Raw genomic sequence first — 72,089 nt, 5'->3', positions numbered from 1 at the left:
TTCTGTGTCTGGAGTGCCTTGTAGCACATGAACAATGCATCTCTTGCGGGCACTATACTTGGATCTAGTATAATTCTCTCTCTCTCTCTCTCTCTCCCTCTCTCTCTCTCTCTCTCTCTCTCTCTCTCCATTCTAGCACATCAGCGGCTCTGTCTTTGCCAGAAAAAGGGCACAGTTCCTCTCAAACAATGTCCTGCTTCTTCACTGCACACATTATTGTGAGTGGGCCCGAATGGTTTAGCCTGTGGCCTTAAACTAGGCCAGACGTCACCTGTCTGAGTGCTCCTCAATCAGTTCCCTAGATCCTCTTGGGCAATACAGGACAGAAGGAATAGTGTTCTCTTTCACTAAAAGTCACAAGCTAGCCCAAATACAATGGTACAGTTTATAAAGAGAGGTGAGAAAGTTCTGTTTCATATGGCACCAATGCCAACAACTAAAGCACTGTATGTCTTGTAGACATGCAGCTGCTTCCCACCTTATTAGCACGTGCATGCATGCGTATGTGTCTGTGCGCACATGTGCATGCATGTATACAATGCATGTTGACACATTTTAAGTGTGTGCGTGCCATATGTTTGCCAGCACATATTGGCCCCTTAGCCTCTCCGCCTCAGAGTGCCACAGGCGTGTGTTTACACTGGTGCAGCCCATTTCCTGTCTGCCCCAGCTGAAATTCCAGCTGCAGCTGGTGGAGCTATGAACCGAAACATTCTACCTTAATATCAGTGTCCAGGAACAGCTTAATGCTTCCTTTGTAATGATACCCTATTAGCTTGCACAAGACCTACCCTAAACAACCTGTTGCACAGTTAGTTACCAATGCCCTTTATCACAAAGGTTCTACAAAACCTATAAACTAGAAACTATAGCCCTAGGAGACCTTTAGCTGTCACCCTTCTTAAAGGGAATTCCACTCATTTTCATGTCATGTCATTAATATACCTTAGAGCTGTTGTGTGGAAATAATAAAAAAAAGTCACCCCATTCTGTGTTTCCTAGAACTGGAGGTCTGAAACAGCTCTAAGGTATATTAATGAAATAGTAAAATGTTGAAAATGAGTGTAGCCGGGGAGCCACAGGCCCAAAATCTCAACGGTTAAGGATTAACCTGTGATGTCATGCCGTACTTTTTATTTGTGTTTTCTCTATTAATTTGGTCATTAAGGTCCACAGAATGAGAGGTCTGCTCTGCCGGAAACATTGCGAAAAAAAGTTATGGCCATTTTTGTATACCACACCATAGACAACCAATATAAGGCTAAATTTTATCATGCTTTAAGTCGCATGTGACAATTGTGACATGTCAAACTAGGGGGTTTTCATGATTCTGAATCCATTCCAAGCATTTGTTTTGCACAAAAAACACTCCTTGGCATAAAAACGGTCATAGCTGTCATCACAAATGAAATGTGATGAGGTCAGCACAAATGTGCAGCACATTTGGGCACATTTTGGCAAGTGGCTATGGCCGAATTTTGGCCAAGGAGTGTTTTTCGTGCAAAACTGATGCTTGGAATGGATTCAGAATCATGAAAACCCCCCTAGTTTGACAATTGTCACATGCTACTTAAAGCATGATGCAATTTGGGAAATGTTGCCTTGTATTGGTTGTCTATGGTGTGGTATACAAAAAATGGCCATAACCTTTGTTCGCGATGTTTCCGGCAGAGCAGGCCTCTCATTCTGTGGACCTTAATGACCAAATTAATAGAAAAATAAAGTACGGTGTGACATCACAGGTCCGGTCCAATTTTGGGCATGTGGATCCCCGGCTAGTGGTATTCCCCTTTAATGGCAATTCATAGTCAGTGAGCAAGTATCTATATTTTATTATTTTTGAGGGGCGCTAGCCATTGACAATGAAGGGAAAATTTACGTCATAATGTAACTCATTAAATCATATTGACTCTTTATTGTTAATGGCGTTTAATGTTTGTGTTGGCACCGTTTGTTTTACATCACCATTACATCACCTAATCAACATGCGTTAGACTTTGATATATTAGCGCCCCTCAGGCCCTCACTTCACACGGGTGTGAAGCCATGTCAGGAGGAATGACTTGTGTGGTTGCACTGAACACAGGCCACAGTCACAGAACTGTGGCCGTTAGTCACAAAGCACCTTAACCTCCCTGTTTGTAGACTGCTACTGGTGGGAGTTACTGGAGTAACATCCATGGGGAGGAATATAAAACACGGCGGAGCAAAATGCTTCTGTATGCTTATGGAATAATATGTATCTTATGAATGTCACTGTATGAAGTATCATAATTTGTTTTAAACTTTGTCTCATCAATATTCAACAGTTACACATCACCAATTTCAAATGGCAGATGTCTAATCTAATGTGGAATGTGCTGTTTGGTCACAATTTACGTTGGAGAATGATGGAAGTGGTTACTGTGTATTACTTTCATGGAAACAAAACTCTAGGCTCTGTTTTTCTTATTTTTTTCAGATATTTTTTGTTCTTTTTGCCCTTTATTGATATATTTACAGTAGTTTGACAGGAAACGGGGAGAGAGATGGGGGAAGACACGCAGCAAAGGTCGTCAGGATCGGGACTCGAACCCGTGACGCACGGTGTCGCTTGGCCAGCCCAGGCCAGGCAGTCTGTTTTTCATGGACGTTGTAGAACAGTATAGAGCCACTTAGTCATAGCTGCATACTGTATTACCGCTGCTTTCTTCAACCTGATGTCATTGAATGAGCTCCCTGCTGATTTTATTATTGTTCTTGCTGTCCACCGGCCAAGCCCTAGTGCCAGAAGTCTGGTTTGTCTCAGCCGAGGATTTATATCAGTTTTATACTGTACCCTAGAGGCTGGAATAGAGCTGAAAGCGCTAGGAATGAGGTGTGTGTGTGTGTGTGTGTGTGTGTGTGTGTGTGTGTGTGTGTGTGTGTGTGTGTGTGTGTGTGTGTGTGTGTGTGTGTGTGTGTGTGTGTGTGTGTGTGTGTGTGTGTGTGTGTGTGTGTGTGTGTGTGTGTGTGTGTGTGTGTGTGTGTGTGTGTGTGTGTGTGTGTGTGTGTGTGTGTGTGTGTGTGAGAGAGAGAGAGTGACCTTGGTGTTAGGCAGACACTAGTGTTGAAAATCTATTCACAACTACTACTGCTACTTTTGTCTCACTTATGTTTGTAACCAATACAGTATCTCAATGCTAGCAATTTATCATTGTGTTGTGAGATCAACAAGACAATCTGTCATCGTCATTGGAGGGCTGGTCGTGACAAAGTAAATGTATTGTTGAAACTGTTTCATTCATACCAGGATGAATCGGCCATAAAAGATATTATTTTAAACACCTGTCTTTTTGCTCTCTCTATGTCAGGTGAGCACCACTCTCTAAGCAGCGACTCTGACACCTCTCCCATCATGACCGTGGAGGTGGGTATATCCAGCATCGATCTGTCTGTGGTTCAGGATTGTGGCGAGTTGAAGTCCTGAGTCAATCACAGCCAAGCAGTTGAAAAGAATTACATAATGGCAAGTTGCCATAGAGACGAGGATCAGAACAGGGTGGAACGGACACTCAGGGACCTCCGGAGGCTCAGTGTGTCTTTGGCTTCAGTCTGGAAGTGGCTTCACAAAAAAGAGAGTTTGGAAATATGACGTCACTTAGCAGCACAACATCCGTTTCTATCTGTTCTGACTGACTGAACAGACAAAAGAAAGGTTTCTCATGCGTTGCAGCGGGTGTTATTGTTATTATTAAGGGTGCCAGGTAGAGTGTGTCTGTCTACCAAAGAAAGTAATCTTAGTTTTCTAACAAAATTAATTTAAGCTTCACCAATTGATCACAATACAAATTATATCATGCAATAAAACAAAGCAACACAAATCCTTGAACTAACCATCTTCACCAGGTCACCAATTAATCACAACATAGTGTACGTATCACACAGATGTTTTTGGAAACGAAAAGAAAGCTTACCATGCTTTGGCATTTTGGCAAGCTCTAAAGCAGTGGTTTCCCACTTGGGGGCCCAGGCCTCCAAGGGCCCAAAACGCATTGGGGGTTGGCTGTAGATTAATTAATATGACAAGGTTAATTCGGATGTGTCAAATGTCAAATGAGGTTCTCCTAGGACAGGGGTGTAAATCACCACGTGTGCCACACCCGACCCAGAGAGGGGTCCATCCTTTGGGATGATTTTGGGAATAACCTTTCTTGTATCTGTATCTGTATGGCAGTTCTTCTTAGGCCACTCTCTTGCCTCTATCTCTCCCTAGCACTTTCAATAGCCTGCTGCTGGCAACTTGATGTGTAGGAAAATGATAGATGGTTATTAACCACCCACTGTGCACGACTCGTTGTCAACCCCCAGTCTGTCCAGGTCCTCGACAAGGTGGTTAATAAAAATCCAAGGCCGCAACAAACTTCTTGCGGAATACTATGAGAAATAATATTTGTGCCTTTCGAATTAAAATAGACTGCAGAGGGGAAAAGAGCTGGGCTGCTCAGATTGCATGTCTCTCAGACCTGTGTGTGTGTGTGTCAGTAATGGGATGACCGGTACAAGGAAACAAAGTCTTAATAAGTAGTTTGCGCATAATTACAGCTGCTTTCGTGCTGTTAGAGAACTCTGCCATTGTGGAATTGTTTCTAAGTATATCTTCACTGGATGAAAAAAACAAATGCATCATAGCTGAAACACTTTCAGCTTTGTCCACTAAAAAGATGATGGATCTGTGAGTGCACGTGATCTGTTTATGTTACAACCAAAACAGACCAAAAAAGATTTAATCTCACATCACAATATTCTTGTAGACTATAAGTGTAAATAATGCCAATAATTAATGTAATGATTGCTAGGAAGTCTTCTTCATAAGGAAACAACATTTCTAAAAATAAATAATTATGTATAGGCTAGAGGAGACAGTGATACAGAACACAGACTGAAAAACGTGTTTGTGCGCGCATTTGTACAGTATGTGTACACATGTGTTGTGCACATGCACAACTGGTCCAGCCAACATTAAGTCACATTTTGCGCAGTCAAGCATGTGATTTACAATGAGTTGACACCCCTGCTAGGATAGGGGTGCGCACGCTTTTTCCGACACACCGAAGATCCGAAGCGGGGGGACATGCGATGCGATGCGAAAAAGCGATGGTCCGACATGCGCTGCTCCCGTGCTTGCGGTTAGGGTTAGGTTAGGATTGAGGTTTCGGATCAATAGTATGTCGGAACTAAAGCCTGCACCCGCTAGGATAATCATAGGGTAAAAGATAATATAGGGCCATATAGTACCCTGAAGTCCTTAAAGCTGCAATCCGTAGGTTTTGAGTCCTCTCCCGAACAAAGAGAGGTAGTGCTAGCCTGGAAACCTGGCCATGCCAGGCTAGATAATTGCAACCCAGTATTCAAACCTGGGCATTCCACGTACATTCTACTTCTCATAACCATCCCAGCAACTTGCAAGCCAAATCATGTCATAATGATAGGATGATGTCCTCCAACTCCTCCGGTGACGTTCAGGACTAGGCCAGATCCCAGCTCATATGAGGATGATCTTTATGTAATTTCCAGGACGTCTTCACCAGTTGAAATAATATAGCTTATTCTGGGCCAGATCTGACTAGTTATGATATTATGACTTAAGTTGATCTGGCCTCGATCGGACACTCTGATTCATCCAGGGACGTCAGTCTTAGTGGGCAGAATGTATGTTGCTTGAAATCAGGTGATAATCAGGTGTCTCGATTGGGGCCAGATCAAGTCAAACCAAGTCTAGCCAGATCTGGCCCCAATCGAGACACCACTAATTCATCCATGTCCTGACTGTGCTTGCTGTGATATCTATGGGCCTCAGGCAGGTCTACCTGACATCAGGGTTTAAATTTCTCAACGGAATAGTAGAACAAACCAACAACTGCCAGTTTAAATTGTACTCTACCGTAGGCGTTTGGGAAGCCCTGTTCCACGGTGTTCAAATGGCTAAATGTTTGATTTACCCTATATTGGGAGTAGTTACATCATTCTCATGGCATGATAATGACATGGCACAATGTTCATTGTCCATCGTCATTTAATGATTAACACCTGTTGTATTCCACCAAAATCTGCCATGGATTAATATGAATAGGAGTAGCAGACTCCAGATCATATGGATTAATATGAATAGGAGTAGCAGACTCCAGATCATAGTGTTCCTTATCTGGAGCCTGTGACTGATATCTCGTTACGTTTCTTTGTATGAGATCACTGCCAACATATTTCAGAATAGTCGTTACACCTTCTTATATAGTATGAATACTTTACATGTGGTAAATGCACAACATATAGCTGCATTTTACTTTTGAATGTCAAAATGATTGGTGTGTATTTCCACCAGCTTTTTAAACTCCATACTCGGGTCAGTGTAACCATGCCCTTTGAAAAACGTTTTACACTAATATCTGTTGAAGTGTTTTCACAGTAGTCTTAGAGTGTTTATAGTATACAGAGACATTTAAATATATATCTCCACATCGTACGCAATGACCTCTGAATGTCTTTAAAAAACGACGTATTGTTACTTAGACGGTGAGGTCATATCAACTGTACTGTAGTTCTTTATCCTCTCTAAAAGAAAATCCTTAAGTTCTTAAGGTGCCAAAAAAAAAGACCAATGTACACAGGCTGTTCTCACCTGTGCTCCAAGTGGTGACAATCATAGCTCACCATGTGGTGATGCAGCTTTTGATATTATGTCACACCCCCCCAACCTCCAAAGCGTCGCTGTCGGGTGGAAACCTTGTATGTCCAAAATGGTTACTTTTCAGGAAATGTAAAAAATAAAGAGAAAATAACCTGTGTTCAAATAGTTCCAATTTAGTTATTATTATTTAGTTACAATATACAATATTTATCAAACCCATAGACTTGACCATGTTCACTTTATATTTTTTATAATAATAAAAATAGCAAATATAGCCAATCTATAAGCTCACAATGTGTTATGAGCTTGTTTATTTTTGCTACTTTTGTGTGACTGTATTTGACGAAGTACAGGACATTCATTTTACGGGAAAAAAACTGAGATACGAAGATAACAAGTTTTCTACCAGACAGCGATGAAGAAGTACCCCACTGCCCTCTTTACAAATGCTGCACATGTACTAGCACAACTCCAATATCACATGCACATGTACTAGCACAACTCCAATATCCTTACTGTTAACAGGGGACAGTTGTGGGAACAAGACATATTGACATAATGCTGTATGCGTGTCCGGCAGCCACCCAATATAACCGAGTGAAAAAAAGATGAACAATTAGCACATGTTTGTGTCAACAAGGTGCCCGTTGTCTGTGCCAAGTTTCTTTTCTTCCAAGTTTGTATTTTAGCATATTTGTACAGTACATTTTCATTGTTTAGTTTTTTTCAAAGCCAGTGAATCTCAACTCCTGGGGACTACTGCAAGTTTTCAGTTTTACAAGTTAGTTCGATTACCACTGGAACCCAAGCATCCCTATTCTGGTGTGAACATTCGTCAGAGCCATAGAGTAAGAGCAACAGCCCAGCTTTAATTATCTTAAATCCCATTATTTTAAATCGTTATTTAGTAATAGTACAACATAAACATTACAGAGACTTTAGTTGTCACTGTGCAATACTTTAAAACAGTTGTCATGTTGCACACATGCCTAAAATTGCTGATATTTGCGCCGCCCCCGTTGAAAACAATGTATTTCAAAATCCAGGTTGTCACTCTTCAGGCTGCATGAACAGTGCTCGAGCACTCCGTTTTCTGCCCCCTCAATATCGTAACTCTGTCTTACTCTATGGCTCTGGTTTGGGGTTGGCTGATTAATAACTGACTGTTAACTTGTGGATTAGTAGTATTCAATCATGTGCCATGGAGGTTGGAATTTACTCCGATTTTAGTTCTAGTCCAACAGTACACCAGGTGATATACCTGTAACTCATTATCACACCTGAGAGGGAGGAGCGACATTAATAAGAAAAATCAAATGAATAGCATTGAGTTCAAATGAAAGCCTGAATATACAGACTTCAATGGCACTAAACAAAATTCCACTGCCTTAGACACCACATCACAGATTACAGTTGCATGTTATTGAATCTAAAAAGGAGCTGTTTTGATGGAATCTTCTATGGAATCTGTGCTTGACATGGCATTTAAGGAATACGAGCAGACCTAGATTTAAATGGAATTGGGGCAGGGGGGATTATTGCCTTTTTCTTGAGGAACTCTATGCCGGTGGAATGGCACTTATTTTCTAGTATAAGAATTGTATTTTTGTAATAAAACGACTAAAGGACAATACATTTTCACAGTAGAAGAGCAATTGTATGTAGAAGCTTGGTTTTAGGGTTGCATGTTGAAACTGAGTATTTATTCGGCAACATAAATTATTTCATCATGTTCTGTCATATTGCTATCAACCACTTGTTTTGTGTGATTTGATTTGATCCAATACATTTCTCACTCAAATTTACCCCAACATATTGACTTTTGAAACTGTGTACATTTGAGAAGCACAGATGACCTATTGAACCAGCAGTCACTGGTGGTTTCGTTTTATAATGATTATGCTCTCTGTGTGACTGTGCTGCCACCTGGGACTCTGATACATAACAAGCACATGTCCATATGCTAGGGCTGGGCAATTAACTGAAATCTTATGGTTAATGGTAGGTTAATCCAATAATAATCTTTATTATTTATTATATCAATGAATCGGAATGAACAAATTCTAATCTATTTTTTATAATCTAAATTGAATAATAGGATTAACCATTTAAGCCCTATATTATACTCATAGTTATAAAGGATAGAGAGCAGACCGGTGAACGACCGTCCACCTCCATGAATGTCCCAGAACAAGCTGCAGTTCCAGTTTTGTGGCAGCTTCAACATTGGCCAGCCGTTCTGGGGGCTTGATTATACTTTGTGGGACAGTGATCGCATGCAAAAGTAGCGAAAGTAGACAATCTATAAGCTCACAATGAGCTTGTAGTTTGGCTATTGTTCATAAATCGTAATTGAGGCTAAAGTAAAAAATGATCGTGATATTGATTTGGAGTCATATTGCCCAGCCTTACCATATGACCGCCCTCCATTCCTCGTGTATCAGTGAATGATTGCACAAGGTGCTGTATGGGCAAATGTTTTTGGTAACGCCCTACTCCGCCTTAATTCTGGTTTATTACTTTAGCTATTGGAAAAGTGCTGTTAGAACATAATGATTTCTCTCTAATGCATAATGTGGTTGTGAGGGTATCATAATGCAGTGAGGGTATGTTGTAGGCCTACATGTACATAGTTATGTTACATTTAATTTTCATTATGTCATTTAATTCATACAAACACTTATGGTGTACTCACTGTACACCATAAGTGTAACAAGTTAAAGGACGTTATGTACACCATAAGTGTAACAAGTTAATGGACGACCACCCATTTTCAAACCTATCTTCATATAACTGGTCCTCAAGAATGCTCATGATAAATTGGTACAATTCTGATCTGTTACCAAAGCCGTGCAATTTAGTTACAGTATATTGGCTTTATTTTATAAATGTTGTACATAAAATTGTCATACTGTAGAAACATGACATTCTACACTACAGTACTACAAATTGAGTTTACTAGAAAAGACTAGGCTGAAAATAAGAAAATACACAGACGGATTATTGAAAACTGGCAAAGATAAGCTACTATTTCACTCCGGTTGCATATCCTAGTTTTCGACAGGTGCTATATCTAAGGTTTCTTGGTTGTATTTTGTATGGTTTCATGAATGTCATGAATGTAAATGTCCCACTATGAGCCTATATGACATGTAGGGTTAGTTTGAAGACTGTACCATGAAAAGTAGCCCTCTTCCAACTGGTCACTCTGACACCTGTCAGAGCGCACGCACATGCACACACACACACACACACTCTCTCTCTCTCTCTCTCTCTCCCATTTGTTTGGTTAGCATAGGGAATAGGGAACAGATCAAACAAAGTCATTAAGCTTCACAAGCACATGGCATTTTCATGCCCTGATGGTTTTGATAAATCCTGGCTGCAGTGCTTGATGGAACTTCATTATGTGACATTGGAGTTTACATAAACATAATGATAGCTTCCTGTAAGGGAGCACAGTTAAATTAACTTCACTTCCCGGATGGTTCTTGGTTTTAATCTGTTTACAGTGTGTAAAGGGTCCAGTAATTTAAGCAGTACGTTTTACCACTTAAGGAAACAATCCTGAAGCAGACCAAATCAAAATGAATAGTTATACTTATGTTACTGTTTAATTAAACTCTCCACCCCAATACATGTATGTTGGGGTGTGAAATCTGAAATACACAATGCATGTTCATTGTACAAACAGTTGTATTATTTAATATTTATACTTGCATTGTTTGCTACAGCCTTTTAATTAATTTGGTAGGGTTCAACAAATTTTGATATACACAAGTTATTACACTTTAATACATCAGTTGTAAATTAAGACATTTTTGTGGAATAAGAATGTAATGGAAGTTAATGCGGTGTCATAATTTCATTGTGGACCATTTCCCCCCCTTGGTGCTTACAATGTTACCTTTTTAGGTCTAAAGTAATGGAGTGCATCTTTCCCCAACCTGTTTATACCAAGCCTTCCTAGAATGCACTTTATCATTCCAGGGGAAAGAGGGATGCTGAATGACTTCAAACAAAGTCTTTTTAGCTTTCCGGAGACGAGGGCTACAGTATTGGAACATAGCACATGATTTAATTGTTTCTTTATATGTAATATTATCTCTATCAAACCAGTAGTTTTTTAACCATTATTTTGTGTACTATAAGGGAGTTGACTTTTATTTTTTCTTTGGATCCCTGTTGCTACTAACTACAGCAGCTACTTTTCCTGGGGTCCATGTGCTTTGTATTAGACAAAGTTGTAAATATGTGGGGAAATGTTGATATACTTTTCTTATACAATGTCGCACGTGTCAAGAGTGTCAATGATTGTGAGGTGTAATACATTTAATTAAAGTTTTTCCAAATTTGACAGGCCTGCTGGTTTTACTCATGCACACAAAAAGTACCATTTCTACCGTTCTATGGAACGGAAGGAAGAGTGTTACAGCTGGTGGTTTGTATACAGCTCATTATGTTTATACCAAGAGGTACAGACATCTGCTGAGGAGGGTTTCTCCAGAGCTCTCTGCCTAGTGCCTATTGATATGCCAGGGGAGATTTGGCTTTGACGCTGGAGAAAAAGTTTAAAAACAAGTGTAATTTCATGCCGGAGTAGGCTAAAAGTAGCCTGTAAATCTGTCAAACGCAGCAGTGTGCAGACACCTTTACTCTGATGTTTGGTATCATTGTGTCATTTTCCTGGGCAACAATAATAGACACCCTTATGTTAAACTCCTCTGACTTCATGGGGATGCCTTGGTGGGACAAGCAAGTGTGACTACCAATTAATAATAATGTCCTCTATAGTCAATGCTTAATCTGTATTAATCCTTTCTCTCTTTTCATAGCTGACATGTCTTTCTATGTGTGATTGCCAGTTTTGTACATAAATACATTATAAAACCGGCTACAAAAAAATAACTGAATGAGTACTGTGAATATGCCGCCCTCTGCTGGGTATATCTTATCATCAGTGTGTGTGTGTGTGTGTGTGTGTGTGTGTGTGTGTGTGTGTGTGTGTGTGTGCGTGTGTGTGCGTGTGTGTGTGTGTGTGTGTGTGTGTGTGTGTGTGTGTGTGTGTGTGTGTGTGTGTGTGTGTGTTGCGTGCTTATGCGCGTTGTGAGTTTGTTTGCTTTCCTTTGTGTGTGTGTGTTAGGCAGACACTAACTAGTGTAATGAATATCCATTCACAACTATTACTGCATGTGTGTTAACTGTTAACATTCAATATTTATATTGTTTCATCTTTTTTCCGAGACATTGTAACTGTAATGGTTTCCGGCCTTAGCTGCTTGACTCAGAATCTCAGATGACACATATAGCTGCATAAGCATATTGATAACCATGACATGATGATTGTCTACTACTGTATCAGAGGGACTGACTTTATGTACAATATGAGATGCAAGCGTGCTGCTCATTCTGTTCTCATCATGGTTTCCATAATCTACTAGGTATGTCATAGATATACTACCCTATACTGTATATATTAGGCCTAGTCTGTGTGTGTAATAAACCTTGGTGAGTGAGTGGTAATCCATCGAGTCGCAGGTGCGGAGAACACAGTGATATGTTACCATGCATTCTGCCAGTGTTGCACACCAGAAAATAGTAGATCTACAAGCTTGGCACATGACACCCATGCACAATAAGTATAGCCTATAACTCAACCTTTAGCCTACATGTGGTCTAAGGGAAATGTTCTAACAGCAACATTGTTGTTCAATAGCTGTACTAGGTGCCTCAGTTTAAAACTAGGACAATTTATTGAGTGAGACTTTGGTGTTTGATATGGCTGAGACTGAGCAAAAGCACCTCATAACATGATATTATTAAGGCCTACTATTTCTCAGATTTCTTCATGCCACTCAGCTTTCAGTTTTGGCAGGGGATAATGCATTTTAAACAAATTATATCATTATGTATTTACCAACTTATGGATCGTTAACCCATGCATTATGCTAGGTTCTGTTTCAGTTTGACTTAATAGTTCTCTTTTCTGTCTCCGATTTAACCCTCTGGTGTCTCACATGTTTTCTTCTAAGTATTTATAAAGCCTTGTCCTTGGAAAATAGACAAAGAGAAAAAACGTCAATATACCAAAATACTGTACATTCCAGAATACTGCTTTCCTTGTTATTTTAGAGGAAGACCTTTATAGGCCTAAATGAGGATGTGATTCATAAAGTAACTTGTGGAACAGATAGTTCGGGGCATGAGTCATTTAGTTCAGTGCACTGACAGACCATTTTATGTAGGCTATTGAAACTTATTTTCTGCTGGTCTAATAATACTTTGTGTTTGTATTTGAAAGAATACAGAGTGCAGATAGCTATAGATGGTCCTATAGGTTTTTATTCTCACTGGGACTGTGTTCTCTCGATCTTGCGTGTCATCAGCGCCCATGCCCTATAGGTGGGGTTGGCAAAATGGGCCTTTCTGTGTGGAGTTGCATGTTGTCCCGGGAAAAAAACATGAGGAAGAGGAATAGCGCCCAGCATTACAGTTTATAGGCAACTGTCACCGAGTGAAAAAAATGGCTTACAAAAATCATGAGAAAAAATGAAAATAAATGATAAGATATGGGTCCACGAGAACATCAACCTACGTAGAAATACAATATTGTGTAGGTTATTATGCATGCTCTCCCTGCACTCTCCATCCTAGGAAGGAACACAAATAGTCTACTGAATGCAAAACGTCTGAGAGCTGAGACAGACAGCTGTCTGTCTGTGTAGATTAAAATAAACCTGTGCATGTCCTCCACCCCCGTCCATCGTTTTGCAGCTGTTGACATTTGGATTGGGGCTATAACTGTCTGTTCATTCCATAGGTTCATACGTTCATTCATGATTTCTGAAATTTTCTTTCTTTGACACCTCTATCTGTGCGCCATAGGCTACTGTAGCCTACTGTACTGTGCCTCCACCACCTCCCACACGGTGACGTAAGCCGGTGGCCAGGCTGTGACGCCTAGAGTGTGGCAGCGACGTAGGCTACGCTATAGTAGAGGTGGTCTATCTAGGGTATTACTTGTTTGTTGTTTGGCTGTGGCGTACCTAATGTCATATTTTCGAAAGGAAAACGGACGGGCGGCGTGTGTGTGTGTGTGTGTGTGTGTGTGTGTGGACTCTGTGGAGAGCACAGTAGGTTAGATTGTATGCGGTTGTTGTTGATAGCTGCTGCGGCGCGTTGTGGGAGCGCACAGCACTATGCGTGTTGAATCATCACACGCACCTGCCATACAGAGGAGGATGATGATGGTGGTGGACAACAAAGACTGGTCGTTTGAGCTGCTCGAATGATTACCCAGAGACCACGCAGTATTATCTCTACTACCTACACTTAGCCTACTAATAACACGGAATGTTGTTTATTTAAAAGCTTTCGCTGCGCTGTGCTGAAATCTATCATATTCATCTCCGACCAATCTTCCGCACGCCAATCGATCTGTGTGCTTATATAGGTACTAGCTTACCGTGGAAGTGGAACGGTTTAATTATATTATATCGACGTTCAGTTGTGCGTCTTTTTTATGTACGCTAGGACTTTGCACACAAAATATCGGGGCCTTTAGACGTGTGCTACAGCGGACTATATGCGTGCCAGTGCCATTATGTATCGACAACTAAACCTGAAATTCCAATAGGTCAATTCTGCAGTCGGGAGTTAGAAATCAATGTGCCCTTATCTTAATTAACGAGAATAATGTGGGTCAATCCAGAAGACGTGCTACTGGCCGGAGCGCTGTGGATCACAGAACGAGCCAACCCTTATTTCATACTGCAGAAGCGTAAGGGCCATGGAGATGGTGGTGGAGGGCTGGCGGGTGAGTTATAATTTATCATCCCTCTTCTTCTCCTATACCCGCCCTTCTCTAGTCTATGCTGCTATTTTAAGGGTCCGTTTGGTTCCAATTCCACTCTCAGTTGAGTTAAATATAGCCTCCTCTTTTGTTAATTTGGTTCCATGTGTAGGCCTATACTGTCGGTCATTATCACATCACTGAGGATTTTGCAGTGTACGGATGCACACGCAACCATGCATTGCAGGAGATTGAGATCATTGAGTGACAGTGACAGTGACACTGGTACTACTACTTACTTACTAGTTACTCTTGTGTCCAGTCCATAAGATTTACTTCTGGAGAATCACGTCAATCAGGTTTACAACAACAGTACCAGGTGTGCCACTGCCAAGAGTCTGATTCCTGTTATTGGAATGACAATTGGCCTATCCAGAGTCCAGAAGATAGGTCATGTGACCTATTTGTCATGTGACAGTTTGCTGAGCAAAATACTAATTTAGTTCTCCACTTATATTCAAAGTAGTAGTAGTGCTTCACTAGCCCCACAAGCAGAACCCAAATGTAGTAAAGTTTCTGACACTTTGATTACTTTACCCATTGGGCCCTGGTTCACGCTGGGCTGCCACCAGTTACGCACACACAAGCACACACAAATACAATGTAAACACGTAAGGAGAAGTCGATCGGCGCGGTTTTACGCCATTTTTACCTGTGTTGGCTTACGAATGTGCGAACTATAAGTACCTTACATACCTCTGAGAAAATATCCTGTGTCGCGGAAGCAGTTAAGTATTTTTAATCTATGTTTGATTAAAAATGTCGCTTCTTCCTACCTTGTTTATTGACACCTCATTGTACCGCCTATCTGGCTAGCTAGTGGTGCTATAGCTTTGACGTAGCCGGCACAAGCCAACCGCACATCGGGAGGCGGTACAATAAACGGTAAATAAACAAGAGGAAATCAAAGCGATATTTTTTATCAAACATGGATTAAAAATACTTAACGGCTTCCGCGACTCAGGAGATTTTCTCAGAGGTATGTAAGGTACTTATAGTTCGCACATTCGTAAGCAAACACAGGAAAAAACGTGGTAATACCGCGCCGATCGACTAAACGATGAGTTTGTTTATATCCGCCTTCCAACAATCGCATTAGAAAATCTTATCATGACCAGGAACCCTACATAAAGCGACAATCAAATTTCATAAAAGCTTTATGTAGGGTTCCGAGAGGGGCTAGTGCTTCACTAGCTCTGGTCCATAGCCCTAATGCCCTTTTCTGCCGGCATTAGAGCTCAGATTTTACGGGAGCCAGTTTCGAATTTCAGCCCTCCGTAGGTGCCCTTTGAGAGCGGATTTGAAGGAGTCAAGGGATGTGCATGTCTTAATGACTGTTGGTAGGGCGTTCCACATTTTGGTGGCATAGGAGCGAAAATAAATTTGTCCCTTGTTTGAGCCGAATCTGGGTTGCACATGGTTTCCCTCTGGTGTTGTGAGTGTGGACTTCGTTAACATTAAGGAAGTATTTGGACAGGTACATGGGTATCTTGGTGGTGTATCGAATCTTGTGGACCAGACCCATTGCAAGATGCTGTACTCTGTCTTCGACCCTAAGCCATTCCAGCCTGTCAAAGTGGGCAGGGGTGAGGCCCACTGGAGCCTTGTTTTAAGGGACTTTGAGGTTCTGTGGTACCAAGAGGTGCATGCATAGTCGAAGAAACCTTGTACGAGGGCTCCTGTTAGGGTCTTCAAGGTGTTTTTGTTGACCAGTTTAGTTTACTTTATTGATTACGTTGGTGGCCATTTTATCACCGGAAAAATTAGCCTCCAGGATGGAACCTATAGGAAATTTCATCTTTTCGTGTGATAATATTGTCACCCACCCTAACCAGGAAGCCATCTGCCTTGCTGAGATTACTATTAGATCCAAAGAGAATTGATTCAGTTTTTCCCAGGTGTAAAGATAGTTTGTTATCGGCGAGCCAGGTGCAGATTCTACCGAGTTCAGAGCTGAGGGCCTTTTCAACCTGCAGTATGCCTGTAGATTGACAGGAAATGCACACTGGGCAAGACCTAGCCAATTGAGTGTTTGTTTTTGTTTTTGTCAAATATGTTTTTATTGAACAGATAAATTATTACAAACATTATGATATGAAATACTTTTTTTTATTAAACAAAATGAAAGAAAAAAAATAAAGACAAAAAAGATAAAGAAATCCCTTAACCCTCCCACCCATACTGCTCAGTGACACTGCATACTATATAATAAGATGATAGAAAGCTCATGGAAAACATCTGAAAATAAAATGGCGTACAGTCAACCATATCAATGGTATCCTGTCTATTAATCGTTTCTACTCAGGTGCCAATTGAGTGGTTTAACGGTTGTTCCGGGTTCCGGCCGAGACTTCCGGCAGAACACTCTTCTTATGTCGTTACCAGGCTACAGGAAATGGGGATTAGAAAAACCATGCGGCCCAAGCCGGCCCCAGCAATGTGTGCCTGACTCGATTTTCAGCCATTTCTCATTTTCTTCAAAACCTTACTTTATGTTAGTACTACTACAAATGTTGTCCAAAACTCAACAAAATTGGTACACATTACCATTTGATCAAGGTTTTTCATAATCTGGGATGCCGTGTGTATAACTGTATATCTATCTATATATATGCCCTGGTGTTGGCAACCCAGCTGTACTCCAAGGTTATGCCCCCTTTCACAAGTTTATTGTGAAATATAATATAAAACATACATAATTAAAGATAAGTGCTAGGTAGGGATTGTATAGGCATTAGATTGTATAGGCGTTGTATAGTGCATTTGACCTGTAACTACTAATGTAGTTTTAACATAATCTATTATCCTAATTTACATTTTGAACACTATCTATTCTGCACTTCTGCTAGTACTTCTGCTACTCTGTTTGTTCCTGCTCATGCTGAATCATCCCCTTCCTTTCTTGCACTTCTCTCCGCCTTCGCCTTGGGCATAATGCATCCAAAAGTTTTAAAAAATAAGAGACAAAAATGGTTATGGGAATCAATTAATCCAGTGAGATTTTTCTTGTACACCTTGACCCGGATTCAGTCTGTCTGTTTAATTCATGGTGCAGAGACGGCCGATAGACAATTCCAATATTAGATTTCCTCAAGATGTGATGTCTATGAGGTTTTAAGAATACTCTAGATTCAGAATATGTGATAAAAAAAAGTAAGGATAGTGCTCGTTTAATCTTGAACGTCTCTGAAGATCAGCCTGGCAAAGTTTAGTATGCACTATATATGAACCATTCTGTTACACAATGATGTCAGTTTTAGAAAAGTATTGTTACATGTTCAGTCATTTAGTGGTACAGTCGATGAACCAATCTGTTTTACTTTTAAATAAACCGAGGATGAGCTAAAATCTTGAAATCAACTTAAACACAATTTTGTCAACTGAACCAAATAGAATAATAAATGTACTGCTTTGTCACTGGCTAAAATTACCCCTTCTCACGCTGGCAATCACAATAGCTCCATAACTATCCCTCACATGTTGCCTGCCTCCCTTCGTTGAAGATGCGACTGTAGCAATACAAAATGCACTGAGTGGTGCGACGGGATGATGTCATTGTTATGTAAATCGACGAGCGGACTCTCTCTGTGGCAGTTGGCACTGGCATTGCCCAGAAACACTTCTTCCACGGGATGATACAGAGGGAAGAGCTTATAATTATAATTATAATTATATTAACTAATAAGGCCTATCTTTAAATAAGTTGTGTGGGTGTCCCTGTCCAAGTTAACTAAGGGCCCATGACATTTATTTCTGATGCACAGCTCAGGCAGACACGTGGCTTCTTAACACGTATGTGTGATACAATTTGAATTCACCACCTAACGTGCCATCCCATACTTTTCAAATGTGTTATAAATGTATTCTGTGTTAATTGTTTTGATCATAAACAAACACCAACTGAATGCAGTGCCAAATAGAAGCTGTTAAGAATGTGTGGTTCACACTTCAGCAGCCTCATAATGTTTAAGCATGCCAATTTACCTGAACATTGAACAATTAATATAGTATACATTCCACAATGACAAGGATTTGGCTCTTGCAAAGAATTAAAAAATTCTTCTGATTGTTATTGGCTATTTGGTGTTGTCTGTCACCGGACACATGCATGTGATTTGGGTTTGGAATGCTCGAGAGATTAATTAAAATTGCATTTTGATATTGAGCTTCGACCTAGGCATAAGCATAATTGTAAATTTTGCGTGACACCTCTTCAAATGGTCAAGTGCTCAGAGTTAAAAATGTCACCATCACGACAGTAATTTTCTTATCTGACATTTCACAATGCAGAGAGCAATCTTGTTTGTCTCGCTGTAACTAAACTACAACTGAAGTTTTTCCATATAATCAATGCTCAGGTATTGCTTTCTCTCTTTAACTGTTCATACTTTTCACAGTGGGGACAACATTGTTATTATCTACTACACAACTGGTGTATTTTATCAAATTACTTATGGCAGTGTGATGTTAAAGTGGTAAACACACTGCAGCTGTGGATGCAGCGAAACGTGAACAAAATGGACACGGGATGATGATGATTCAAGAAGAGATCAGCTTGCTGTTATTTGAAACCATATTGATTTTTCTTTTGTATCAGGGGACAGAATATGGACCTTTTTGTGCTCCATGGATGGAAACATCCTATATCACCAAATGCTGTCTCACAAGCAGAATATAGGCTGTGACAGAAGAACATTTACTATAACACGAGTAAGACGCGCAAACGCGGGAAGCGAACGCAGCTCGTACATATTTGGGTTTTGGACGTATAGCTGCTTTGGGGACTCCTTATATGGTTATGGCTGAGTCATGGTGACGTAACAGCGAGACACTCACTCAGCTCCATATATGGGCACAAAAGCGGGACAGACAGACACACAGACAGACATGATCTGCTAGGTCTCATAGTAAGTGCTCACTGCGTTCGCAACTATATTTACTATAAAAACAGGTTTGGATAACATAGCAAACAAGTTATAACACGTCAATGTACAATTTTCTCATTTGCAGTTTTTCATTCTGTTATTAAATGGACGAATAACTATACTCTTTTAAAGATGCTGTTTTTTACAACAGTGTTTTGCTTCGCCATAACAATAGGCACTAGGCACTAGCAGCCCTGCCTCTGGTCTTGTTTTCCTGTTTTAGAAAAGCACAAGGCATCACATGAGTTGGTGGCTCCCTCCTCTCTTTGCCTGGAGACTGCTGTTTGTACTGTATGCTTGCCTAGTTTAGTTTCTGTCATTTATTTCATTTGACATGTGCAGTAGTCAGTGCACACAACTCATACATCATCTATGGAAAGGAAATCATTAACTCGTGCATTGACGATTCTGTATGGTAGGACATGGATTGTAGAGTTTTTTCCCTTGAAGAAACCAGTCTGGCTTTATGAAGGCCAACTCAGGTCTGCGTCTGACATGTGCACATAAACATGAACAGGCTTTGTTTGAAAACCAATGCTGTGTCACAGGAGTTTTTTCTAAAGCATAGCATGTTTGACAAATTGAAATCATTGTGCGATCTAAATTCGTTTGACAACTCTGTTCCAAAAGAACATTTAGTTATGTTTTTTTTCTTCAGTTTTCTTGATCTCACTGGTTTATTGATTTTACTGTAACACACGCATGCACACACACACACACACACACACACACACACACACACACACACACACACACACACACACACACACACGCATAATGTATTTTTTCTTGATTAACTACTTGCGACTAACCCACAGGCATATTCACAGCTGTGAAGGGTATAGCTGTCAGCGACAGTCTATGTATAATGTAGCTTTACTTTTGACTTTGAGCAGGGTATTGTTGTCTAATGTCCTGCTACGCTTCTGGGCAATGTAATTGGCCTCTCTGGAGGTGCTTTTCACTTTTTAATTTTTTCTGTTGTGGTCATAGGTTGTGGGTTCATCAACTATAATTGTGTGACTGATTTGCATATATTATTGCATAAATTAATTACTGGTTCAGAGGGTAGCCTATACAGTACTGTCCTGAGTCCTGACTGCATGTTGAACACAACGTTTTTATTTATCTATTTGTCTGTCTGTCTGTCCGTCTGTGCCAGCCAGCCAGTATCTGTTTTGCTTTCTAGCATACAGCAGTTATTCACAACAGCAGCCGGGAAAAACCCTTCCAATGCATTATGGCACTCCATTATCTCTCTGTCTGGTCCATTAGATTAGATAGAGGCTGCTGTTGCTTATCTCAGGTGACTTCATCCTCACTCACCTTCGCAGCACATCGATCAGTCACACACTGTACGTACGTACGTATGCGAACAACATCAGCACACTGTTGAGTGTTGAGCAGAGCACTGAGTAAGGAGGTACACCACTGCTAGATGTCTGATTGGTGTTATTTGAGTTCTGGATGTTTAACTTGCACAATGCCGTGGAAGTTTCCCACTTTTTGTTTATATTGTTTTCCAACATGACAGAGGAAAATGTCTCTGTACTGAGAATTATCATGAATGACAGGGAGCCCGTGCTATGTCATAGCTTATAAAATGTAGAGGTTTCAGGAACATTTCAGAGAACACAGAGGAGGAATATTGATTGGGGTGGCACATTCTTTAATACATCACGGACATGGACGTTAATATAATGATATACTATTCATCAAGCTTTATAGGCAACTCATACTAATCAGTTTCTCTCTGGATACTATTTGTACTTGTGCTCTACATAATGGAGTAATTCAATTCTGTCTGGTTTTGTGAATAATAACTGCATATAATATACTTCAGTCTTTGTCTGTGACACCACCGTCTCAGTCAAACCAGTTCACTCATTCTATTCTGGGTTCTTCCCACAGGTCTGCTGGTGGGGACGCTGGACGTGGTCCTAGACTCCAGTGCTCGAGTTGCTCCATATAGGATCCTGTACCAGACACCAGACTCCTTAGGTTACTGGATCATTGCTCATGGTATGAAACCCCACTTTTTCTTCTCCTCTAAGTTATAGCTCTAATGTCACTATTATCGCATATTGTGAGCATTGTGCGACATAATCATATGACAAAGTATAATTCAGGCTTGAATCAGATAAATCAGGTTAGGATCACAGGAATATTGTCTGGGCATCCTGTACTAGCTCTGGTCTGGTATGCTTCCTGATTTTGGTTGTTAAATATATAATTGAATGCAGTACTCAAGTAAACCACTGATTATGTCCGTGCTGTTCACAACGTGCTGTTCACAATCATGTGACTTACGTGCTGTTGTCGGAACTGCCATTTATGCTCGCACCCTCTCTGACGTCACTCCGTCTTCCGTTTCCATGCGGTGCTTGGAGCTTCTGTTTCTCAAATCCGCCATTAGTCACAGTGCACACTGCGAGCGCCTTAAATATGCATTTGTCTTCCGAAGCGTTTATATTGTAACTTCGACACAGCATACTGTAACTTCAGAAATTATCCGAGAACGTCCACGTTGTGTTCAGTCACCACGGATGGCGCCTAGATTACAACAGAAAGAAACAACTAGAAAACCTTTTAAAACGTGCCACAAACTAGAATTGGAGTCCTTTTGCATGATGGGAAGCCAGAACATCTGCGTTGTGTTCAATCACGGCGGATGCAGCCTTGATTCAGAGAAAACAGCCTTACAAAATGTGTTGTTGGCTCTGGCCGATCACATGATGACACACGCGTCAACGCAGTGCAAGGCATGCTGGTAGATGTGAGGGTCGCGCAGACATGGCCAAAACATTTATGGAGGTCCCCAGCCAAAAACGACCACAGCAGTACAGGACATATTATTTAGTGCAATTTCAGGGCAAATTGTTAAATTGGACTGTACGTATACGTATGTCATTCATCATGTTCATTCAGCATCAACAAATCCACATTTCAATCACAATGTACAATATTGCATTTAATTGGTTCCCCACTGTGCCAACTGTACCAAATAAAAACATGGTTTTCATTACCTACATAAGTGCTGCCTGGTCCTGAAATGGTAGTAGCTCACTTCCTCTGTTTATCCACCTTTCCTTGCTGTCTTTCACTCACTACATTCATTTCTCCCCTTCTCTTCCTCTGTCCTTTCCTCTATCCCTCTCTCCATCCCTCTCTCTACGCAACCTTCACAGCCCATAACACCCTGAGCCCAGAGAGACAAAGTGAGAGAGAGGGGAGTAGTCTGTCAGTCAGGGCTGGTGCAGGGAATGGGAAGGATGATGACTCACAGCAGCCTGCCTTAATTTAACCGGTTCCTGTTTTTGGACAATCCCCCACTTTAAACCTTTGCTAACCACTAAGAATTATCGGTTATTGTTTCCATTTTAATTCGTTATATAACTCATAATGGAATCACAGTAACTTCTATACTTTATGTACCGGTACATTAATGTATGTATATAGACAATATTTTAGGCCAATAAAAAAGACTACGGTATATACCAAATTTCCCACTTTAAACAAAAGAAGTCTGTCGGCTGCCGGTTTCATGTTTGTTTTCTTTGCACTTTATAAGTCGCCCTGAGAGACGGTCTGAATTGATCTTCATTAGCCTGTTTATAGAGGTCTTTGCTGCCAACTGCTAGACATGGCAGACAACAGAGGTCAAGGTTGAGGGACGGAGCTACTTTGCATTGTAGATATACGTAGTGTTTTTCAACCAGTGAGACAAAACCCCCAAATGGTTCTCAGGGGTTCATGGCTGAAAACAAGATGACATTTGTTGGCCAATCAAATGTTTGTGATACCGTGTTTACTTTGCGTAATTTAAAAGATTAAATCATTGCTTCAAGCACGAAATTACCGTGCGTTACCCAGTGGAAAACTATGCAGTAGAGAGAGTCTGTGTTGTAGATCATGAAAACTACTATGCTACAGTAGCAAGCTGGTTTAACATGTCTTTTTGTACTATAACGTCACTCTGGGTTAAGAACACCAGCTGAGCTAAATGCATAAATTATAAAAGAGGTGGTAAATGGTTCACTTCCTTCCCCACAGGGACATCCCGTAAAGAGATCACTGAGCACTGGGAGTGGCTGGAGCACAACCTCCTGCAGACGCTCTCCATCTTTGAGAATGAGAATGACATCACAACCTTTGTCAAGGGCAAAGTTCAGGTGACTGTTGAATACATGTTGACTTGGATGTTATTATTCACTTTTAAGCTCGTTTTCCATTCAGAAGTTGCTTTATCAGTCAGTTGGTAGCCTCTGTACCCAGGTTTTTCTGGCACCCACTTCCTCGTATTTAGCTAATCAGCTCAGATCAGCCTGCCCCTCTAGACCAGAAATCATACAGGCTGGGCCAGGCTAGTCAGTTGGTGAATTCCAAAAGCAAATTACTAAACTAAAATTGTACTTTAACTTCAGAATTAAAACTGCATAATGTACAGGCAAACACTGTAATAAACAAGGAAAATATTTCAGTGTTCACAGCACATTCATCTTACCATGTGCAATTTCCAATGGAACATTGGTAAAGATTCATGTGTAAACATTAAGATAAAAGACCTCTTGTACGCATTCCTTAAAGAATTACCGATACTTTGCTGAACCTCTTGTCTAGTGTGAACCACCTACTTACTGTACATCTAAAGCAGCTGTGCATCCCTCCCCTACAGTCGTACTCAACCTTTCACACCCTCTCTGCTTCTCTTCAGGGCATCATAGCAGAGTACAACAAGAACCACGATGTTAAGGAGGACGATGACACAGACAAGTTCAAGGAGGCCATGGCTAAGTTCCGTAAGCTGTTTGGAATGCCTGAAGAGGAGAAGCTGGTGAACTACTACTCCTGCAGCTATTGGAAGGGCAAGGTGCCGCGGCAGGGCTGGCTTTACCTGAGCATCAACCACGTCTGCTTCTACTCCTACCTTCTAGGGAAAGAGGGTAGGACACACTGCAAATTATCCTATTATGATACCAGTCTCCCATGCATGAATTGCAGACCAGGTCAGCATATCTCCACTAATCATATAAAATATCTGCAGTGACAATGTCTGACGTTAGGACAAGTCCCCAGGATATGAATTAAAGTCAATATAATTTCAAGTGTGTGCATGCACATACGTGTACATCTAATAGCCCCTCCCCCTTCTTCTTCTGTTTGAGGTTGTTGTAGTACTTTAGGAACAAGCCTCTGAGGCAAATTTGTGTAGTTAGATGTTATAGTATTCTTGTCAATTTGCTAGATGTAAATTAATTAAATAAATTAGTCCTTTTGTTTGTGCTGATTTAGCCCCTGAGGCCTCTTGTTGAGTGATAATAGGGAGAAGGTGAGAGAACGCAGAACACTATAGGCTACTATAGGCCTACTCATAAACATGGGCACACTCTGGACCTGGTAATTTCTAAAGGGCTGAACATCATTGTGGAAAGGACTATTGAAAGGCCTGAGCTATCAGACCACTATTTGCTGTGTTTTAATATGACTGTCACTGAACTAGAGAAAAACATCACTGAATATACCATAAAAAAGCGTTTTTTTAGCCCTTCTGCAGCCGACGAGTTCTCTCGTCATCTGGGCCCCCCCCTGCCCGATACCCCCCCAGTGAATGATATGGTTCAAATTTTCAATCTTAAACTAGAGTCAGCTCTTGATATAGTGGCTCCTTTTAAAACAAAAAAGAAACATAACACCAGAATAACACCTTGGATAAATGAGCATACCCGCTCACTGAAGCAAGAGTGTCGTAGAGCCGAGCGAGCCTGGAGAAAAAACAAACTCACCAGCCAACTAGAAATTCTTAAAAAATCAACAGCCGCCTATAACAAAGCCCTGCGTCTAGCAAGGCAGGCATATTTCTCTGGCATTATAAATGAGAACAAGAAAAATGCCAGAGTCCTTTTTTCTACCATTGAACGACTTATAAACCCCCCCCAGTCCTACAAGCAGTCATTCCCGGCCTCTAAAGCTAAGTGTAATGAGTTTGCATGCTTTTTTGATAACAAAATATTTAACATTAGAGCCGAATTATGAATGGTGCTGCTGCTAGCACAAACCCTCAAACAGCAGCTAATGGTCCCAGGGTAGATCTCCCCAGGGGGAGCCTATTAACGTTCTGCGAAATTGATGAAGACGAACTCCGCAAAACCATATCACAGATGACATCATCCTCCTGTTCATTGGATACAATTCCCACCACCTTTCTCAAAGAGGTCTTGGACAGTGTGATTGGAGATATACTAAAAATTGTAAACAGCTCTCTACAATCAGGTGTCTTCCCAGACTCACTGAAGACTGCTGTAGTTAGGCCCCTACTCAAGAAACACAATCTTGATCCCTCCGTTTTGGGTAACTATCGACCCATTTCAAATCTACCCTTTCTGGGCAAGGTTTTGGAAAAATGCATCTTTCATCAATTGGATGTATTTCTACAGAATAATAATGTGCACAACAAATTCCAATCTGGCTTTAGGAAAGGCCATAGCACAGAAACAGCACTTGTAAAAGTAATGAACGATCTTAGGGTGTCTGCCGACAAGAAACATGTATCTGTTCTCTTACTTCTAGATCTAACGGCTGCATTTGACACGATTGATCATTCAATTTTAATACAGCGTCTGGAGCACTGGATAGGCCTGTCTGGTACGGCCCTGTCCTGGTTTTCCTCCTACCTATCAAACAGAAGTTACTTTGTCAATCTAGCCGAGTTTGACTCAGACAACCACGACATCAGCTCTGGTATTCCACAGGGCTCGATTCTTGGCCCCTTGCTTTTTTCCTTGTACATACTGCCATTGGGCGAACTCATTACCAATCACGGAGTCAATTTTCATTTCTATGCTGATGATACCCAACTTTATCTTTCTGTTGCTCCAGATGATCCCTGTGATTTAGACCCGCTGTTGACCTGTTTGTCTAGCATTAAATGTTGATGAGTGAGAACTTTCTCAAGCTAAATGAGGATAAGACAGAAGTTCTCATAATCGGTTCTAGTGAGCAGAAACAATCAATAATAAGCAGACTTGGTAACCTGACTGTAGAAAGTAACAGTACAGTAAAGAACCTGGGGGTTATTATTGATTCTGAATTGAATTTTAATTCTCACATTAATCATGTTACCAAGATTGCCTTTTTTCACCTTAGAAATATTGCACGAATCAGAGCCTATTTGTCCTTGGACGATGCAAAAACGCTAATCCACGCCTTCGTTTTCTCTCGGCTTGACTACTGCAATGCACTTTATTCAGGACTGCCTAAGAAAACAACTGACAGATTACAACTCGTCCAAAATGCAGCAGCCAGAGTTTTAACTAGAACTAAGATGAGAGAACATATTACTCCAGTTTTGGCATCACTGCACTGGCTTCCGGTTGTTTTTAGGATTGATTTTAAAATTATTTTACTTGTCTATAAAGCTCTCAATGGCCTCGCACCTTCCTACCTAAATGACTGCCTGCCTAAATATGTCCCAAACCGCCCCTAAGGTCTTCCACTGCTGGCCTGCTCGCGCTGCCAAAAAAAAAGGCAACTAAAAAATACGGGGAAGCAGCTTTTTGCTTCTATGGGCCGTCGGCATGGAACAAACTCCCATTGTACCTTCGTCAGGCAGCCTCTGTAGACATTTTTAAAGCTCAGCTCAAGACCCACTTCTACAACATTGCTTTTAATTGAGTTTTAATTTGCACATTCCCACCCTGCCCTGACTGATTTGCTGCATGTGGTGTTTTTTATTATTTTATTTGTTTTTATTTGTTTTTATTTATTTTTATTTATTTTATGTTCTTATATTCAATTTTGTTCTTTGCCATTGTTTTATCATTTTAACTACTTATTTTTATTGTATTCTATTTTTGCCCTGTGAAGCACTTTGCGCTACATTTATGTATGAAAGGTGCTATACAAATAAAGTTTATTATTATTATTATTATAGCACCTCATGGCCAGAGGCCCCTGGCCCTGAGAAAGAAATTGCACAAGACTGCACAAGAAACCTGCAGCCGAGCTGCAGGCACACCAAATGAAATTCGAGTTAAACAATGCATTCTAAAAACATGGCATCTGGCCATAATTCCTGTGTTTAAGAGAAATTGATTCCTGATTCATTTCTGTTTTGCCTCCACTGTGACCATATGGTTTTCTCACACGCTCACTTCAATAAAACACCAATTAGTAAGCTGGAGTGAGATCAGTGTATTGGTACATATTTATGAGCCAGTCAATTTGTGTCAATGGGCTAGCAAGGAGAGACGGAATTAAGTTGTTCTCTGTATTTTATCTGTGTCTGACAGCGTATAATAACACAACCACACAATTATTATCTCCTCCAGGCCAGACGGGCAAAGGCTGGACATACTGTATGTTTTCACCCCTGTCCGTCTGTGTGTGTCTGTGTGTCCTTCTATCCCTCTCGTTGTTCTGTACTTTCCGCCCCCCTTTCCACATGTCTTTCTCTGTAACACCATCCCACCCAATGCCACATCTCTCACTATCTCTCTCTCTTTCTCAGCCAAACTGGTGGTGCGCTGGGCAGACATCACCCAGCTGGAGAAGAGCTCCACCCTGGTGCTGCCCGATGTCATCAAGGTGAGCACGCGCTCCAGCGAGCACGTCTTCTCTGTCTTCCTGAACATCAACGAGACCTTCAAGCTGGCCGAGCAGCTGGCCAACATAGCCATGCGGCAGCTCCTGGACAACAAGGGCTTCGAGCAGGACCGCTCGCTGCCCAAACTCAAGAGGAAGTCCCCCAAGAAGGTGTCTGCACTCAAGAGGTGAGGGTTTTATGCCTGCTTCAGAGATTAACTCATTACTGCCACTAAAACCCCTGTCCACCATAGACAGTGCTCTATTTCACTTGGAAAACAAAAACAGTTGGCGAGAATCGGCTATAGCTAATGTGATCATCGTCTTCAGAAGCATTCATATTTTAACCGCGCGGTAACGATGATTTAGTATTGAGCCACTAACATCAGCGCGTTGTTCAATCCAGCTCAATCTGAGCTGTAATTCAGAGGAAAAACGGCTATAATTTTCAACGGCCACAGCATGGTGTGCGGGCCGCCATCTTGGTGAGGGCAAAACACCATTCCCATGTGGCTGTATAATCATTTTACTGTAAAGGAACATCATTCCCATGTGGCTGTATAATCATTTTACTGTAAAGGAACATCATTCCCATGTGGCTGTATAATCATTTTACTGTAAAGGAACATCATTCCCATGTGGCTGTATAATCATTTTACTGTAAAGGAACATCATTCCCATTTCCTGCATGTTATCTCAGGGTGCATTGCATACAGGCACTGTATATCATACCAGACTATTACTTAATATATTTTTTCTTAATCAGGTCTTTGACATTGATAACAACATTGATAACAAAACGTAAATTGTTGTCAAAAAATGTTGTCACACCATTATCAAAAGGATGGACGCAGAAAAAGCCACTGGCGTATTTCCATTGTGGTCCTTTCATGTATGTGAAAATTCTGTTGTGTTGCATGATGTGATGTGTATGTGTGGAATTGCACCCAAAGGTGGTGCAAAGGAACGTTGCAAGTTGTCAGAGACTCAGAGTACTCTGTGTGGTACCCTTACCTTAACCATTAACATATTATGTAGATGCTAGTCTAAGATGTCCGTATATTATGATGATAACGTCGGGATCTTGATATATATGGGTGTATATCCGTTCTGAACAACCACCTGTCCGACTATATAGCATACCGTATACCCAGGTCATCAGTGAAGTTGAGCGGTCGGGTAGTGGCCGAGTTACAGAGGCACAGCTGTATTTGACTGTACTTCTACCACTTATTTACCTCAGGGATCTGGATGCTAGAGCTAAGAGTGAACGGTACCGAGCCCTGTTCCGTCTACCCAAAGATGAGAAACTGGATGGGCACACGGACTGCACCCTTTGGACCCCCTTCAACAAGATGCACATCCTGGGCCAGATGTTTGTATCGACCAACTACATCTGCTTCACCAGTAAGGAAGAAGGTTTACACAGAGTGTGTAGCCTCATCATACCGCTACGTGAGGTACAGCAGTCTTCCTGTCTGTCTCTTTTATTTTATCTGTCTCTATTAATTGATCTGCATGCCTTGCCTGTCTGTCTTTCTGCCCACCTGTCTGTCAGAAGTACATTCTTTAACCCATTTAGGCCTGACCTCAAAATTAAAATCCTCCAGTTTTCCGAAATAAATATTTTCACGATTTTTCAGAAATAGCAGACCTACAAGCTCGTGAGCTTACCAACAGTAACTACTAATTGGTATGTCTCCATTATCTTCTAGGTCACCATCGTGGAGAAGGCGGACAGCTCCAATGTTCTTCCAAGCCCATTGTCCATCAGCACAAAGAACCGCATGACCTTCCTGTTCGCCAACCTGAAGGATCGTGACTTCCTCGTGCAGAGAATCTCCGACTTCCTGCAGCAAACCACCTCCAAGATTTATCTGGAGAGAGAGCTCACCGGCAGTCTCACCAGCTCCGATGACGAGGCAAGTAAAATCTCTATTGTCGGGTTGTTCTTGAGACCTCAATTGAAAATGTAGGAAGAGACTGGAATCCCACACAATGTCTTCACCTACAGAATGGTATTTAAATGAAATTATGTAAGTGAAGACTTTCCAGTCTTTTCCTACTCTTCCAGTTCATTTATATGACACACCTGTCCCCCGTAGGTGTGCAATTGTGCATAAGGACTTTTTTCTTCTACGTCAATTGAAAATAAAACAACATCATAATTCATTTCTTTATGATACCGATTATGATACCTAAACTTGCGTATCCGTCGTCAGTGAGTACCAAATACCAATCTGTACCGGTGCATTTGATGATGAACGTAATGAGCTGTGTCTCCCCTCAGATGTACTCCCAGTCAGGCTCTCTGCTCTCCTCCAGCCCCCAGCGCAGTGTGGGGTCAGAGAGCGAGCGCCAGTTCAACCTTAATGACAACAGTGTGCCGACTGCCACACAGGCTCTGATGACCATGTACCGCCGCCGCTCGCCAGAAGAGTTCAACCCCAAACTGGTGAGTTCAGGATTATGTTTGTGTCGAAACGGTCAGAGGCGTGTAATGCGGTCAATCATGATGAGACGCAATCTAATGTAGTGTGACTTCATTTGAATTACACTTTGCACTTCTCTGGTGTCTTGTGCTGAAAACCCTGAAGGTTAATTTACAAGAGGTTAAATTAAATGTGTGTATGCATGCGTAAGTGTATATCCATGTGTAAGCGGATATAGGAGATTCATTGGGGCGCATTTCTGTTCCTGTAAATAAAAGCTACATGGAAAGAAATATTGATTTCTTCCAGGCAGTGCCTACCTATAAACAAAGAGTGGTCAGTCTTTAACCTCAGTAAAGTGTCACTCTGCCCGAGGAAGGACAGTAAATCACTGCTGGACTCAATAGAGAATACATGAATCTAGAGAGAGGACATTAGAACACAGAAAATGTATTTCATCAGACTGGTGGTGAACAATGAGAAGCCTGGCACAAGATGTGTGGGAACTGCATGGTTATTGTTACATGTACTGTATTCATGAGAGCCGTGCCATGCCATTTTTGAAATATGGTGTTGAACTAAAAACATGGGAGAAATGTTTGAGATCAACCGTTGATGATTACTCCTGTTGTTGAATGTCCACTCTTAATGCAGGGCTTAATGGTAACATACTACTACTAACAATAATGACAATGACAGTAATAAAGGCATCTTGAAGAGTGCCTAGGATTTTTTTGTCTTCATACATTAGAAGAAGAAATGGTGCTGGCAAATATTATTCACCAAACATTCCTTGACAGGCCTCTGTGGAAACCTGCAAGAAAACAAACTAGAAAGGTGCAATTCTGGGAACTTGCAAGTGTGGTTGCACTTCTTTGTGTGGGAAGCCATCTGCACACTTTTAATTCATGGGTTTATACTCTCTAGAATGTTCTGTTCTTGATGAATTCTGTCTTGCCATTTAGATTTAGATTACATATTGTGATGTCACCCCTGTCTGATTGGACATTATATTGTCCAATCAGACATTTGACTTTTGGGGTTACAGAAAAGGTTTCAAAAAACGTTCGTTGAACTCGGGTTAACAAACAAGGTTAAAAAAAAACAGGTTTACTTTAGGTGACTTAACAGTTTCTCAGACCTAGAACAATAGTTTGTTGCTTACAGCAACCACACTAACAAACAATAGCTGCAAAATGCCATTACATTGAGCTCCATCTCTTTTTCTGTCCTCCCTCAGGCTAAAGAGTTCCTGAAGGAGCAGGCATGGAAGAACCACTTCACAGAGTTTGGCCAGGGGGTGTGCATGTACCGCACAGAGAAGACCAAGGAGCTGGTGCTCAAGGGCATCCCTGAGAACATGAGAGGAGAGCTCTGGCTTCTCTTTTCCGGTGAGAAAGCATTCTGGGGAATTGAAACATGGTGTGCTGCCAGTGCCAGCGTAACTTGTTATTGTGCTTTCTTTCAACCGATGGCGTTGCAATGTCAGATTAATGCAGTGGTTCTCAAAGTAGGGTCTGGGGACACCCTAGTTAATATAACATCCCAATCACTTTAACCACTTTATCCATAATTAATAATCTTTGTCTATACAAGCTCACACTGTGTACTTGTACATTAATTGACTTTAACGACATTGGTATCAGCAATTATGCAGCCAATGTGCACAGATTTTAACCACTTTCACCCTGGGGTCTGTCTTACTTAGACTTAGTCCTCCAGTTCAAACATTAGACGACTAGTCCCCTCCATTTGCTCCAGTCTCTGGCGACCCTTCTTGTTCCATGCCAACTGACACCCATCTCGCTTAGGTCTTCCTTGACTGTCTGTCTCCATGTCTTCTTTGGCTTCCCTCTCTTCCTCTTTCCGCCTTCTGGCATCCAGTCCATTGCCACACTTGCTGGTCTCTCTCTTGGCAGTCGGAGTACGTGCCCAGTAGCCGGGGAGCCAGCCATCTGAAATTTGAGAGGACCTGTGATGTCATGACAATGACAAATGCGATATTTGGGGCTTGATTAGAGCTTAATTTTACTTAGATATAGAAATATACAATGTTAGCGGATGTTATTGTTCCTTAAACCGGAAGTGCTATCTCCAGATTCGCTCTATTTGGTCAAAATCGGCATAATGGTGAAGTTACTGCCACCATCAGGACTGGGTATAATACTATAGGATTGCCGTGTTAAAATGAGATAGTGTGTATGTCACGGATATTTCTATTGGCATTCAAATGTATTAAAAATATGAATATAGCTGGCAGAAGGCACTGAAAAGCTGCTATTGGGCTGGCAGTCCAAGGGTTAAGGTCCACAGAATGAGAGGTCTGCCCTGCCGGAAATATCGCAAAAAAAAAGTGATGGCCATTTTTGTATACCCCACCATAGACAACCAATATAAGGCAAAATTTCATCATGGTTTAAGTAGCATGTGACATGTCAAACTAGGGGGTTTTCATGATTCTGAATCCATTCCAAGCATTAGTTTTGCACGAAAAACACTCCTTGGCCTAAATTCGGCCATATCCACTTGCTGACCTCATCACATTTGTGATGACGGCTATCAGTTGTTTTTTCGTGCAAAACTAATGCTTGGAATGCATTGGTGCAGTTACCCTTGCCGTTCTCACCACTTGATGAGAAGGGCAACTTCTGGTGGGAAGACCTGATCTGGGGTCTGTAGGCAGAGGTCTTATATCTATTCATGACTACAAGAAGGCCTAGTCGCCTCCTATTCGGTGATGTGCTGCACATGTTGTTGCTCAAGCCACACTGCGTAATTGAAAAGAATCAGTTATATTTGTCTGTGTCTCATAGGAGGGCTGTGGGCAGTTCTGAAACCTGTCCACCATTGACATAGTCGATGGGGAATCCAAGCTAATAAAAAATGAAGGCTTTCTATTCCTGAAAAGTTGAAATGCGGTAATGGAAGCCGTCGTTCTCACGATAATAAAAATCTAAATATATTTGTTTAAAAAAGAAATCTGCCTAACGATGATGTCATTGGTGAAAAAATTGTGGTATTTTACTAAAGACCAATTATATGAACATAGGTTGAAAAGTGGTCAAGTGGTCCTTTAAGCTACACGCAATTAATCTACAGGGAAGTAACTCCTAAATTTGTCATACTATGAACAATACATCTCAAGTTTGCAACTATCTTTTTTGTTTTCTGCCAATTCTGTTGCACCTTATAATTACATTATATGATGTAATAAAGTTTTGCTACACTGAAATAAGTCCTTTAATGGGATTAAAGCATTGGCTTTACCCTAAACACTAAACATATTTTTTGTTACACCATCACTAAACACGGTTATATTTTAACCAATGTAAAATATTCCATAAAAATGATGCTCATCAAAATATATTGAAGTACAGCAATACATGGCAACTTGAGCTACTCTTCTTTAATATTTCATCATGACTTGTCACATAAAAATAGATATCATGGGGGGAACTATCATAGGGGGGCAAAATCGGTGAAAAACATGCATATTATTTAAAGAATATTTAAAAAAAAAGAGAGAAATGAAGTTGGAAACTTCTCCTTTGGTCCACCCAATCCTAAGACATGTGAGAATGGTCCAGTGAAGAAAAATAAATAAAATAAAAGTCACACTATCACTAGTGAAATTCACCCGAACACCTGCCTGTAGAAAACAACGGGGATGTTTGCAGGGAAACAAACTACGTTCTATGATGTCACTGAGCATCATGAAGGTAGTGAAAGACCCACCCACATCAGACATCAGCAACATTATGAAAATTACAAAAAATATAATCGTGTTTAGTGTTCTAGGGTTAAACATAAGAGTAAACTTTGTCATTTATCACATCGTTTATGCTGTCCATGTCAACAGCATACATGTCAAAGATGTTGAAATTGTATTATTATCACAGAACCATCCTTGCCTTTTGTTGACTCAAAGTACAGGTAACTAAAACCGTCACAAATGGGGATGTGCGCGTGCACACACACACACACACACACACACACACACACACACACACACACACACACACTTAACCACTTCTCACTTTACCTCAATAGATCGGCTACTTCTGTTCGTCATATCAAATATGGAGATAAAAGGCTTTAATACTGCAGCAATATACTAAACAGATTTAGTTGGTTTATTGAATGAAAACCTCTCTTCTTCCTGTTCACGTGCGTTGTGTCATGGTGCTTACGGGCAGTGTTTATCTCAGTTTTAAGTTGTGTAACCAGTTTTGGCCAGGTAACCTTTATGAGTTGTTTATTGTTCCTGTTGCACTGACAGAGAGAATACTGTACTAAACCACCACCTGAGCAGGGACGTGTCATACAGTAAACCACATGAACCCTAGCGTCCTCAAGTGAGAGCGTACAGTACATACTTTGCTAACCTCGTTCAAGCATGCGTTCGAACATGAAATATCATGAAACAAGTGAAAGGCTTGACACCTCCTCCACTCTGAATATTCTCCAGGAATGAATACCGTATAGGGATTGGTCAAAATAATAGTTTATTCAGATAATGTTTTTGAGGATAAAACATGTATTATAAAAAAATACAATGATCTATTTTTTTTATTTGCAAAGGCTGTACTGTCATTCAAAGCCTGCCCATAGTGAATGCATGGTGTTATTGTGAATTTGTGACCTAAAAAAAGGAATTGTGATCAAATAATCGTTATAAATAGCAATAGAATAATCCACTCATCCAGTCATGCACACCCATAATGTTGCATTACGCTTGTACCGCCTGGTCAGTTTTAAAGCTTGCGATCAAGGTACTGAGACTCATTGAACAAGTCCCTCTGGGGGAAAAGAGTGTGTGAAAAGGTGTGGTGGGTGGAATGTCAAGGACCGGTTCAACGGGCCCCTGTGCTTGTTCCAGCAGCTCTTTTAATCCTTGTCCAAGACGTCTGTTGCCCTGCTCTCAGAACAACACACAGTACAGTCCTCTGTGTTCATTTACTTTACTCTGAGAGTTACAAATTCTCTGAGTTACAAATGGATGCATTAACACTGAGGATTTTACTGTAGTGTTCTGTGAGCCAGTTGTGAGTCAGATGTAGTGTTACCGGTGCAGTGCTCTTTTCACGTTCAGTATAAACTGAAGGAGCCAGGGGGATGTAAAGAGAATTATGGCACGTTTCATAAATGCAATCTAAAAATAAAATGCTAAACAAGAGGCACTAAAAACAATATAACGAACCATTCCACTGTGTTTCCTAAGGGGCGATCAATGAGATGGCCACCCATCCAGGTTACTACGAGGACCTCGTGGAGAAGTCGATGGGCAAGTACAACCTGGCAACCGAGGAGATCGAGAGGGACCTCCATCGCTCTCTGCCCGAGCACCCGGCCTTCCAGAACGAGATGGGAATCGCCGCCCTCCGGAGGGTGCTTACTGCGTATGCCTTCAGGAACCCCAACATAGGATACTGTCAGGTACGCGTATACACGCACGCACACACGCACACACACACACACACACACACACACACACACACACACACACACACACGTGCACACACATACAAACACACACTCACACACGCAGGCACACATGCACACACATAAACACACACAATTCGCATTAAAAAATAACCTCTGGAGGCAAGATTGTTTAAATACCTGAATAACGGGAAGCCAAGGCTTGGCTGCACCCCTGGCAAATGTAAATGTTTTACTTTCTAACTGCTATAGGCTATAGCAGGAAGAAAGTAGGGGTGCACCGGTATGGACATTTGTGGCCCTTACTAATGTTTAAAATAACAATTTAGCCGATCATTATAAGAAATAACTGTTCAGAATATGCAGCTTGGTTGACTACAAGTAAACAACACAACAACATAGCCAGCGCAAAATTGATGCTTATCAACAATAGATATCGGCTAATGCCATCGGTTAAAATCTGCTTTATTTGCCGATACCGATATTGACCGATAGCGGCAAATATCGTCCGATACCGATATGTTGACGATATATCGGCGCATCCCTAGAAGAAACTGATCTGCCACCTAGGAGAGCTTCTATCCAAATATTCACTGATGAGTCTGACAGATTTTCTTTGCATTGAAAAGCTCAGCTACCTTGAAAGAGGACCGTGCAAATGATAATAGTTGTAGTGTTTTGAAAACTCTGCAAGTAAACATAAGGCAAATGGATATTCTGCATCCAAAAGAACGCACATTTAGATGACATTGGTAACATTGTGTTTGTGTACCATTGTCTAACGCTGTGCATCTCCTCCTCACCAGGCTATGAATATCGTCACATCAGTGTTGTTGCTCTACGCCAAAGAAGAGGAGGCTTTCTGGCTGTTGGTGGCACTTTGTGAGAGAATGCTGCCTGACTACTACAACACCAGAGTTGTAGGTCAGTTGTGTGTGTGTGTGTGTGTGTGTGTGTGTGTGTGTGTGTGTGTGCGTGTGTGCGTGTGCGCACGTGTGCGTGCTTGCCTGTTGATGGTGAAAAGGGTATTTTTCCCACCATGAGATGTTCTTTTCAATAGAAATGACTTTGGGCATGTTCCTTTTTTAATATCTCACATGCTCAGATTAATTTGTTTTCTTTCATCTTTTTTTCATGTTTGCGCTGTAGGGCAAGAAAAACAAAGATTTCATAAATTGATGCCCTATTTAAAACTTTGTTGTATGATAGATAGATAGCAAAGGAAATACGTTAACTGACCAACCCCCTCCGTCCTTGTCTCCCCCCCACGGCCCCCATTGATTCATTATATAGTCTAATGGCCCTTGGGATAAAGGAGTTCTTAAGTCTATCTGTGCTGCATGTCTGGGATAAAAACCTGTTACTGAATTTGCTCTTCTGAGAATAAAGTGCTGTGTGCAGTGGGTGACTAACATCGTCCAGGATGGCTAGTGTCTTGGCCAGAGTCCTCTTCTCTGCCATCACCGCCATCACCTTTTCTGTCTAGTCTGGCTGTGTCCCTCTGTCTGGCGTTCCCTCTCCAACACACCACAGCATAGAAAAGAACGCTGGAGACAGTGTCACAAAGATGTACAGAAAGACTATCTGTTTTTTGGTTATATAAATAGGCCTATTTAAACTAAGGAAAAGTATTAACAAGACCTGGTGACTAAATAATGACTACATTGGTGAAAAGTAACCATTCTGGACAGTGGACATAGCCTATAACAGGGGTGCCCACAATTTTTTGACTTGAGGTCTACTTTTAAAATTGCCAGCTCAAGGTGATCTACCAACCAAAAAAATATTATCCCATTGCTTAGAATACTCAAAATAAATAACATTAAGGCATTAGGACTGTTTCAAAATCAATTCTATTTATTTACCTCTTCAGTTACCCCACATTGCAAAGAAGAGATTTTTTGTTAAAGTTACTCTTTGTAATAACGTCAATCAATTTCAATTTGTAATAACATATTGCTCATAAAATGTTACAAATATTAAAAGTATCACAAAAAAGCATACACAATCACATGAAGGAATAATGCACCACTCAACTCAACCAGAGCAGAACTTCATACAATTTAAGTTAAAAAAATCTGAACTATCCCTTTAATCAGATGACTGCTTGCAGCCTTGCACTGAATGGAGTCCGTCAGCGCTGCGTAATCCGGACAGTCACTGCTGACAGCTAGTCTTAAACAGGCCTCCAAATGATCGTCCGTCAACGTGGAACGATATTTGGACTTAATTATCTTCATGTGGGAAAACGCTGATTCACATAAATATGTGGAGCCAAATAACGCTGTGAGCGAGGCTGCACAAGTCCTGATGTTTGGATACTTTTCCTCCACGAGTAAGTTCCAAAACTCTCCATCGCGGGCGCGCAACTTTAACTGTATGCCAGCCTGCAGTGCCATGATCTCATTCTCCAACGCAGAAGAGTTCATGTTAAAAAGTGTTGCTATTTTCGAGGCAATGGAATCAACATCAGCTTCTGAATGGGAAGCACATTAATGTAGCGATGGGCTCGAGTAAGGCAAACGCAGTTGGACTTGGAATGTGACATTGTGAAAAAATAATCTTCTTCCCACTCTGCATGGAAGTGATATGTTTTAGGCTTCTTTGCCGCGCGCATCTTGCTATATGAACAATGATGGATAGATATCCTTTTAATTTGTTTGTTTAACAACAGAACAGACCCGACGTTCCCCACACTTGAAAACAAGGCACTGCATTGTGGGGGGTTTTAAAGCCGCCGCCGCCGCCTGCCCGAGGCGAGGTTGTTTTTTATTTATTTTTTGTTCATGGCAGGGCCAAGCGGTCTACCTGCGCAGCGCTTGTGATCGACTGGTCGACCGCGATCGACGTAATGGGCACCCCTGGCCTATAAGGTTTCCGCCCGACAGCAACGATATACAAAAAATACACGTTAATCGCAAATCGTTAATCGCAATTAGTTGTGTGACAATTCATCGTCAACTTACATTCTTAATCGTGATAGCCTGTGTCCCATCCCTTTAGAAGCCCTGGTAGACCAGGGGTGTATTAACCCACATCCCATCCCTTTAGGAGCCCTGGTAGACCAGGGGGTGTATTAACCTGTGTCCCATCCCTGTAGGAGCCCTGGTAGACCAGGGGGTGTACTAACCTGTGTCCCATCCCTGTAGGAGCCCTGGTAGACCAGGGGTGTATTAACCCACATCCTATCCCTGTAGGAGCCCTGGTAGACCAGGGGTGTATTAACCCACATCCTATCCCTGTAGGAGCCCTGGTAGACCAGGGGGTGTACTAACCTGTGTCCCATCCCTTTAGGAGCCCTGGTAGACCAGGGGGTGTTTGAGGAGTTGGCCAGGGAGTACGTCCCCCAGCTGTACGACTGCATGCAGGACCTGGGCGTGATCTCCACCATCTCCCTGTCGTGGTTCCTCACACTCTTCCTGTCCGTGATGCCTTTCGAGAGCGCCGTGGTGGTGGTGGACTGCTTCTTCTACGAGGGAATCAAGGTCATCTTCCAGCTGGCTCTGTCCGTGCTCCACGCCAACATCCACCAGCTGCTGGGCTGCAAGGACGACGGCGAGGCCATGACCGTACTGGGCAGGTGAGGAGGGTGAAGACCTCAGAATACGTATGAATCAATGTCATGTGCACTGTACTTGGTGCGTTCTTTTTCAGTCTACAGTACTTACTTTTACGGTTTTACCTTACTTTATTTGTTTATTTAGACGGGTCACGGGACAATGCATATTAATGGACATTATATAAATGCAATGTAAATACACCGGATTTAGCAAAAATGCTAATTCTCATCCACTATCCCCACATAAAAACATAAAAGAAAACAAGCAAACAGTACCTTACATTAGGAAACATATATAAATAACAATGATCTTGCTATTTCCGAACGCGCCCATTGTGTCAGTGGGTGCTTCAGCCCTCAAGCACCCCCGGACTCTACGCAGCTGAGTGGGGATGTTTCTTCATTGTATTTGATTTATTAGTCACAGAGGTGCTGTGCTGCTTACATACAAAAATAATACATTAAGGCTAAAAGGATAGCACAAAAGATTTAGAGAAGAAGATGTGTGTAAATTGTGTATTATGCATGTGGTAAGTTCCCGGTTGGTTGTATTGTAGGTACTTGGACAGTGTGACCAATAAGGACAGCACCCTGCCTCCCATTCCCCACCTCCACTCCCTCCTGACTGACAACGGAGAACCACATCCTGAGGTGGACATCTTTAAACTGGTCCGCAGCTCCTACGATGTAAGTTAATGAATGAATGTAAGTCAATATGTATGTATGTGTCCAGTTTCTGATCTGATGTAGATCCAACCCAGATCAAAATATTTCGAATACAAGTACTAACATAGTGTGTGTACTCAAATTATTCTCTATGCGGATGTATCATAGCCCTGGCGATTGTATAACTATTGGTTTCTTTGTGTGTGCCAAACACACATCACCTACTACTCACGTGTTGATGTTGCTTGCTTTCTGACGGCTAACTGTCCAAGTGATGGCACCAAACAACTTTTCTGACATCCCCTTTCCATTCTGTTTCTATCAGAAGTTCGGATCTATCCGTGCAGATGTGATCGAACAAATGCGTTTCAAACAAAGACTGAAGGTGATCCAGACCATTGAGGATACGATCAAACGCAACGTGGTAAACACCTCATCTCACTGGCATGTGACATGTCATATTCTCATCTCGCATTAATACAGAATCACAGCAAATATTTGTGAAAATGCTCAAGACCAGCTGTTTGCCTTCATGTAAAGCAGGGGTCTTCAATAGGGGGTCCATGACCCCTAGGGGGTCCACAGAGATTCTGCAGGGGGGCGGCCAAATCTTTGTGTGATAGGATTTTTTTTTTGTACATTAACCACTTGAACCCTAGCGTCCCTATTCTGAGGAGAATTCTTTTGCCAAAAATAGTGGATCTACAAGCTAATCTGCAACACAATTTGATACAATATTTAGTCGGGTCCCTGCTCTCAGCTAGGTGGTCCTTGGACTGAAAAACATTGAAGACCCCTGATGTAAAGGCAAATTATTTATAGTCACAGAGTCACAGACTCACGGATCACGATGAGGGCCTTAGATTAATTTACAATCAGAAAACATGTAATGTAGTTTCTACATCTGTACCTGCCATAGTTTTGTTAGGGCGGGTCACCAGAAAAAGATTATATAGCATCAAAATCTGTTTAAAGGAGTAGTTCATCCCAAAAATGACTTATTTTCTATCAATGGAGATTTTAGATTTTTTTTGCTATGCCAATAATGTGATAGATTATTGGCTCAGGAATGTGACAAAAACAAAATCTCCATGAATTCAAGGCTTCACAGGGTGTGTAATTGATAGAAATAATAACTTTAAGCGTATATGCATCGGCTATTTGAAAATAGCTGATCTACAAGCTCATAAACAATTGAATTTGAACAATTTGGATAACATGAAGTCTTCTATGGGTGTCCCTAGCACAAAATAATTCAGATGTTGTTCCACAGCCAAATACATATTCATTTGAGGGTCCTTGACATGAAAACGTATGTAGTCGGTGCATGTACAGTAGGCTGCCATGTAGTTGGTGCATATACATGCATAGGCTGTTATGGGCTTTGGCATAAAAAAAAACAACAAAGCTACAGTAAAATATAGAAACATTTGTTACTAATGTTGTTTGTTGTTACCAATGTCCCCTTTTAAATCCTTACATGATCTTATATTGTAATATTTCCGTGTCTCAGGTCAGAACTATTGTAACAGAGTCTGCTTTCAGCATCGATGAACTGGAGGAGCTATATGTCCTCTTCAAGGTGAGGATTCTCCATCAGTCTTTGTGTGCATAGAGTGTGTTGGTCACAATGCTGATGCCGTGTACATAACAGGACAGGACATGAGATGCCAGGACATAATGTCAATTTGTTCAGCTGAGATTGTGTGCTTTTTCACATTTGAAATTGAAGGTGACAACATATTTAAAGATGGAAACATCACCAGTCCCTCTCTGCCGAATGGCTTGATACAGGGTATTACAGTAAACAAATGAATCTGTGCAAAAATACACCTTAAGATACATTTCCAATTCCACTCCAAACCTTTACAAAAAAGTAGAACAATGTTCCCAGTCTGCTCAATTCAGATGGTTCACATCTCTCTCTCTCTCTATCTAGGCTGAACACCTGACCAGCTGTTACTGGGGAGGCAGCAGCAACCCCACAGAGCGCCATGACCCAAGTTTGCCATACTTGGAACAGTACCGCATTGACCTGGAGCAGTTCAAGGGCCTGTTCGTCCTGCTGTTCCCCTGGGCCAACGGGGCCCACTCCGACCCCCTGGCCCTGCACTTCTTCCGTCTGCTGGACCACAACGGAGATGGTCTCATCAACTTCCGCGAGTTCATCAATGGCCTGGGTGAGTGGTTCTAAAATCATCACAGTTTTTGATATTACATACACTGAACAGGTACATTTTTGCTTATGATGCCTAGGACATGTCCACATGTCCTATCAAATTTAACCGTGGGGTACCTGCCTGGGACGTGTGGTCTTTTTTATCGATATAAAACGGGATCGCTAAAATCTATTTTTCTGACCGGCTGTTGCTAGGCAACACCTTGCTCAGCGCTCCAGCACATTTTGCGTGCATGTTTGTAAAGTGTGTGTGAGGACACATGTATACAGTTTGTACATATAGTACAGTATTTATCGTCTATGTCCTTGAAATGTGGACCAAGAACTGTTTTATTGACATCATCATCATACAAGGAAGTTATGCGGGAACGCCTACTGTACTGAGTGGCAAAAAACTACTTTCTGGCCTTGACAGCCCATACATCCAAACAGTCCTATCTGATTGCATTAAACGATGTTAAACTCACTTTGCCACTCATTTTATGCATGCACATACCTTCTATAGTAACTAAGAGTAGCCGCCATGTGAACATTTTGTTTGACATTTTCATGTCTACTGTATACCTATCTTTCTGACCTAAAGTATTGTATATAGGGTTTCATACTTTACTTGTATTTATTATATTTTACCATGCAAATAAACTCAACTCAACTCTGAAGCCTTGCGAAAACATCCCTTCCTTACTGAGTGTCTGCGTGTTCCCTAGGTGTTCTGTACCATGGAGACCTGACTGAGAAACTCAAGCTGCTGTACAAGATGCATGTGTTACCTGGTGAGTAACCTTGTGTGTGTGTGTGTGTGTGTGTGTGTGTGTGTGTGTGTGTGTGTGTGTGTGTGTGTGTGTGTGTGTGTGTGTGTGTGTGTGTGTGTGTGTGGTAGTTAGTAGAAGAGTGAGGGAGACATTGGTAGAGATGCAGACAGACAGAATAATGAAGTACTTGCTAATGCACCGTCACAGCAGAGAAAGATGTTTATCTGAGAGAGAAATGAGTCGCTGACTTGCTTAAACAGACTTCCACTTTTGTAGTCAGCACCATGTCCTATGTAATGTGCACACATGCATGCACGCACACATAATGAATTGCATTTTTATAGCGCTTTTCCAAGTGCTCAAAGCGCTTTACAATGGTTCATTCATTCATAGTTCATACTGTACATTGGGAGGTGAAGCGGCGAACAGTCGACACCAGCGTCCTCACTTCCCACATTCACACACCAATGGTGGCGAGCTCACACCGACCAACTCATTGGAGGCAGTGTAGGGTTCAGTGTCTTGCCCAAGGACACATCGACATGTATACAGGAGGAGCCGGGATTCGAACCGCCGACCCAAAGATCATTGGATGACCTGCTCTACCTCCTGAGCCACAGCCGCCCACATCCATGCATGCACACATGCTCACACATTTAATACGCTTCACTGAGCACAGTATGCTTCAAATTTAGCTCTAAATCAGACACACCCTTGTGGCGCTTCCTCTCCATTAAGGTTTTGATAGTCTGATAACTTTGCTGTCATTCAGTGACCACCTGCGTTTTCAAGTTTTAACAGTGTGACATTCTCCAGTACAGGGTGTTTTGGAAGGTTAGCATCCTTAAGTTACCACACAGACACACAACAAAACACATTCTGAACACACTTAACATTCACATCTTGCATCATTCTTCACTGTGTTGTCCAGTGAAACTCCCAAAAATGTTCATAAAAACAATGACTGCATGGAATAAACTAAGTTCTCAGTCACCACGACTGATTTCAGTCTTGTGGATTCCATAGAAGCCAGCATGTCTTCAATGGAAGCATATTGCACAGCAAAAGTAGCAGATCTACAAGCCCTCAATGCGTCTGACCAGGGGACTTTTTGGGGCGGTTCTGGACAACCGTGGGTCCGACCGACTCGACACAGGCCACTGCACCCCCTGTGGTGGTGTGGAACGCGTGTGTTGAATTTGAAGACGGTGGGCGAACGGTTCTCAAGTTACGTGGATTACACACGTACGTACATACGTACAGATAGAGACTTGGTGCATTTATAGATAGATTGTGTTCATTTTAGTTTTTTGGGAAACGGCGCTAGCGGGGGGAGGGCTCTCCTTTCACACTGTCACAACTTGCACGTTAGGACACCATTTTTCAGCCGTGAGATTTTATTTTGTGACTGTTTTCCATGCTCTGTTCTACCAGAGGTCAGCCATGAACACGAGGAGCCTGACTCTGCCTTTGAGGCAACGCAGTACTTCTTTGAAGACATCACCCCAGAAACCTCTCTTGGTGAGGATGCCATGAAACACAATATGATCAGCTCAATGGGAAAACAAACACGTTTATGATAGTATGTTTATCCTGTCTGGGCTAACTGTCATGTTTACCCTTATGTCCACTGTCCACAGGTCATGACCCAAAGTGCAAAAATGAGAAGGATGACGGCTTTGTCAGAGTTACATTTAAGAATGAAAAAGGTGAGACAGGTGTTAAAACAGACACCTGCGATGCAGTGTAGCCTATGTAGCAGGACCATCGTCATCCATTTAATTACCATCAGTCATGAAATGGATGGGTGAATTTAGTTATTGGGGAACAAGTCCATGTTTTACCAGAAATGTGCCTGTTAGCCAACAGTTTCGCCAGTGCAACAAAAACAAACGGACTAGTAGATGTCTTAATTACCGGTACATGAAATGACAATTAATGTAACACCCATTGTGAATACCATATCCTGTATACATGTTACAGTGAAAAAACTACACACCCCTGATTACCGCCATTATCTCAAACTGTGGAACCAAGAGACCAAGCCTAAACTAGAAAACTCAAAAGACCTCCCGAAATTGAACCAGGTAAGCCTTGTCTGCTGTACCAGTCTATGATACAGTATAACATCTCTTTTCTAAGCATGTCATAAATAATATGCGAACATTCTACGAAGATGGTAAATGTACAAGCTCACTGAGAGCTTTGTTTGGTGAAGAACTTCAGTGTAGAGGGGAAAATGAGGGTAAGGGGCCTGGTCGAGTATTGTATAGGTTTGAGTGTGTAATCTCACCTGCTGAAGTTTTAATGTTTTTGTTTTTAATAATTATATCTCAATCTTTGAGTGTTTTTTCCCCTATTTTTACCAATACATCATTCGCTAGCTACTATGAATGCAAATATCAGGGAATTTCATTAATTCGTAGTTATTAACCATTGATTAATTAATAGGTGATTTCCCTGAGAATCTGAATTTCCCTCTGGATCAATTGAGGTCTATCTATAACATGAAAATGACAGGATGCTAAATGCTTGTTATAGTCCTTAATCAAAGATTTATTGTACCATTTGAGAAACAGTCATTTGTGTGTATGTAGGCTACCTTGACAGGAAAAACACATAACATAATCCATCGTGAAATGGGAATGGCAACAAACAGTAAAACTGCCCTTGAGCAAGTAACCTAACCCCCAAACCGCTTCAGTGGAGCTGCTCAATGGCTAAAAATATAAAACTGTGGTTGTACTGAACAGCTCCCAGGTGTGAATGTGTGTACTAGCTAGCAGTCATATTTCTGTATTCCCTGCCGCTTATAATGCGCCTGTGGTGAGCCCACTTCTGTGCATCATGAAGTGAACTTTTCTTTCTCTCCCTCAGACCCAGTTCATCGAGCTGTGCAAGACGCTGTACAGCATGTTCAGCGAGGACATGGCTGAGCAGCAGCTATACCATGCCACAGCCACTGTCACCAGCCTGCTGCTGGAGATGGGCGAGGTGGGCAAGCTGTTCTGCAGCTCCACCGGCAAGGACCACCATGACCACGAGGGCAACCTGGACCTGAACCGACAGCTTGACATGAGCGATGCCACGGAGGATTCCATTCTCCGCCAGGAGACTGGAGTCTTCCCGCAGAGCATCCAAAGGGACCGCTTCCTCCCCGGGGGCGTGGAGGAGAGCAAGCCAATGCCTATCTGTGGCAGTGCGGGGAACGTGTCAGGCGAAGGCTGCGAGCAGCTGCCCGCCACCCCCACCATGCAAGACATCAAGCTGGAGGACTCGTCTTTGAAAGACACGGGGACGTCGTCGGCCATGCTCATCTCGGATGACGAGACCAAGGACGACACGTCCATGTCGTCCTACTCGGTGCTCAGCGCCGGATCCCATGAGCTGGACGACAAACTGCAGTGCGAGGACATCGCAGAGGATACTGTGCTGGTGCGCAGCGGGGGGCTCGGCCCCCATGCCAGTGGAATGGGCTCTGGCGGCAGGCCTCGCGGTAGGGGCAGACCCAACGAGAGACCCGGGATGCCGCACAGCACCAGCATCGACAAGGACTGGGCCATAACCTTTGAGCAGTTCCTCGCCTCTGTGCTCACGGAGCATGCCCTGGTGCAGTACTTTGAGCAGCCTGTGGAGATTGGAGCCCGCATAACAAATGCCAAAAACGTTAGGAAGGTAGGGCGCCCCCTGCTGTCCACTAGCGACTATGAGATTTCTCTGTCCGGCTGAGCGCTCTTGACAAGACTATGTTTGGACAACGCAAGACTCCGTTTCCATCTATGGAAACATGAATCAATCAATCTGTTGTTGGTGTGAAAACGTCCCATCAGTTCTAGAGGAGGCCTTTGGGGAAATTAAATCTATAAAGTTTATGTGTATGATACCCGTATGAATGTGAAGGAAAAACTCTTGAAAGTGTATCTTGCCAGACATCACGTAGAAAGACTATCAACGTGTGGATTCTTAATTCAGCCGCGAGGGAAGCAGTGAAAGACTATGGGTTTTGCTCCAATTTAAATCTTGGTGTGCATATTGTAGCCGAGCTAGTCGTAATTGATAACATTAATATTGTAATCTCGTGTACACTTAGGCTAGAGGAAAATGTCCAGAGTCCAGTACACTTCTAAATGTTTGATTAGTTTGCTCACAATCAGTGCTAACATTGCAAAACGTCAACTGTTTTATTTATTTTTTTAATGTTTTTCTGTCATTAAGGTTTTGTTCACTGTTTATCAGCTTAGATTTTGGCTGTCACTAGATGACAATACAGAAATATGAATGATGCTGTGAAAGTTCAGTGGACTATCACAATAACATTTTAAACGTCTTCTTAAATTGATATTTCGTCGTGGTTAAAAGTACACCGTAATACCGTCACACGAGTTCCTGAATTTCTTTAATTGTGTAACTGATGATATAAAAAGCTGATCCACTCAAGCCCACTGAAATAATACAATGTTCACCATAATTCACATTACTAGTATACGTTAACACATGTATGACTGTCAATAATGGAGGCTACGCTGGCCAGATATTAATGGCATTTCAGGAGCTCATATGGAGCCTAGTTATACTACTATACATGCCAAGAAATAATGAAAAATATGATACTAAAGAGAAATATTGCTTTAACCAGCACCTGCACTTTCTGTAATTGTAAGGAAAAGAAATGTTTACAACACAGGAGTTCCACGAATATGTACTGTATCCTGCTTGCCTTGTGCCACACTATTGATGTTGACTGTACTGCAAAGGCGGCTCCCCCTTTATTTGTTTTTGTTTTGAAACATATTTGTACCCTTTTTTATTTATACATTTTTACACTGCTGTTTTTTTATGTTGTGTGTGTGTGTGTGTGTGTGTTAACTGTCCAATTGTACATGCTCATAATTCTGAAGCATCCTGTACCACTTATTAAAAGTATAGTAGGATTGATTCTATGCTACATGATAACACTGCCTCAAAGCATTTTTTCATGGGTAAAGTGGCAGTGTTAAACCACCAGTGCTGTCTACTGGTAGAATTTGGAATTTAATGTATATCCCCTGTAACATGCAGTAAGATTAACCACCCTTGCTCTTCTGGGAATGTCACAATGGGCAAACATTCTGTGAAAATAGCCAATTTACAAGCTCACAATATGTCGCACGAAGGATGAACCCCTGATTGACCCCAGACGACAAAGTATACTGGGAGGATTATTTCCTGTATGGAGGAACAAGAAGCCTATCATGAGTGTATGTATGCATTCTTATTTTTTTTTGTTTTTATACATACATTTATCTATGCTCATTTCCAATAGTCATTTATCACAAGCATAATGCTGATCAGAAGCGAAATTAATGTTGCACGTTTTACTTCTAGTGGCAGGTGCATTTACCATGGCTTAGGCTACCACCTGCTTAAAAATGATGTTGAAATGTGTCTTGTGTAAATATAATTTTCACCTCTTCGCAGCTCATATTATTAGAAGATGGAGGTGAGGTATTCTGTCAACAGTTTAATACATGTGCCTGTTATTGTTACACTATACAGTAAGTGACAATGAGAGAGTTAGCCATGCAGAGCTGATAATTACAATACTTTCTCCCCCACTATGTGTTTCTCCCTTTCTCTCCTCATTCCTCAGTCTATCTCTGCGCCAAACATCTGGGGATGTGGCTGACGTTGACCAATCACAGCTGACTATCTGTTGATTCTGCCCAGTTCTAGGTATGACCCTCTGAGATCATTAACCACTTTCAACATGGGCTCGAATAAAAGGATAATTCAGAACTTTTGAAAATTGTCGGTGAAGACAAGGTCACAACATGACGCACCGTGGCATGTTGTGAGCTTATCCATGGGGTATTTTTTTAAATGGTTCATCAGAAACACCAGCTGCAACCTAAATGTTCAGAAACGGGTTTGAGTGTTGATGTCATTTGTTTAGACCAGTCTGTTATGTCATGAATTGACCTCTCCTTCCACAGGTCATAAGATGCTTCTTATCTGAGGGTCAAAGAAGTTCATAATATGATCAAAAGAAGATTAAAGGATGAGTACACAAAAAAACCACACAAACATGTACTGCCTGCACAAATACACAAAGGATTGCAGTTGTTAATGCAACTGATTGGAATAGTAAGACAACAAAGTGTTTTTCTATTCTATTATTTATATTTTTGTCATATAACTATGGCCTATAGTGTATATAATTTGTGCAGCCATTTGTGCTATAATTTCTTGTTCAATCGTCCTCTTTCATTTAAACCCCTTCAACCTGCGAAAGATCAGGCCTCAGCCTCACCACCCCCCTTTTCTAAGATTTATGTCAGCTAATATTTATATGGTCATTTATCAATATTTGCCTCATGGTTGCTTTTTATTTGTACTTCATCTGCACTCCCCCCCTTTGGGAAGCTACAGAGAAATGGGCCTCTGCACTGTAGCCATCTGTACTACTAACAGTCATTGTTTCCCTGCATTCCTCTACGACGTTACACAGTAAAATGCTCAGTGTTAATTCATCCATTTTGTAGTACTCAGGTTTTTACAATCTCCCCTTTCATCTTTAACGGTTTAGTACTATCTGTGCTGCTCAGCACTGTGGCTAGGATTGGCAAGCAATGTTACGAAATATAGAGCCAATGGTTCTTACAGCTGAGCTGCTAAGTGAAAGTAACACTGTGATGCAAGGCTTCTTATCTGCTTCTGAATGAACTTCAGACGCATATTCACGTCATAGCTCTCTGGTGACCACTGTTTTTCCTCTGTCAATCTTTTACGCTTATTTTTTTTTTGTGCAAATCGGTGCATGAAGACCGAAAGGTCACCAGTTCGACCCCTGCTATGGTCTATATGTACTGTTCATTGTACTTGAGCAAGACACTGAACCCTTCATATATTTCAAGAAGACAAGAACCTACATGTTGCAAGAAACGGAACCCCTACCCGCTCACGTGTTGCAAGAAACGGAACCCCTACCCGCTCACGTGTTGCAAGACACTGAACCCCTACCCGCTCACGTGTTGCAAGACACTGAACCCCTACCCGCTCACGTGTTGCAAGACACTGAACCCCTACCCGCTCACGTGTTGCAAGACGCTGAACCCCTACCTGCTCACGTGTTGCAAGACACTGCTCACTCAGGATAAGAGTAGCTGAAGTGAGTAAAGTTGTCAATTACAAACATATATCTGGCCTAGTATAATAAATAGACTCCACCTCCTGGCATTTATTGCAAGCTCACTTTTAAATATTATTTTATTTGGGATTTTACCCAATTCTACATCAATAGTGCATGCATCATAACATACGTCAGTTTTTGTTGTTTCTTATTAATTTGTAATGTTGAGCACAATGGGAATGTGACGTAATCACCGGTAATGTATTTACAGTGATGAGTGATTTATTCATTATTTTTTAATAACTGTAGTTCTATATTCCCATGATAATTATTGCTATAATAGAGCAGGGGTGAGGTGTTGAACAGTTTTTTGTATAAATGTAAAGCAAGTGAACCTCGTCTCATTTGCTCCTTGGTTGTGGTTAGTGTCCGCCCTGACACTGCTTTGCAATTGAATTGGAGTAAGTACTTGGGCCATACTAGCATCATGTACAGAGGGTGTACTCTGATAAAAGGAAAAAGGTTGTAATGCGCGGCACTGTGGGTTTACTTTAAACTGAACATTGACTTTCTGACAGAAGATGGACTTTGATTTTGTCCAGGTCTTGTACACAGTACCGCCTCTCTGAGTATGTCATAAAACAGTGAGCTAGAACGGATAAATACAGATTGGAAAGATGTTGGGCCCTTTTTGGATTATGTTCTGCTGTATGGAATCCTTCCAGTAATGCACAAGGAAGTATTTTAAGGATTTAACACCTTAAGAGAAACTTTAACGTGTAAGTGTGTTTCTGTTTTATTATTTTATGACATGGCTTTGAACTTTGATGGTGAAACTACAGTATACTACAACAAATTAGAGACTATCAAAGTAATACTAGCTTTTGACTCAGAATTACGACCGTTTTGTAAGCTCAGAACTTGTATGATGTATGTTTTGTAACAACCCTAGAGATAACCCCATATGCTGTATGTATGAATGTGCATGTACCCCTCCTAGTTACAGGGAACCATGGTGGGATTTAAGCCCTCAGATGTGCCCCCTCCCCTGGGGGTGAAGATGGCGAGTGCTGGGTTAGCTGCCTGCATAGCGGACCTGATCACCTTCCCTCTTGACACAGCCAAAGTCAGATTACAGGTAGGCTACATTATCTGCTCAGTCAGTACCCTCCCTTAGGAAGGAGGAAATATTTGTCCATCCATCTTATTTTAATAAAATAGTTTTTATAAGCACTTTTTTTTATCAGACTGACTGAAAAACTGAAAAAAGTATTTGTTTGTTTACTTTTAGAGAACAGTACATTTTCATATAAAGCCCTTTGACTAATTATTGTACTCTGTAATGGCAAGCTGACAATACAGTTGTCACAGATTACTCTGCTGTCATACACTACAAATGTTGTATAATTTCAATCACTACTCCTCTGTCTAATACTGATCATTACTTCCTCCAGATTCAGGGAGAGAAAAGCGTGGAGGCGGCCAAAACCATCCGCTACAGAGGGGTGTTTGGGACAATTAGTACCATGATAAAGACGGAGGGCCCCAGGTCTCTCTATAATGGCCTGGTTGCTGGGCTACATAGACAAATGTGCTTCGCCTCCATCAGAATCGGCCTTTATGACAACGTCAAGAATTTCTACACTGGTGGCAAAGACAGTAAGTGACAACACAGTAAGCATTAGGTATGGGAGTATAATATTTCATATTTTATTGTGATAAAAACATTACAATTATTTTGTTGTGGTGAATTTCGATTATCCGGATAATCGTTTGATGACAGAAAAGTGCCACAATGTTAATATAGAAGGCTGGATAAAGTACAAGACTCCAACACTCGCACACTCAAAAAATGCTCAGCTCACTAGCATAATATTTCAGTTATTATTTAAGAATATGTTTCCATGGACAATTGGTTGAGAAACAGTCTTATAAAGATGGTGGTGGTCCCTGGTTCACAATCAGTTGAAACCCCCTGCTATAGAGTGTTTGGTCAGCAACGAGTCTCCCCAAAATAAAATTCAGTTTGGGATACCAATTTCATCCAATCATGAGATTGTTTCCACTTCCACAGATGCAAACATACTGATACGTATCCTGGCTGGTTGCACCACGGGAGCCATGGCCGTGTCATTCGCCCAGCCCACTGATGTGGTGAAGGTTCGATTCCAGGCCCAAATGAACCTGAACGGAGTGGCCCGGCGCTACAACGGCACCATGCAGGCCTACAAACACATCTTCCAGAACGAGGGCATGCGCGGGCTCTGGAAAGGTACTACCAGCTCTTGAGGTCACACAGAACATTGGAGAGGCAGCACACGACTGATAGGATGTAGCGTAGTGTCAATGTGTATTTCATTTTACAATGTACATGAACCAGTGAAACCTTTGCCTGCTTACTTGTTCTTTATTTTCACACATTTAAAATGTTATGTATTGAAATCAAATGCACTAAAACAGTCAAAGGAGCAGACAATTTGTAAAACTACAAACCTAACTTCACATAAAAGACAAAGGGGCTGTTTTCTACTGGTGCCAGATGTTTGTTGTGGATAATTAAGACGTACTCTGCATTACAAGTGATCTCTCCTCTTATCTCTCCACTTTGGTAGCCACGAAAGTGGACTCTCCCTCTCAGCATTTGTGTACACAAGGGGGGAAAAGGAGATTTTCAGATTTCAGCTATAGTGAAGCATATCAATAATACCACATAGTACTGGTTTAGTGCAGAAGTGGCATGCTTAGTGATTGTTACAGGAGTAGGTGACTACAGAGGAAGTAGTAGTATGTATACTACATCAGATGTCGAATGATTGGTGTTTATGCCATACTGCTTCTCCAGGCACACTACCCAACATCACAAGAAATGCTCTGGTCAACTGCACAGAACTGGTCACCTACGACCTCATCAAAGAGGCCCTCCTGAACCATAAACTTATGTCTGGTTAGTTACACACACACACACACACACACACACACACACACACACACACACACACACACACACACACACACACACACACACACACACACACACACGCACGCACACACAAGTTTACCAACTACCTGAAATGTAAAGTGTCTCTTATTACAAGAAAAAAGAAGGGACACTCAAATCTCACTATATGTACAGTTTTATTTATTTATTATATTAAGTCCCTGTATTATAGTAGCCTATACGTATACTATGAGCCTGCTTGATCATTCCTGTCTACCGCACCGCATTACAAAGGGGTAAAGTGCAGTGCAATAAGAACTGGAAGGATGATGATGCCTGTCAGACTCTCCAGGGCCTCCTTGACTCTACGGATTGGGACATGTTTGTCGAATCATCCGCTGATTGACGAGTTGACTGATGTTGTCACTAGTTAGACCTCATATTGCGAAAGCATTGTTATCCCCATTAAATGTGTCAAAGTGTATCCCAACTCCAAGCCGTGGGTATCTAAGTCCCTCAAATTACTTCTTTAGAGGAATAACAGAGCCTTTAAAACCTTGTAGAATTACACAATTTGCAAAAGGACATTAAAAGAGAAGTCAGGGCTGGTAAAATGAAGTACAAAAACAAAATTGAAGCTCAACTCAAATTAAACAACCTGGGCTCTGCCTGGGCAGGGATTAAAACAGGGGTGAAAGAGGGAGAAAGGAAAAAGGTTGAGCTGCCCAACTTTACCTCTGACACTGACGAAGGCCTGCGCGCCGAAACGCGTTTGTCTGTCTGGTATGACTGCTGCTGCGGAGCACATTCTTTATGAATAAAGACTCTTACTCGACTGGAAGTGCGGATTTAATTATTTTTCCAACTTTACCTCTGATCATCAATTGGCTCAGAGCCTCAATGAATTCTATACTAGATTCGATGTCCATGACTTCAGCAATAACCATTGTGTGTTAAAGAACAGTCTGCAGTCAGCCCCCCCTTTAAAACCCTTTTTTGATGAACAGAGTGTTATCAAGTCCTTTAAAGGCTGTAGGCCTGGGAAAAGTCCCGGCCCAGACAATATTGGGGGTCACCTGATAAAGACCTGCGCTGAACAACTAGGCCCTATCTTCTAATTTAACATTCGTGGAGTTGGTCACCTGACCAAAAGCGGTTGACAGAAACTGGTCGACATGTTCTGTTGCCCCAACACGGGCAGAAACAAGGCCTTTTAACCAGGCTACTTACACACACTACAACTCGCTTACAATTCGCAAACCTGGCAACACTGTTCCGTGTTCTCATAGGCCCTCCAGGCCCGCCCCCACAGCTACTTTTCAGTCTCACAATCGGCCATCTTGCTTTTTACTTCGATGCGCGAGTGGACATTTAATGCAAATACATTAATTATAGCTCCAGCAAGCAAACACAAACACCTCAACTCCATCTCATTGTGAATAAGAATTCCGAGGGGAAAAATAATTTTTGGAACGCCACTTTCACCCAGTATGAAGCTAAATGTGGAAGCCGTGTGTGTCACACCAACACTGGTGACCCAGAGAATCCTGTGCCGATTCTCAGGCATCTGGCCTGAGGCACTGCCTGCGAGTTGGCTCTGCGTGCGCTTTTTCCAACTCTCACTGATTTATCCAGCTCACACGTCAATCACAGTCAGCAGCTCTCAGCCTGCACACACACGCACGTCTGTCTTGCGCACACGCGCGCACACACACACATACACACACACACACACACACACACACAGAATAGGCATGCAGGCTAAGGCGAGTGGCAATTTAATGCAAATAAATTATTTATAGGTCCAGCAAGCAAATCATGATGGTCTGTAGGTCACAATCACATTCCGATTTGAGGGGTTGTGTTTTGTATGACATTTTGGCCAGTAGTTTTATATCTATCTCAGCTTTTGCCTGATAGCACACATGCTAACAGTGCTGACCACAACGTTAGCAGCATTTGATGACAGCTTGCCATAGCAACGTACAGTGTGCGCAGACCTAACGTGAGCTTCTGGGACAGAAACTTGCGTTTTCATGACAGCAGCAGCTGCTGCACCCTGTGATAGATACTGTGCTAAAGATGCTAAAGCAACACAAAACAACATCCACACGCAAAACAAACCAGGGACCAGGGTTGCCACATATCGTGGATGTGAGAGTGAAACAAGCAACCAGGTCTATAAAAATGTTAATAGGCCAGTTCAAAGTAGGTAAATCAGAAATGGTCCGGAAATTAGTCTTAAAATAATCAATTATAGTGTTGACTGTCACACTTTGTTGTCTAATGTTGTTTCAGAGCAGTGGAACTCAAACATTTCCATGTCAAGGACTACCAATAGATAAACAAGTCCAAAGTAGCTTATAATGATCAGACTTGGCAACACTGTCTCTAGGTTGAACGTTCGACTTTACAAGCTCACACATATGAAATATGTTTTTTTGAATCTTCAAACTGAGACATATTTGATGATAATACTGTTAGCACAGTCATCATACTCCAAGAGCATACAAATGGAACCAAATGGACCCTGATTTTCCCAGAGAGCAAATGGTATCAAATGGGGGTCTGTGGCCTAATGCATTTCAAACTGGGGCTTCTTGCTATTATATTCTCTGCATATCTTATCAACTTGGGGTGAATATTTCACCACAATACTTTACTGAATATTTCACAAGAATATAACACAAGAGTCAAATGTACGGTCAAATGTAATCACAATATAGGCTACAGATGTACATATTTATGACACAGTAAAATGTCGAAAATTAGTGCTATCCCCCCCCCCCACACACACACACACACACGACAGGCAAGGCTGTTGTTTGCATCGTTAGCAGGCAGCAGCTACCTTGCCACTGCTCTCTGTGACTGTAGTTGTTTCACCATGTTTGCGTATTTATGAGAAATAAAAAACACTTTCTGTTATTGCAACGACACTGGGATGAGCCCGGCGAAGCCGGGCGAAATTCTAGTTTATTATATATTGAATCTATCTCTTTTCCAGCAGAAGGTGCCATCCCTCTGGAAACAGTCCACTATAGTTCCGGTGGCCAAGAGCAATAAGTCCCAAACACTCAATAACTTCAGACCTGTTGCTCTAACTTCCTTGATCATGAAACAATTAAAAAAACTAATCAAGAGCTTGTGGCAAAAACTGAGCGCCTAATGGACCCCCTCCAGTCTGCGTATAGGGCTGGAAGGGGTGTTCAAGATGCACTTGCCACCTTACTTACTTATCTCCTGCACAAACACCTTGAAGGTAGTAAAACCCATGCCAGGCTGCTCTTTATTGATTTTTCCTCAGCATTTAATACCATACAGCCCCATGTCTTGGTTGATAAACTGGTTAACTCCTTTGGTATAGATCCTTGTCTGGCGGGCTGGATTCTTGACTTCTTAACTAACATATCTCAACGTGTAAGGGTTAACGAGATACTGTCTAGCTTCCTGACATCTTCTACTGGCTCGCACCAGGGCTGTGTTTTATCTGCCTTTCTTTACATTCTTTATACCAACGATTGTGTTAGCCATTTCCAAAACAGATTAATCATTAAGTACGCTGACGAGTGACGACTCGGTCATTGTCAGCCTGCTTGATAATGATGAGAACTGTCACGGGCAAGTGGTAGATGACTTTCTATCCTCGTGTGACAATGCCTTTTTGCAGCTTAATGTCTCTAAAACAAAAGAGCTATGCATATATTTTAGACGTTCCCCACAATCCCCCCAGAAGAGTGTCGTCAATGGACTGATTGTAGATATTGTACCCAGTTAAAAATATCTAGGCACAATTATTGATGACAAGCTGAAATTTGACCTAAATACTGATGTAATGTATAAAAAAGGTCAACAACGCCTGTACTGTCTAAGGAAATTGGCTAAGTTCAACGTTGACAAGACTGATGAAACTGTTCTACAGTGCCTACATCGAGTCCGTCATTTCTTTCTCGATTATCTGTTGGTATGGTAATCTCTGCATCAGAGACAAGAACTCCCTAGGGAAAATTGTAAAAGTTGCCTCTAAAATAATTGGCTCAGCCCAGACCAGATCTTTAAGAAACAGTTGCTTAACAAAGCCCTGTGTATCCGATCTGATGCTGACAGGGACAAACATTCCTTTGTCCCTGTCTCTATCTGCACACTAAATGCTGCTGTGGGTAGATCTAGGAGATAACCTTATGATAAGCACTTTTTACCTACTTACTTACGTACTTTTTTACTTACTTTATTTGTCTCGTACCTAATGCCTATGCACAGCACACACACTTTTTATGACTATCGCATAGTACTTTAACGCCTGCACTTTAATGGTTATGTGCACCTTTGTACTGGTATCAGTATCTGCTATGTGAACTGTTTGTTTATTTATACTGTCTCAGTGTCTTAATGTAATGCTTAATGTAATGCTCTTCGGGGACACTAAATAAACTTGAACCTTGAACCTTGAACCTGTTTGAACTTCTGAGACACTGATTGATCGCCAAAACTAAGGAACAAAGTGTTTCCTTGTTATCAGTTCAATAAGCGATACAGTCTTTTAGTTTCCAAATAAGGGACGATTCCCTATTTCAAGGGACGGTTGGCAACCCCAAGTGAGACAGCTGATTGGTCCACATTATACACACCCTCTTGTCCTTTTGACTATTGTATCCCCTGAGCTGATAACAGAACGCGGCCTGGTACAGTAGTGTTGTAAATAGTTAATAAACATTTAGGCCTATCTACCTGGGAGAATATTGCCCTATCAGTGTTACATAATGACATTGTTTTGCTGTATAGATCAGCTGAGAACAAAGACCCCATATTAATGAATATGGTAATTTCACATTTTGTGATTCAGTTTCATATGGTTTCATTTTATATCTCCAGTCCATACTGACCTCTATTGGAAAGTCTGTCAACTACTTTTCAATATGTAATAAGAAGGGGAAAAAAGTTACTAACATCTTTAAATGATCTCTCTGCAGACACTCTTCCGTGTCATTTTGTGTCTGCGTTCGGTGCTGGCTTTGTGACCACAGTGATTGCTTCACCGGTTGACGTGGTGAAGACACGCTACATGAATTCCCCACCCGGGCAGTACCGCAGCGCCATCAACTGTTCATGGACCATGTTGACCAAAGAGGGGCCAACAGCTTTCTACAAAGGGTAAATCTTTTCTATCTCCTCTCCCAGTCTGCTACTGTAACTGTCTTACACTCTTTTATGCTCTCTCCCTCTCCACCAGTGGTGTAAACTGTAAAATACTGTACTTTTTACTTACATACATTTAACAGCCTATAGTAGTTACTTAATTAGACACATTATTAATCAAAACTGTTCTCTGCTACAAGCTCACAATGTGTCATAATGTGGCATATTGTGAGCTTGTAGATCAGCTATTTTTGAAAAGCCAAAGTACAAAATAGTTCAATAACATGATATATTAATATTGTCTATATACATATATTCATTAATCCACTTGCTGACCGGCTATCGGTATTGAGCAATGTTTTAATAGGGGTTTCTTGTGACCCTACCATTAACATCCTATATGGCAGGCAAACATGTCAAACTTTCCTTTTGCTTTAAGTAGCATGCGACGTGTCAAACTAGGGGGTTTTCATGATTCTGAATCCATTCCAAGCATTAGTTTTGCACAAAATACACTCCTTGGGCTAAAAACAGCCATGTTGACCTCATCACATTTGTCATGACGTCTATGGCCGTTTTAGTCCAATTGTTTTTTGTACAAAACGAATGCTTGGAATGGATTCTGAATCATGAAAAGCCCCTAGTTTGACACGTCGCATGCAAGGAAAGTTTGACATTTGACAATTTTGTAAAAAGAATTGCGCAATATTGACAGCCGGTCAGCAAGTGGATTCATGAATGTATAGTATATAGACAATATTTTAGGTCACTAAAAAAAGACTATATACCAAATTTCCCACTTTAAACAAAAGAAGCCTGTTGGCCTCCGGACTATAACATTCACTCTGTAAGGCAAGGTTATAAAAGCACCATTCTGGTTCCACAGTTCACAGGTGCAAATAGTGAACCACTGACCGACAGACTTCTGTACTTGTCCCTGTCATGTGCAGATTTGTACCGTCATTTCTGAGGCTGGGGTCTTGGAACGTAGTGATGTTCGTGTCATTTGAGCAGATCAAGAGGGCAATGATGGTCACAAAGAAGAACCTTGAGCAGACCAACTGACGCTCCTGGTTCAGCTGAAGTCTGCTTGACTCGGCACATTTTAGCCTAAATACATTTAAATTCCATCCATCCATCTTCAACCGCTTATGCAGAGCCGGATGGCAGGCGCAAAGGTTCTAGGAGAGAGCTCCAGACTTCCCTTTCCCGGGCAACATTAGCCACTTCATGCTGGTCAGTATGGAGATATAATCCACGGTCAGTATGGAGATATAATCCACCCACCTTGGTTTACCTCAGGGCCTCCTCCCAGTGGGATGTGACCAAAGGACCTTCCCATGGGAGACACTCAGCAAGCATCTGTACTAAATGACTACCAAACCACCTTAAATGGCTCATTTCCACATAAAGAATCAGTCTACTCATAGTCTCACCCTATCTATCCCTAAGGGAGATTCCAGCCACCTGTCTGAAAAAACTCATTCTGGCTGCTTGTATCTGGTATTTTAAAGTGCAAATCACTACACCACATTTAAATTCCTTTGTTCAAAAAGGAATAACAGACAGGCTATGTATGTGGCTATAGGTTAAATACAAAGTAATATATTGTCACTGTCAGGTAGAAACCTTGTATGTGGAAAGATGTGGGGCCCTTTTGGGAGTATACTCTGATGTATACAATTAGGAATGTTTTTTCTTTCATAAATTAGTGCTGCATCGCGACCTGATGTATGACCTCACAGTCGCAGTGCAACCAGTGCAACACACTGTGAGCTTGGAAAAAATCCCTAAATAGGGATGCCATGGTTGAAAGTGGTTAAGTCTGTCTGTGGGTTTTATAAATGTTTAACCAATGAAAGAGCCTGTAACTAAATAACTACACTGGCTCCTTTGGAACACATGTTATTTTCAGATATTTCACAAGGGTTCTGCCTAACACTGACATATTTTTATATATCCATATATAAATCACTGTATATACACGCACACAAGATCACATATACGTGATTTAGACTACTGTAGATCACATATACTGTATGTTATCTTTAGGTAAGTGTTCTACCCTCTTTATATTTATTGTGACATGTCATAGCCCTTTCCAAGCGTAAATGTTCTGTGCAGTGGGTTAAGCTTACTTTGCAGTGATTTGGCAGTATTGGTCTAAACGTGCAACTTCAACTATCCACACAAACAGGACAGCTTAGTGCACCTTTCACTGAGATGCAGGCATGCAGCCATCACTCACATACCGGTAATACATAAATCAATGTTAATGATGCCCATACCACAATGTAAAACTTAAATAATATTTGACTTGTTTTACAAATAAACCATGTTTGCTTTATTATAACCATTTGTTCAGTGGTTCTCTCTCTCAACACACAGTCTAGCATAACATGAAAACTTATTTATTAACATTGAACAAGAGGTGTCAGACATTACAAAGTAATTCATGTTTTGGTCTAGAAATATTAAAAAAGTATCCTCAAATACAAACAGAATAAAAAAAGGCAAAAACACCATGTCCTGGGTCACGACTCACATACAGATGTGTGAAATGGAAGACAATTTGATGAACCCAGCACCACCTTGTACAACACATGGTATTAATGGTATCAGTTGAGACACATTTAATCATGCACAGGTGTCAAGGGAGGGCACTAAAGCAATAGGGCACCAAAGAAGAAATTATAATATTTTTCATTGCTTTACTATTCTTGTTACAGACATACTGACCTCCTGAGTAGAACAAAGAAGACAACACACACACACGCATTGTTTATATAAATATGAGACATGAGATTAAATAAAATTCAAAGCTACATTAACTTTTTTCAGTAATTACTCCTGTTGTCTAGCTTCAAGAATGCCACAGTTTGTTCCCTGGTGCCTGAAAAGTGCACAAACCATCACTATGAATACAAATCACTACATCACCCTCTTCACTACAATCTGCTACAGTAAATCTCCTTCACCGTTTACTTTGCTATTGGAACGGTCCTATTTGAGGTATAGAATTTTATAGAATTTGTGCTCTACTCTAAATGCCACATCTATTTTTAGGGTTTCATTTGTTTCAAATGACGGAGAATGTTGTGTTATGTTGAGTGGTCCAAGACTTTTTGCATTTCTCACTTCTCTTTTATTTTGAATAGAAATTGACAGGGTCATACAGTATTTGAACCAGCGCCGTTTGCAGGAAGGACCATAGCCTTATTTTGTGGTATGCACTCACCAGGTGAAGACTTTTTGTGTTAACATTTGAGCAGCACTGGTTAGTCAGCGGCTCCCTCTTAGGTTTCTATGCAATATAAAAGAATGTCATAGGGGCACGGTGCAGCAGTGGTTTGATATTTATTCCTGTAAACCATGTTGGCCTTTAGAGCCGACAGTCAATGTGAGGGACACATCGGGGTCCTGTAGGTGTGTCTTCACCTGGCTGTGGAACTTTTCCCTGTAGTGGTTAAACTCCATGATGCTCTCCGGTTCCTCAGACAACCAAAACTTATCGAATTCATATGCCAAGTAACCTATAGGAAAAATTAAAACATGAACAATTACTTAAATCGATATATTGTTATTATCCGTCTTAATGATTTAGGAAATACAGTTAAAATGAATCTGTTGTATAGAAAAATGTTGAATATATTGGAAAACATAGCCTTTGTAGATGGCCGGTTGTAGTAAACGGATTTCAATTCAATATGTGACTCGTTCTGACAAAGAAATGTCAGAACACTTGGTTGTATCAGCAGGGTTTGTTCCACTGCTGATAAGCACACCACTCACTCATTCATTTATTTTTGTGACATGATATCATCTTTTCAATGATTGACTGTTCTGGGCTGGATTTCTCAGGTTTGTCTTAATGTTGATGAGACACTTTCATTTGTTTTAATGGAATGCCTTGATCCTAAAATGGGAGTGGACATTAATTATAACCCAGATTTCTCAGGTATACACAGATATCATTAGCAACGTTGATGCAATACCCTCCAGGTGATACTCACAGTATAGCTGTTGAAAGTGCTGGAGCTCAGGTTTTCCTGCCACGGTGTTGTAGAAATGGGGCTTCAGAGCACCACTCTTCAGGAGGCTGTAAGCCATCTCTGTCAAGTTGATCCCAACAATGGCATAAGAGTACCTGGAATATGGAGTGCTTTTAACCATGTGTGCCAGTGTGAAGTGAGATACAATGCTCCATGACTGGAGTAAGTATTATGTTCAAAGTAATTGGCTTTTATGAAGAAACAAATGCGCTACAGTGATTTTTCAGATGAAAAATGAAAAAGAGCAGAGGGGCAGGGGGACGTTTGTGCAAGAAACAGACGTTCTATGGAACTTATATAGATGTGGATGTAATCGAGATTGTGCAACTCTATGGCATATTTATCACCTAAAATGTATCTATCTTTTATAGACCAGCTACCAGAGATGAGCACAGACGTCTGCGTTTCTCTGCCTGTGAGCTCAGCAGAACTTGCTGGAACACAACTCGCTTATTTAAATGTGACATTAATAGGTGTGCCTTTAAGCCACAGTGTACAGAGTGAATAGTGAATACAATGTAAATATATTAGGAATAATGACATAATGATAATGACAAGAGGAGGGACGCTGGTGGTAGTCTGGAGTGTGGGTGGGTGCCTGGGGACCGACAGCAGGGCATAGCGAGGCTCTGCATTTGTCGTGATTGGACACGGCTAATAAAAAGTGGTCCAATTTCTGAAAGAATTTAACTATATTCAACATTAAAATCCAGTCCACCAGAAAAAAGTGCTAGCTCTGCCTTCTAACCTGGCTGGTATGTGTTTGAATTTTGCTCATTTCTCATAGGTGTGAAGTGTGAATTCTACCTAAGAAAGACAGGTACTTACTGTCTAGGGATGTCCCAATCACGTTTTTTTGCTCCCGGTCCGATCGTTTGATTTTGATTATCTGCCGATACCGATTTTTCCCAATCCGATATTTATATTTTTATAGAACCATGCCATATCACAATTAGGACAGTACAATATCCAAAATCACAGACAATATGCAGCCTAATATCATGATATGGAAATATTATATAACGTGATTGTAATTCGGGGCCGATCATGTCATTTTCAAATGATCGAAATCGGATCGGGACAACCCTAGTAGTCTATGTAATGCTTCAGTCAAGTCTCTGTAAATTTGATTAAATTCAACCTTTTACCATAAAATATTAAATATATACTGTCTGTACATAGTCTTTATAGTTTACACATGATGATTGTCTTATGTTCCCTACCCCTGTTTTGGATGGCTTGCATGAGACAGCACCTGACGCGCTTCCTCTGTGTAGTTTTCACTGAAGAAACTGCAACAAAGTCAAATCAGAATGATTAACCTTCCACTGCAGAAAATGTAGGAGCTGTCCGATCACATCTTATATCTTTCTGATTAATAATACAACTTCATCAACTCACACGAGATTAGTCAGTCCCAACAAGCCCATTCCTCTGAAGTCCGTTTTAGGGTCTTCTCCTTGGAATCCAATGTCACCCCACTGCTTGTTTACCCTTGATTCCAATTTAACTGCTGGCATCAACAGGTCCCAGAGCTAAAATCACAAACACAACTGTGTTTAAGCATTAACCACTTAAACCCAATTACTTAGTCTTAGTTGCCTGAGTTTGTAGATCACTTATTGTCACCATTGTGCACGCCCCAAAATAGGGATGCTAGGATGCATGTAGTTAATATGGAGGTATATGCAACTGAGTGAAAAGTTAACTCACTCGACTTTAATTCACACAAATGACAATGCAGGTCTCATGACAGGATGTTTGAATGTAGGCTAACATTTTCAATTCAGTATTGAAAATGTACTGTCTATATAATTAGATTTTACTTGTGAAATAAGCCTCGTCATCACGAAGGCTGCCTTTCTAAAGTGGAGGCTACTTGTGTAACCAGCAAATACTACTCACTTAGCTTGGTGTCACAGGCAAAACCACTTTTGAATTGAATTGAACCACTTTCACCACAATGTAAACTTAATGGGAGGAATATGTAACTATAAAATGTCATCCCATTTCCAACTTCTAGTGAAAACACATTTAGAGTGATGAAAACATTTAGATTACTGAATTGCATTATAACATACAGTATCACTATCTACTTTTTTCATAATTTGCATTTCTCTAGATCATAAAGCTAAAGAAATGTACCAGACAATGTCTGAGGATCTTGATTTAAAACAGCACAATTCTTCATACCTCAAGGAGCATGGCCTCATGTTGTTCATTCTCTGAGTCAAATACCACCTTTCTCAGCTCCTCCACAGATGTGTACAAGGAGCTGTATCCTGTTATTTGTAAGAGACACAGGTGCAAACTCTTCTTGAACCTGAAACGGAGGGGACATGCAGGCCAGTGAAATAGAATATAAAAAATGCAAACTGGAAAACGACTAAATTGAATAACGGGGAAAGAAAAGATCATTTACGTGGGATCTTTCTGAGGTTTGACATGCTTCTCTCGCATGATCTGATCCACGCACGACTCCAAATGATCCTCACTTTCTTTTAAAGCCCCTCTTAAAACCTACAGAAGGGAGAGAATGAAATAGAGATTAAAGGCAGGTGGGGTACAGCAAAGCAATGTTGAAATGAAGCTTGGCACTTATGCTTTAATTTTTATCTATGTGTAATTGTGTATATTTTACAGATATTGTGTAGTTTATTGTTGCATTTGTGTTTTGTCCAGTGTTCAATGTTTCATAGACCACAATGGAAACAAAACAAAGTGGAAAAAAGCAGCACTCCAAACTGTTTTAATCTGCTCAGAAGGCTATCGCCGAAACACGTTAGCGTTCTCAATAAAACATGAGAACTTGCATCTGAGCCAGTCTTGCATCTTTTTTGGAGTTCCGCTTTATTCCACTTTGATGGTTTATGAGTTAAGTTATATTTAAAGCTGAACACCCACTGCCTCAACCAAGGGCAGTATCCAGAGGAAGCGCACCTGCTTTTCTTTCTTTACCTCCATTTGTTGTTTGACTTTCAAATAAATCCCATGATACACAATAGCCAAATGAGGTATTTCAAAGTCACAAAGAGGCACTGACAAAAAATTACTACAGCATTCTACACTATTCCATTTGTGTCTTAACCACATGAACCCTGGTGCCCCTATTCTGGGCAGTCTTTCTTTAAAAGTAACTGATCTACAAGCTCACAATGCAAACATGCAAGACCTAGACCCAGTAGACCCCTGTGGGACTGCGGCCAATTAAGTGGTCCTATTGCTTACACAAAGTCCTATTTCACTTACACAATAAGACTGCGTTAGATTAAAATTATACTATAACACAGTGCTGTATGGGAACATCCATATCTCACCTTGTTCTTTGATGACTGGAGAGCATATTCTGCCGCCCCAAAATAGAAACAAGGAAAAAGGATAACAATTAGTGCAACATTCTAATAAATGGCAGACATACATGAAAAGCAACAGGCTGATGGAACTTAATTCACCTGCTCTTGTTGTCCTGATGGTCCCAGGCTGGTACCCTGAACATATCCTCTGCAGCTCACATTTCCCTGTTGCATGTCTGATGAGCCACTTCAGCCAATATCGAAGGAAGGAGGTGTAGAAACACTGCCAGATGTACCCCAGCATTTCTACATCATAAACAGTAATAGTGTTAAATTAATGAATGGCTTGAATAAATCCACACAGGGGAGAATTATCAATTCTTACTTAGTTAGATGTACTAACACTGATGAGCCACACAGCAGCAGCCTTTGAGCCTGTACATCACTTTACATCCCTTTATTCTGTACTGGGGTAATTGTCAGGTCTCAGTATTCCGTTCCTTCTAAACTTGATGATCACCCTGCCAAAATACTGTGACTGTATCAAGGGTAAATCCATTTCTGTGTGGAGTTTGCATGTTCTCCCCGTGTCCCCTAGGCCCTAGGGTATATACCCTCACAAAAACATGCCGTAATCCTGGTCTCTAAAACTACCTCCCCCTGGCCAGCCGGGGCGCCTGATGGAGGGGAAAGGAACTGGTCGGAATAACGTGTCCCTTCCACGTGCTACGTCCGGCCGGGGAAATTCCCCTCTGTCAGGTGAAAAGAAGCAGCTTGGACTCCTCATGCATAGAAGGAGGCATGAGGTCAGTCCGCTGCCCCCCCCCAGGTTGGCAGAGGAAGTGTAGCGCCCAGGATTATATTAGATAATTGGCACTGGGTGAAAAGAAAACTGGGTTACAAAATCGTGGGATAAAAATTTTAGAAAAAAAAAAAAAATCAAGGGTAAATCCATGTATTATTTTTTTTAAATGTAGGTTTGGTATTAGCAGAACCTTTCCGGACATACGTGCCATTCATTCTCAAAACGGAACGGTGTCGGAATTAACTGAAACCATGTCGGAACAATGACGTGGCACCTTCAAAGGACCGTTCAAAAACATGTCTGTCATTGCGTTCATTCAACGAGCGGACTAAGCACGGCCAGATTTAGACTGTCTGCTCATCTCTGTGACAATGGCTCCAATGACAGTAAGTAAGTGCATTGTTTGAATTGATCCAATGATGGTGGATCAGTGGACAGTGGACGTAACAGTATATTGATGGTGATCTTAAACGTTCTCTGAAATCATGTTTATATGTTGAGTTCAGTTGACTTATCAAGGATCGCTTTAGTAAACTATATCAGAAGAACATATCACACTGCAGCTTACTGCAGTTACTATGATAAACACTAGAGCTAAATTTACGTATTTCGCTCCACGAAAACACGTATTAAAAACAATTGTGATAAAAAACAGTGTCGACGTGAGTTGCATCGTGCGAATAATATTGAGTAAGTCGAGTGTTTTAATGTCATCACCAACAGCTGAGCACAGACACGACGTAACATGACCGACTACTTTATTTAGCTAGCTAACAACAGGTTGTCATGACGTTAGCATTGCTAGCATGCTAGTTGACGTCAGTACACATTCACAAGTGTAACGATCGAGCTAGACTTTATTCCGCAAACGTTAAGCATCTGTGTGGCAACAACATTAACACTATCACACAGATGGAGATGTAAAAGTGTAAGTGATCGTAGTTGAAGTTACCTGTGTTTATCTGCGCTTCTGTTGACAAAGTCTCATTCATTCACCCATGCACACACGCTGATGTGATGTCATTGACTCATTCTGGGACGCACGGGCAGACGCAAAGACGAATGGGAGTATCATTTGGACTTGGAGCAGCTACACGCACCCACCATTGCGTCTTTGCATCTTCAATGTCGCTGGTTTCCATTGACAAGCATGCGTCTGCCCGTTAAACGATAGTCTACCATTCATTGTCAATGGAAGCCATGATGCATGTAGCTGCTCCAAAACAACTCACAACGCCTTTTCTTTCGGTCTTTGCATGTGTGATAGCAAATCAGAGCACAGATGTGGTCAGGTGTCCTCTAAAAGTCTAACGAAAATAAAAGCCCATGGGTACCAGTCAGAGCCTCTGCTGGGTACCAAGTAGCCCTGGTCCATAGCAATGCCTTCATTATAGTCTACTGGAAATTCCATGAACCCTGAATGTAAACTTTTATGATAAATGTTATCTAGCCTATATAGTCGCCAGAATGTCAAACCAACGTTTTATGTTAGAAATGCTGAGTATGGGTCCTCAGCATGTAGAAACTGCCGGATGCTAACTTACATTATGTTGAGCAATTTTCATAATAGGCATAATATCTGATCATACCATTAACAACCTATAAGGAAAAAGAAAATCATGTGACATGTCAAACTAGGGGTTTTTCATGATGTTGAATCCATTCCAAGCATTAGTTTTGCACAAAATACACTCCTTAGGCTAAAACGGCCATAGCCGTAATCACAATGTGATGATGTCAGCACATTTGTAGCTATGGAACGGATTCAGCATAATGAAAACCCCCTATTTTGACATGTCACATGCTACATAAAGCATGATGAAATTTATAATGTTTTGCCTTCAATAGAGTGTATGCGCGTGACATCATCATCAAACCAGGAAGTTATGCAGGAATGCCTACTGAGTGACAAAAAACTACTTTCTGGCCTTGACAGCCCATCCACACAGAAAATTCATATCTGATTGCGTTAAACAATGTTAAACTCACTTTGCGTGTTGCTTTGCCACTCGATTTGCCACTCTATGTGCCATTCACTTTAAGCATGCGCATACCCTCTATAGGTTGTTAATGGTATGGTCACATATTATGCATATAATTATGAAAATTGCTCATCATAATTTATACAAGTTAGTTAGCATCCGGCAGTTTCTACATGCTCCAAATGTGCTGACCTCATCACATTTGTGATGTCTGTTATGGCTTTCCTGTTATGGTTTTCCTCCCAAGGAGTGTTTTTTTGTGCAAAACTAATGCTTGGAATGGATGACAGAATCATGAAAACCCCCTAGTTTCATGTCACATGCAGACATGCTACTTAAAGAATGATGAAATTTAGACTTTTTTGCCTTGTATAGGATGTTAATGGTATGGTCACATATTATGCTAATAACTCAAATTGCTCAACGTGCAACTTTTAGCAACCAAGCTTAATCTCATCTGCTAAGCCTATAGATGACATTTGACCATGCAGACCAGCTTCTGTTGCGAAAATATAAAGAACGTTTTACCTACTCACCAATACAAAGGCGGCTTGTGTTATTAGAAAGCCTACTTTCCTTGGAGGAAGCACACTTTTTGTCCAGAAAGGCAATATTGGCAGAGGGCGCAGTGGAGTAACAAAGTATATATTTTTCAAGCCGCCTTTGTATTGGTTAGTAGGTAAAACATTCTTTATATTTCCGGAGAACGGAGGAGAGGCTGGTCTGTATTTCATGCGAGGGCATGAAGACTACAGTCCCATAGCCTTAATGCAACCGCAGCAGTCCGTGTACTTATTGATAGTTTGTTTTTGGATTGAATCTTAAGAAAACAAACTATCAATAAGTACACAGCCCCATTAGGGCTATGGACCAGAGCGTCCACTCAGTTAGTTTTTGTATTGAGTTGTGCTTGAAATGTACTGTAATTCTACAAACTGTTAATAATCAAAGCTAGGTGTCCTCTCGCTGGTAACGGGTACTGTCGCACATATTCCATCTCGCCCAGAAAAGTAAAGATAACTCGCACGTACGGTCTGCTACGGTCGCCCAAAAGCCTAGCGAAGTTGCCCTAAAAAAAGCATAAATGTATTGTGCCCCCTGTTACGCTTAATTCTCCAGAGAGGAAATTATAATTTTTCATAATTCTGAAAATATGGTTGATAAATATATTATATGGGCGACTCGTTTGGTATTCAGTGGTGAGCAGGCGGCGGTGGTGCGTCATTGCACACGGAAGACATGAGGCTGAATGAGGCTACTGCTGCTTATTATCACAACATGAAGTTATATCATGATTTCGACCTAAATGGTGTAATAGCATAGGATGAAAAATCTATATGAGATGAGATTACATTTATTGTCAATGTACAGTAAAAGTACAGCACAGCGAAAAGTATTTTCGCATCTCACCAATGGTGCAAACATGTCAGCAAGAAGGATACATTAGTACAGTAGTACATTAGCCTGATGTCTTGATTCAAGGCTGTTTCTGTATCACAAATTACGTTAGAACTTTAGTTTGACTTTCAGAGTGATGCATTACATTACCTGGGTTAGCTTAGCTTACATCTTGTGTTTATCTTCTCTTGGGATCATCAAAATATTTATTAGTTGGATGCCAAAAATCCAGACTAGAAACGTAAATAAGGGGGGTGGACCCCTCCTATAGGAATTTTGAGCATAAGGGTAATAAAGTCACCAACTCACCACAGATACTGATGTTGGGGTTCATTTTAATAATATTTGCATGGAATGACTAAAGATTGCTGAAAAGATTTTTTTGCTAATGTAACCCATGGCAAAGTTGATTTAGATTGTAGTAGAAATCAACTACCGGTATATGGAGATCTATAAAGGGTCAATTAAGACTAAACAATTTCAGATGACTAAACTAAATGGTGTGTTATTCAAACAACTAAGACTAAATCTGAATTTGCTGTCAAAATTAACACTGAGTCTCAGAAGACCTGAAGCTTAAAATAGCACCAAGCTCACAGTCGGCTGAAAACAGCAGTGGTTCTTCACTGTCTGCTTGATTGGCGGCTGTAGTCAGACCTCAGGTCAGAGGCCAATTTCAAGAAGTAAATCGGCACTTGGCCATCACCCCTACACAGTCAGTTTGGTGCCAATCAGCATACGGACTACAGAGTAGAAGGCTAGAAGCAGAAGGAGGGACAGGGTGGTAGCACTGGTAGCATTTTAGAGTCCCAGCCTTATTAGTGCTGCAAGGCTGTTGTTTCAAAGTGTTGTCAGTAGGGGTCAGTAGTAGACTACCTTGGTCTGAGATTCTTTACTCTCCCATTCTGTCTGTCCTTATTGTCTCCACCAGGCCGAAGGCATGGGTGGGGAGAGATTATGTTTTTCTAGTTTTTAGTGCTGTATGCAGCATTACAGATAAGAGGCGAACATGACGCCTGCAGGGACGGCGTGGCTTTCGCTTGAAAATCTCTATCACAGAATCGTAGTTCAGACCTTCAGTTAAACCTCTCTCAAACGCTAGACTATTTAGGCAAGAGGTTGTCATTGTACTTCTGCGTGCACTTTTTACTCTTTATACACTAGTAAACAGGCGTTCAACAGTACATGTGGTCATTGGAAGTGTAATTAGTGCCCTGCACACTGGCGAAAATGTCAGCTGAGCACGCAAATACCTTCAGTATAGTGCCTGCCTGCCTTGCTCCCCTTGGCTTGAACACAAGCGTATACATTTGCATGTCTATGGGAGGGTCTGGCCACAGAATGGACACGTCCATTCACGGACGTGTCTCTTTTTTTGTAATTATGTTTTCAAGGAGAGGCGAGATCGAGACTTGGACAGACGGCGGTCTGGCCTCGCCTTATTGTGAATACGCCACTGCTGGCCATATATGGAGCGTGTCTTGATTGTACAGCCCAGTGTCAAGTCGGTCAGACCCACGGTTGTCCAGAACTGCCACAAAAGGCCACTGCCCAAGCTCTGGACAGGGCCCCTGCCCAGGGTCCATATATGGAGCTGGCCTGTTCTTATATCACAACACTCCATATTTTGGCATGCCTGACACAACTCCATAGGAATAATGACACAGAGAGACAGATACAGAAATCTCCATATAAAGATAAAAGGGACGTAGACAGATGGGTGGACTGGGTACTCTGACACGAGTACAACAGGTATTGCATAGCTGGGTGGGGGCGGCATGGATGTCCAACTTCCATCGTTACTAATTCGGTGCTCTACTCTACAGCCAGGCACTGGCCTAGTTAATATAAAACCGGTTAAGCCTTAGCCAATCTACAAGCTCACTTGTTCCTTGCAGATTGTCTATTTTCGAAAATGTTTGACATATTTTGAAAGATTTCGCTACTTTCATTGGGTGAGTATATTTTGCTGCCAACACCTTTTCTTCTTTTACTCAAGTCAAATTTATAATAGCCTGCCCGTGTGTGTGTGTGTGTGTGTGTGTGTGTGTGTGTGTGTGTGTGTGTGTCAGTCACACCACAAGATGACTCTTGTTACATGAGATAAGTGACCTGAATATTTCTGCATTGTGAAACCATATAGTTTTTTAATCGAAGCTCGGGCTGTAAAGCACAGATGGCCGTGATATAGGCTGCGGTGCCTAAAGCTACATGGCCACCAGTCGTGTAATAGACAGTAATTAAGGTCTGGTGAAGCTAGAGTAAGGGAGGAAAGGCTCTGTGTAGGCCTATACTCACCTAATCACCTCCCTGGGGCTTTCAAGGGTAGAAGATCAATCCTATG

The 72,089-nt window shown here is 41.4% G+C and overlaps 4 protein-coding genes across 6 annotated transcripts in view; 3 read left to right on the top strand and 1 right to left on the bottom strand.

Annotated features, from left to right (window-relative positions):
* Positions 1–11,003, top strand: part of rnf150a (ring finger protein 150a) — a 21,431-nt gene extending 10,428 nt beyond the window's left edge. Inside the window, exons 7-8 of one of the 2 annotated variants that reach the window (XM_080794293.1) lie at positions 137–218; positions 3,333–11,003. In XM_080794293.1, coding sequence (XP_080650419.1) covers positions 137–218; positions 3,333–3,336 — 86 coding nt within the window. In that variant the 3' untranslated portion in view covers positions 3,337–11,003. The remainder of the gene's footprint in view (positions 1–136; positions 219–3,332) is intronic. The other variant, XM_080794292.1, reaches the window with a different exon arrangement.
* A 2,668-nt stretch (positions 11,004–13,671) lies between these two features.
* On the top strand, positions 13,672–47,854 carry tbc1d9 (TBC1 domain family, member 9 (with GRAM domain)). The gene is made up of 21 exons (XM_080759380.1): positions 13,672–14,462; positions 21,335–21,445; positions 23,477–23,595; positions 24,138–24,366; positions 27,930–28,191; positions 29,247–29,463; positions 29,719–29,925; positions 30,294–30,458; positions 31,676–31,826; positions 35,657–35,871; positions 36,684–36,801; positions 39,172–39,457; positions 39,994–40,123; positions 40,428–40,526; positions 41,616–41,684; positions 42,042–42,282; positions 42,989–43,054; positions 44,468–44,554; positions 44,674–44,742; positions 45,017–45,120; positions 45,911–47,854. Exons 1-21 carry the CDS (start codon positions 14,342–14,344, stop codon positions 46,760–46,762), a joined length of 3,918 nt encoding a protein of 1,305 aa, XP_080615506.1. The 5' UTR covers positions 13,672–14,341; the 3' UTR covers positions 46,763–47,854.
* A 2,990-nt stretch (positions 47,855–50,844) lies between these two features.
* ucp1 (uncoupling protein 1) lies at positions 50,845–59,280 on the top strand (the record flags this gene model as incomplete). The annotated part of the gene is made up of 7 exons (XM_080759307.1): positions 50,845–50,920; positions 51,142–51,279; positions 51,596–51,800; positions 52,216–52,413; positions 52,984–53,085; positions 58,050–58,230; positions 59,166–59,280. Exons 2-7 carry the CDS (start codon positions 51,154–51,156, stop codon positions 59,278–59,280), a joined length of 927 nt encoding a protein of 308 aa, XP_080615433.1. The 5' UTR covers positions 50,845–50,920; positions 51,142–51,153.
* Positions 59,281–60,532: 1,252 nt separating this feature from the next.
* On the bottom strand, positions 60,533–67,429 carry elmod2 (ELMO/CED-12 domain containing 2). 2 transcript variants are annotated; one of them, XM_080794311.1, is made up of 9 exons: positions 67,318–67,429; positions 65,720–65,866; positions 65,585–65,613; positions 64,690–64,787; positions 64,461–64,590; positions 63,669–63,802; positions 63,491–63,559; positions 62,229–62,362; positions 60,533–61,748 (listed from the first exon to the last, which is right to left on the bottom strand). In XM_080794311.1, the coding sequence occupies exons 1-9, from the start codon at positions 67,355–67,357 to the stop codon at positions 61,573–61,575; spliced, it is 957 nt and encodes a 318-aa protein (XP_080650437.1). In that variant the 5' UTR covers positions 67,358–67,429; the 3' UTR covers positions 60,533–61,572. The 2 variants fall into 2 exon arrangements, with proteins under 2 accessions (XP_080650437.1, XP_080650438.1); XM_080794312.1 differs by lacking the exon at positions 60,533–61,748 and adding an exon at positions 61,782–62,131.
* Positions 67,430–72,089: the final 4,660 nt, after the last annotated feature.

This window comes from Protomyctophum bolini (genome assembly GCF_963924005.1).
Source record: "Protomyctophum bolini genome assembly, chromosome: 3".
Taxonomy (NCBI): domain Eukaryota; kingdom Metazoa; phylum Chordata; class Actinopteri; order Myctophiformes; family Myctophidae; genus Protomyctophum; species Protomyctophum bolini.
The sequence above is the reverse complement of the archived record's forward strand: the minus strand, read 5'-3'. Positions and strand labels throughout refer to the sequence as shown.

Coding starts and splice junctions, on each gene's coding strand:
- elmod2 (XM_080794311.1), bottom strand. CDS start 67,357: ATGAATGAGACTTTGTCAACAGAAGCGCAGATAAACACAG. Junction 65,614..65,719: donor CATCAGGACAACAAGAGCAG/GTGAATTAAGTT, acceptor TTGGGGCGGCAG/AATATGCTCTCCAGTCATCA. Junction 64,591..64,689: donor AAACCTCAGAAAGATCCCAC/GTAAATGATCTT, acceptor CCTCCGTTTCAG/GTTCAAGAAGAGTTTGCACC.
- tbc1d9 (XM_080759380.1), top strand. CDS start 14,342: ATGTGGGTCAATCCAGAAGACGTGCTACTGGCCGGAGCGCTGTGGATC. Junction 21,446..23,476: donor TTACTGGATCATTGCTCATG/GTATGAAACCCC, acceptor CCTTCCCCACAG/GGACATCCCGTAAAGAGATC. Junction 41,685..42,041: donor AGCTATATGTCCTCTTCAAG/GTGAGGATTCTC, acceptor CTCTCTATCTAG/GCTGAACACCTGACCAGCTG.